This window comes from Diabrotica undecimpunctata, chromosome 6 (genome assembly GCF_040954645.1).
Source record: "Diabrotica undecimpunctata isolate CICGRU chromosome 6, icDiaUnde3, whole genome shotgun sequence".
Taxonomy (NCBI): Eukaryota; Metazoa; Arthropoda; class Insecta; order Coleoptera; family Chrysomelidae; genus Diabrotica; species Diabrotica undecimpunctata.
In genome coordinates this window covers 149991799-150063887 of record NC_092808.1, presented here as the reverse complement: position 1 = coordinate 150063887, position 72089 = coordinate 149991799, and the positions used below count along the sequence as shown (strand labels likewise).

The 72089-nt window shown below is 33.5% G+C and overlaps 1 protein-coding gene across 1 annotated transcript; it reads left to right on the top strand.

Annotated features, from left to right (window-relative positions):
• The first annotated feature begins 13706 nt into the window (after window positions 1-13706).
• LOC140444095 (long-chain fatty acid transport protein 1-like) lies at window positions 13707-71833 on the top strand. The gene is made up of 10 exons (XM_072535745.1): window positions 13707-13894; window positions 21488-21591; window positions 31070-31220; window positions 52092-52329; window positions 53350-53581; window positions 64400-64601; window positions 68856-69048; window positions 69369-69717; window positions 71040-71130; window positions 71410-71833. Exons 1-10 carry the CDS (start codon window positions 13868-13870, stop codon window positions 71716-71718), a joined length of 1896 nt encoding a protein of 631 aa, XP_072391846.1. The 5' UTR covers window positions 13707-13867; the 3' UTR covers window positions 71719-71833.
• Window positions 71834-72089: the final 256 nt, after the last annotated feature.

Genomic DNA, 72089 nt, shown 5'->3' with positions numbered 1-72089 from the left:
CACGTGTTATAAAATTGCAAGATCCAGTTTTTTGCTCCTTGGCCTAGATGCTTTATTTGTTCACTGCATACATCATCCACACCAGCAGCTTTTCCGCTTTTTAACCTGTTCATACCGTCGTGGAGTTCTTTTAGTGTAAAAGGAGTACCTAGGTGGTTTGTCTCCGAATCCAATCTTCTTCTAGTGTTTAGACAGTTATATCAGTTCGTAGTTCTTCCATTCATAAGCAGTTGAGCAGCGACTTGATTTGCTGTAACCTTGCAAGGTGGTTTATGTTCTTTTGGATCACCGCTGTGATGCCATGTCCATTTTTTCCAGGGTCTCAATCCACTTTTCCTGTCTGGCTTAACTTAGCTGTTGGAGTAGTACTGCTACGCAGTCAACCGTTTCTTGGCTAAAAGGGTCAGTGGAATAGAGGGTTTCGTATGTTCTCATTAGTTCTTTGGACTCGCTGGACATCCCGGGAACATATTGTTGTCTACATCATCTGGGGATAGCTTTTCTAGACCTGAGTATCATTTTTAAGTACCTCTACAAATTTTTCATAGTTCTTTACTTCTGGTTCAAGACGTAGCAACTCAGAATCATCTAGCATGTCTGCATACTTTTGCCAGTTTACCTTTTTGAAGTTAAATCTCCTTCTGAATGGAATATTTTGTGGTTTGATAATTGGAAAGATATTTATACCAATTGGTCTATGCTGAATTTTTGGTATGGGGCCATATACTACTTTGGTACATCGGTCTTCGAGGTTGTTACTTATTTGTTCGAGGTTATACTTGTTGAAAAACAGATATCCGGGTTATATCCTCGTTTCCAAACTTTACGAAAAGATGGTGGAAGTTTAGGATCATGGATTAACGTGAGGCCACTCGTTTCGGCCCATGCTTCTACTGCGTCTCCATTTGCGTCCGAATCTGCATAGCCCCAGAGTAAACTGTGACTGTTAAAGTCTCCCAGTATAAGCTGATTGGGTTGTGATTGGAAGTTAACAGTCCACTATTTCCAGTATGCTTCTAGTATCTACTATCAATTCGGTATCATATAATATACAAATATGTTTTTCTCTAGTAGCCTCGGAAATTTTAGCATCCTCTAGAAGAAGGTAGGATTGAAGTAAGCAACAACCAAATAAAGCAGTGGTTAAGACAACTATGTGGTTCGGAGATTTAAAGTGGTTATTAGAAACTGGCGGTTAAAAGTTGGGTTAGCACATTGGAAACAGTACGGGTTGTCGATTCTCAATCACTCTCCAACAAAACTATTTGTTCGTTTTCGGTTTTTAGAGAAAACTGTTGAAGTTATCGTCAACAGTCCAGTAAGCATTATTTAATTTTTGAAGAGGTGGCTTTGCTAATTACCATTAGTTTCACTAATATCAGTTTGGCAGTGTTATACGTACTATGTTTGACGATATTTACGGAAGAACTATACTAAGGGAGAGGCACCAGTACCTGACACTCTAAGGCCAGAAAGATACATTTTCTGATATTAAAACGTTAATTTTACTCAGATTTTTTTGTTCTCTTAAGCAAAATGTATGATTAAGTTTATTACTAATTGTACATGTGAAAGGAGATTTGATTTAAATAAAACTTATCAAAAAAAATTATTTTTAAATACATGTTTTGTCCCCAATATCTGGCATTGCAAATTTTGCAGAATCCAAAAAATACCCAATACCTGACATATCAAAAAAGGTATTTAAATAAAAATAATTAACTTATTTGTTCAAATATCTAATTAAAACAGCAAAACTTTATTATTTCTGAAACTCTGTATATTCCAAACTTATTTAAACTTGCTGGTTCGTTGATCTTCTCCACAATATCAGTATGATCACACCATATTTCATCCTCTGTATTTGACCATTTCCAAGAATTGAAGTTGCTGTTTACCATAATACTAACAAACGCCTTATTTTCTTCTACTTCTTTTATTTTTCCCAGGTAGTGTTGTTCTTTATAAATAACAAGCAAATAACCTTCTTTTAAAAAATGAGATTTGTTGAATGTTGGAACAATATCTGGAATGTCATCACCACTATCAGATTCCAAATTTAATTGCTCATCAGAGATGTTTCAGAATCTGAATTTTTCTTGAAATTTCGTTTTGTTTTTTTTTTCTTTTAGAATCTTCTTTTTATCAGAATCTGAATTTTCCTTGTAATTCCGCTTCGTTTTTTTTTTCTTGCAGAATCTTCTTTTCGTCTTTGCTTTTCCTGTTCTTTGAATTATGTTTCCGTTGTTTTCTTTAAATTGTATTGTTTCCACTGAGTGGGAGTTGCAACAGAAGGCAACTTTTCACCGACTCTTTCTTTCGTTTCTTTAGAACATGGTTTTACTGGCCAAAACAATGACTTCTTAAGTGGAGTAGGAATTTTTCCATCAATTGGTATATATTTTACAGGCGATTTTTCAAAGAGACTCTGTTGTAAGTTTTCTAAAGCAGTTGTATCGTTAACATTAAAATCGAGTTCAACAACTGCAACATCGCCACCTGGTGGATTATTATCCGTATCAAAATGTGGTTGTGGATCTTTAACTGTATTGCATTTATCCATGCTGTCCTCCTTGTTATCTGAACGGTCTTCTTCTGTTGTTGAGATTTTAGGGTCATTTAATTTGGGAACGATAAATATGTTGAGTTGTTTTTCATTTTTTATCTTCAGCCAGACTTGAAAAAGATAAATGTTGTATATTTCCGTTCCACGTATCTGAGTCTGCTGCATTAAATTCTTGTAACAAGCCAATGTTGGTCTCTAACATTTGTTGAAATGTTTTTTCTTGTGGATTTTCTGCTACGAGGAATGGAGTATTGTGAATTTCTGTATTATTTGACTTGAAATATTTTTGGTAGTTGATTGCATCGGCGTTGAATGGGCTCAAACCAACAGCACGAAAACCATTCAATATAATTTTCGGAGTAATGGAATTCTCTATGGCTTTTGCTAGAACTGGTCCAAAATTCTCCTTCTTCATTTTTGAACCATTGTTTTGTATTCTCCAATTGTTTACTTCATTTCTGCAGCAATTTTTTAGGGGTCTAAAAACTGCTACATCCATCAGCTGCGTAATATGTGTCGAATTAGGATGCAATGCAATAAGAATAATTTTTCTTTCAGTACAGAAATAACTAAGAGGCAAAGTCAAGTGACTAGAATGTCCGTCAACGACAAATATAATTGGAAACTCAATTTCATTTTTCACAGCCCAGGGATAAAAAACGTTTGTTAGATACTCATAGAAAGTTTCCACGGTCATCCATCCACTTTCACGTTTACCAATTGCAAAACATTTTAGCATAGAAGCAGATATACCCGGTGGAATCCTTTCGTAAGCAAACATCTCCATGACTGGTGCAATGTTTTCTGTTTAGTTTGCTGTCATAATAACAGTAAGGCACTCTTTCTCGTCATTTGGTAGATGTCTGTAGACAGTGGAATCTCCCTTGCGTGTAAGAACTCAGCTTCCTTTATTATTCATATAAAAAGCTAACTCATCAGCATTGAGTACTCGTTTAGGATCATTAGAAATGTCGTAATAATTATTCTCCAACGGCGTAAATGTTCTTCTTCTCTTCATTGACAGATGACCTCCAGGTGGTTAGGTTTTGCGCGACTCTAAATTTCAACTCTATGTGTCTTTGTAGAAAGCAAGAATACCACTTTTTGCCAAGTCTTCCATTTTTGAAATTATTTTTACGTTTGTTAAGTTTGAAAATTAATTCTACAAAATCAATGAGCTGAAGCTTTGTTGCTGGAAAACCACGATCAGAAATATAAAATAACCATTTTTGACCAACAGATTTTCTGCATCAGGGGTTAAATTTGTAGCAGGTCCCTCTCTGCATTCTCTAGGGTATTTACCACTTTTTTAGATTTTAATGTAGTTCTTGGGATCCCATATTTTTTGCTTGTTGTGGCAACAGTTATTCCGTTGTCAATATCTGCCAGGGCTTGACGTAATGTCTCATTAGAATATTTCTTCGGCATTGTCAACTGAAATACAAAGAAAATCTAAATTATTAAACAAATATTATTTGGACCCAGTAGCTGACATATGGTAGTAACCAATATCAGACATGGATGTCAGCTATTGGTATAACATAAAATTATAAAATTTTGGTTGCATTTACAGGGTTATTTACGTGCTTCCTACTTAAATATTCATTCAAAGTATAAAAACATCTGAAACCCGATAGCTGACACTAGTGTCACTTACTGGATACTAGCTCGGATCTTGTAAAAGTAACTGACACCACCTAGCTAACCCTACTTTATTAACATAAGGTACTTTTAACAATAAATACATACATTTATATTACTGTTAAATGGAGCTACACTAAAAGACTTATCCTTTATATACACATTAACGTCACACACCCAATTTATATAACCTATTTTTTTAGCATTTTTGCTTAGTAATTTCGGCAAAACGTGCACTTTTACGTCACTTATAAAACTAGTCGCTACTGTCAAAAACCTTAAAATTTATTTTATCAGCGCATTGATGCCAACATATTCAAACTATTACCCAAGGAAGCAAAGACCGACAATACTACAGACTGTACTGCTTCAAATAGTCTTAGTACTTAAATAACAAATTTTGATGTCGCTTATTGGTGTACTGTCAGCAAAGGCAGCCACTACCTTACTATCATGGTTTTAAGTGTGGAAAATTGCACAAAAGCAATTGCTCTTTTAGAGACCATAAATACGTTGCAAGAATCCTTTGTGTTCATCGATCTAGCATCAAAAGATATTCGAGCGTTTTCAATAACTGATAAAAATAAGCTTAAGGTAAGTGTTGACAGAACACGCAAAACTACTGCCATTGGTGTCAGATTTCTTTACGTTACAACCTTGCGATTTAATATCAATTCAGTCAAGAAATCAACTTGCGAGAATTCTGAGACCATCTAGTTAACACAAAATTACAAAGTGGCAATACTGCAATTTGCCTTGCAAGAGTGGGAAACTAAAGAATAACTGAAATTATCGGGATCGATAAGAGAATTGTGCAAGACGTGGAAAATCAACAGTTAAAGTGATACAAGCATGCAGTTAGAATGGGGGAGGAAAGGTTACCGAACGCAGCATGGTATAGGAACCTGCAGAAAGAAGGAAATGAGGAAGACCGAACACTAGTTGAATCGCTTATTTGGAAAACCCCATAAAACACAAAACTAAAACTTTCGGAAAACAAGAAAAAACTGTGTGAGGAAATCACGAAGGATTCTACATGTTAAAACTGACCTAATTCCATTTATACACTGTTTCTTGACTTGTTCTCCCTAATATTTTTTGAAAAAAGATTGAGAATAAGCTCTACATAAGCTCAAACTTGATTGACTTAATGAAGTTTCTCAAATAAATTGTTCATCGTCTCCTGAACTAAACAAAATACACATAATAATTTATTTATATTAAAAAAATCTTCCCACTAGGATATGCCAATGCTTCAGGCAATCTTAATGTAGGTATTTTTTTATTATTGTTAAGTCTGAAGGTGAGATTGGCTAACCAGCTAATAAAAGGGTGTGCTACAGCCAAGTTTGAATTTTTTGGTTGAACATTCTGATTCCTGGAATATTTTTGCCACTGGATTCCTACGACTACTGCATAACAAACTCCTTCCAGGAAAATACCTCCGTTTTAATAAAAAAATCTACTTATAAGAGGTAAGATACTACTTAGATAATTTTCTAATAGTTTTTCCAAAAATTCATAAAACCTAAAGATCAATCAGTACCACGTAAATGATGTAAGATATCCGGTATGTAACAAAACTTTTTGGAAAAGCAATCTTAAAAGGTTTTCGAAGAATTTTTAAGTAAATAAAATGCTATAAACAATATGTAAACTAAATAAATAATCAACGATCTAATCAGGCGTCACTCTTTACACGCGTCAGTCTGATTTTATTTAATGCCCGATATTATTTGCTGATAAAAAAATGTTAATTTCGTGCAATAATTAAAAAAATTTAACGAGTTTTCGATGCTTTCTCATATACTATTCATTTTGTAGCGGGCTTGTATATTTCACATTAATATTATCATTTCAAAGCTTTAAACCTTTTAAAAATTTTAATCTAATAAATAATCTAGTTAAAATAATAGTCTAATAAAGATGTTGCCAAAGGTTTTAGCTTCACGCAGAAGATATAGGTCAAAGGTCAAACAAGCAACAAGTGTATGCTCTCAAAAAACTTGATAGTGTGTAATTTTTATTAAAATCAGCTAAATACTTTCAGCCTGCCACATGTCATCTTCAGAGTTTCTTATAAAGAACAATACATTAAGAAAAATTTGTTTTTATAATTTCAAAGATTAAAAAGACTTACGTCTTATAGGTGGTCATAAATACCTCATGAAAGAGTTATTGCCAACACAAAACACAATAAAAAAACATCAAAAGGTATGCCATATGCCAAGATGACGAAAAACAAATTCTAGCGACCTCTGTATCATAAAATTAAAATAAAAAATGACTAAGTTGTTATGTGCAGGTTAAAGGGTACCCCCCGGTAAGATAGGCAAAACGCCCTCACTCCCAGAATTCAATTTTTTACTGTTTTTAGGGGTTATGGAGGATTTTCTTCATTTTATAGACTTTAAAATATATAAAATCCCTTAAAAAACTGAAAAAAATTAGAAGTTAGAGACGTCGATTGTGATCAAATACACAAAATAAAAAAAAAATTGGACCTGCAGCCACCTCGAAAAAAATATTTTACGCTTTTAAAAAAAATGCATTTTTAGGTTATGTACGCTCAACCTAACGGTCTATAAAAAATATAAAAAAGTTTTGAAAAAAGCCTCAACTATGCTTGTGAATTTTTTAATTGATTGCGTCCCACCTAAAAGTTCAGAACCTAGAAGCGTCCCACCTAGAAGTTCAGAAGTATTGTTTAAGAGTTTATTATCAAAAACAAGTTCGGCCTCAAATAATATTGGTCCGTTGCATTTTGATTGGCAAAAAGGAGAAAATGGATTAGAACCGATCACATCTAACGAAAAAAGACGTCATCAAAAAGTGTCAGAGAGTATATCACGTAAATGTACATTAGAATATATTGATTTGATACAATAAAAATAAAAATAATAAAAAAACACCATTTTTGCACCTTAAAAGTGCCATCAAAAAATAATAAACACTTGGTGGTTACTCCAGGCATTGCCCTTCATAACGATGTGCTGGTTTAAACAATTAATGCTAAAAACCATTCATTTTTGTCTCTACATCTTGGACTAATAATCCTTTTTTGTTGCTGTAAGCAAATACCTTTTGATAATTTCCTAAAAAAAGATCATGTTAACTGCAGAATTTTTAAATCGACACTAAAAAGAATTTTAAAATGTGTGTGGCTTTTAATCATTTCCTGCTCGTTTGAAATATATGACCTCTCGGCAACAGCGCCTAAGGTATACCAAAAGAACTCGCTATATAATATGACGTCACGTTACCTGAAACCAAACATTGTGATTCTGCCGAATCACACGTGCAGGAATGCACATGAATATAAAAATCTTCAGAAGTAGGTCAGGTTTTAAGAAAGAATAAAATACATTAATGTGTCATCTATCGGAAATATTTGAAACTAAAATAACAAGTAAGGAATCTTAAGTAGGTAACATAGTTACCTACTTCCTAGATCAATGGCAAAAATTTTTTAAAATTTAACTGGATCATGTCTCAATTGATTTAAAATTATAAAGCAGTGGTCTAGAAATTAATATAATTTTTTATTATTTACTTAAATTAATTAATCACGATAACGCTCTTTAATAAGAAAAACTGCCATGATTAATAAACTAATTTATAACATTTTCTAAGAGATGGAGCCACCATTTAGTGTATTATTTTCCAAAATAATATTACAATAATTTTGTTTTAACTGGAAGAAATATGTAATATTGAATCCTATTAAAACCTATTTTGCCGAGATTTGTGTTTGGTAAACAACTACCAAAACTACCTTGTAATGCAAAAATGATATTAATATTATTCATTAAAGATATCTTCATTTTTTCAGGAAGTTTGGGCTTTTATTGGATTTCGATTACAAAATCGTTTTAAAAAAATTTAATAGAGGGCGCTGGGGAATTAGATTTTTCTTAAAATATTATTACAAGTGGAAAAAAATGTTTCTGTTGATAAATTTCAATTGTTGTTCTATAAAGCCATTGTTTAAAAAGCATTAGTATAAAACTGATAAGAGAAGTATTTAAGATTAAAACAGGAAACTGTATTTCTCTTTTTTAAGAATTTTTCTAGGATCATAAAGGTTTAAAAATCTTCAAATATCTTCTAATAGTTCATGGATTCACATCTACAGAAATACATAAGGACATATTATAGGAAAATATGGTAAGGTCTACGTATCAGTAACATTTTTTACAAACTGATTAATTTTTCTAGGTAGGTAAGGACGGTAAGGCAACAGGTTCTGTTGATTTTCACTAACACTTAACGGATAACGAAATAAAATGGTTAATATCGGTATTTAACTACATCTGATCTCTATTCTCTATTACAACTAAAATTCCTCAAGGTTGGCTTAAATGAACATTCATAAACTTTATAAAAAAACATTCAAGGCGAACAAATGTGACAGCTATAGAATTATACTTAAGGCCTACGAGATTGTGAGATTCCTACTACAGACATTTTACCAAGTAATTTACAATAGAATCTATAAAAATCACTATTTACCATACATGTTCTATTTCAGGTTCTATTTCAAAGATGAACAGATTAGATTTAGATGTCTAGATATGTTTTATAGACTACCAACAGGCGCTCGATAGAATAAATCATGGCAAACAAAAACTGGCTTAAACAAAAACGAAATTGGCTTCATAATTACCAACAAAAAAGAAGCTGTACCAAACGTATCTTAACTAAAACAATTTTCACTCCGAAAAGACCATAATATATTGGTTAGAGCGAAGATAGTCTTGAACGTAAAGAAGAAATATGATAACAAGGACTAAAAATGTTACATTTACTACGATTACTAACACAGGATGAAACCAATATTGAAGAGCTTAACGAAACGTTGGTATATACCTCAAAGAAGTTCCAAAGCAGGTATTGCAGGTGGGGCCTGGGAAAATTTTACCGAAAAAAATAAAATGGGAAAATTTTGCCGACCCTGCCTTTGATGATCCTACAGGTGTCGCCGGTGGTTGGGCTGTTATATAGAAAAAACAATTATGGCGGTATTGCCAAAGGGCACTATATCGTATCTTTGTTGTTGGTTCGATTTTGACGTAAGAGACGTCAAAGGAAAGGGGATAGGTCGTGGATGAATTTTTAATAGAAAAAATAAACATGACGACATTGCCAAAGGTATACCATATCGTATCAAAAGAAGATGTATCAGAAATTGGAATTTAACAGTTTATTATATCATTTATATAAGCTATTTATTTAGCTTGGATTTAGGAGTGGCTTTGAAACGAATGAAAAAAAAAATAGAAAAATTTATCGAGTACAACAAGCTATTAATATTAATATTTAAAGTCTTTGAACATTATAACATTTGACTTAGTCCAGCCTAGCTCTATGTTAAGAGCTCTCACAAAATGCAGTTTGGACAATAGGTACAAAATTTTTCTTTGGAATATATACATATAATAATAGAAGAGCTGCAGTAAAAATGTACTATGAATGTACACATTTTCCTTGGAGATAGTTATTTGGTCATCTCTCCTAAACTATTCACCGCTTTATTACAGAGTGCTATAAAAACAATAATTGGGAAAATATTGAAGTCAAATTCAATGAAGAGTTTATGAACAATTTGAGGTTTGCAGAACACAGTCATAGTCTTTATTGGAGGACGGGTAGACCATGCATGTCAACTTCTTCAAGATCTTTAGAGCTCTTGTACACGAGTTGACCTTAGAATTATCTTTTTCAATCCAACACACAATACATGATCAACCTTACTGTACTGACCAAAAACATTTCAACTAATGGCACGCAAATTGAATAAGTGTATTGCGATAAGTATCTCGCCCAGGAAACCGAGGAAAGTTTTTAGATCAGCTATTCCCATGTGCTTGAAAAGGAAGGACTTTAATCAGTATGTACTCCCAGTTCTAACGTATGGAGCAGAAACATTGACTCTTACCCGAAAAGTAATCAATAAAATACAAGTAGCACAGAGAAATGTACCACTTGTTGCCAAGTGGCAATGGAGAGGTCAATGTTTTTTTTTATATAACACCTGTACGGTGTTTGTAATCTACTATCTGTTCACAATTTTCTTTCAATGCCTTGAAGATTTCTTCACATACCTCTGGTATGAATTTAGATATGGAACACCTTGAAACCCGATAAAAGTGACTCGGTATTTGGTAACTAATGTCGGATGAAAGAAAATCTAAAATGATCTAAAACTTTACTCTTGCTGGTAAAGCCTCTCTCATAATAGTATGCTGTCGTTGAATTTTTGGCATCACAAGACTAACAGAATATCAAACACATCTGGCATTACTCGTAAAATACTGATATACTCTTTTTAAGTCTTCATACCAGTGTGAATTTGTCTTTCAGTTCGAACAGACGATAAAATCACATTAAGCGGAGATAAGTTTTTGCGGTAATTAAAAATCGATATTTATATTTAAATTTAAAGTTTGTGTAAATATATCGGTTTAATACTTGGAATTTTAGTGTAAATAAGTGATTTACCTCCCCTAATGGGGGAGGAAAATAACAATAAGACGCAAATGTGCAAAGTAAGTGTTGCGACAGGGTCCCCAGATATGGATATGGATAAGGATATGGAAATTGGTGCTAATTCCGGCAAAACAAGGGAAGTTAAACTGTATAATATTTCCTCTAATAATTATGATTTTCATAGCTGTTGCGTTTATATAGAGAATTTGAATAATCAGAACATCTCTCGTTTGCATCCAATGGTGGTGGGGGAAATTTTGTATCAAAAACTTAAAATCAAAAACCTAAAGGAAATTAAATCTATAGGAAAAAATAGAGTTAAAGTCATTTTAAAATCTATTTTGGATGCAAATCATCTAGTAACACATAAAGTTAAAAGATGAAAATTTAAAAGCCTATATCCCTAACCATCTCTTGGAAATCAAGGGAATAATTCACGATGTAGATACGAGGTATGATACTGATTATTTAAAAAAACATATAGACTCTTCCGTTAAAATTACCGACATTAAAAGAATGCATAGAAAGGTAGATAAAGACGGTAAAACAGAATACGTTCCCAGACGAAATATTATAGTTACATTTGAAGGAAATGTTTTGCCGACTCGTGTCGTAGTTAATTTTGTGTATTTACCGGTAGAAAGATTTGTAGGCAGGGTAATACAGTGCTACAAGTGTTTGAAATTTGGTCATATTTCTAAGCAATGCAAGGGTACACAAGAATTTTGTATACGATGTGCAGAAATTAAAAATGATAGTCACATATGCGACACTAAAAAAACTTTTTGTATACATTGTAAAAGTAAAGATCATATTTCGATCTCTAAAAGTTGTCCCGTTTATGAGGAACAAAAAAAAATTAAAATCATTATGTTAGATCAAAAAATCTCCTTTTTAGAAGCAAAAAGATTTAAAGAATCATCTTTTTCCGAATTTGTTAGTAACAATAAATTTTCGATATTGTCAAATCTCGAAGAAAATTTTCCAAAACTACCTAACGTATCTGATGACAATATGTCATCTCACCCTACCATTCCAAGATCGTATATGAAAAAATCAACAAACTTTACTCATCCTGGACCTAGTAGGATTAATACTGAACATAATGCACTTAAAAAAAGGAAAGTTTCTACTCCTGTTTCACAATCCCCTACAGATTCCTCCACCTTTCCTTTTAGATTTGGCCCGTTACAGCCTCTACCACCTAATCCCAATAAACCTAATAGTTCAATAGATGGTGAAAAAAATAAGATGGTTATTTCGTTAGTCAAATTTTTTTCTGAATTTATAAAAAATGTAAAATCATTTGAGGATGCAGAAACACTGGATAATAATTTGTTAGCTAAGGGTTTGCATACTGTTCTCGAGGATATTTTTAAAGGTACTTAAATTTATGGCTTTAAACACTAAACTTAAAATTATGCAATGGAACGCTAGATCAGCTGTTGCAAATATAAACAGCCTACTCAATTTCCTTATTAAAGAAGATGTTGATATTGCTCTTTTAAGTGAAACCTGGTTCAAAAATAATGTTGTATATAATTTTAAAGGTTATAATATTGTTCGTCAAGATCGTGCAGACGGTTTTGCTGGTGTCGCTGTTTTGGTAAAAACTGGTATCCGTTTTGAAATATTAAAATTAAATAAAAACTTCAATAAAGAGCTGCTTGCCTGTGGTATTAAAGTTAATTACGATAATACTCACTTGAGTTTTCTCTCTGTATATAGATGTCCAAAAACCAAAACCAGAATTGAAGATTGGACAAACTTATTTTCACAAGTGAAGCACCCTTGCATTATTGGGGGTGATATGAATGCCCACAATGCGCTCTGGGGATCATCAAAAAATAAAAATATTGGCGATCAAATTGTAGAGACCCTACAGGATCTTGATTTCATTGTGATGAATAACGGTCAACCTACTTGTCAAGGAAATCCAGGACGTTCAGATTCTATGATTGATATTACGGTTTGTTCCCCTTCCATTTTTGCTAAGACATTTTGGACTGTAGATTCTGATACACTTGGATCAAATCACTATGTTGTAAAAATAGAATTCGAATACCCAAGAGCTGTTAATGAGACCATATATCCCAAAAGTAAATGGAATACTAAGAAAGCTAATTGGATATGTACGCTGAAATAATCGAGAATACTTTAAATGAAAGTAGACCTATATCCCCAAATGCTGAAGAGAAATATAATCTTTTATTAGACTGTATCAATAAAGCTTCCATACAATCTATTAGCCAATATAAACCCTTTAAGTGTAAGAAACGGACTCTTCATACAATTTGACACAGTTTTTGAAGTAACCGTTTCAGTCGAACTTTGTTTTTTTTTAGAAATATTTACCATTTTCAGTGAATTTGTACTCTATTGATCTCGCAATAGGACTACCTACTGGCGGACAATTTCCTAGCCACATGTTTTAACCGTTCTAGCATGCGCCAAGTCAGGACAATAGGCTAGGATACCGGGATATCTAACTTGAAAACTAGCCTCGTGTAATCCGGGCATAACGCTCTGGACGCGGTAGCAGAGTTGAATGTGTTAAGACGACTCACGTTTCAATTAATGGTAGATTTTACTAAAAGAACGCTTCTCGCAGGTTTTTTTCTAGGTTCTAGGTTTTCTATATTTTTTTACTGGCCTGGTTCAACAACTAAACGGCACACAATTTTGGTCAAACAAAACAAAATGATACTAAATACTCAAAAACGAAAAGAAGTGGAAGATAATTTGAATAAATTTAATAAAATATTAGAATTACTGAAAAATATAAAATTCTCCGCGCAAATACGTCCCTGGAATAAAACAACGTCTTAGATGGAAACTTAAAACTATAATACAAAAAAGGTTACTGCTGCGGTTAGCCAAGAACTTGGTACACCACGTATTTGAAAAATATCTGAGTACGCCTCTGTTCCGTCTCTTTGATTTGGTATCAAAAGCAAAGCTACTGCGCCGCATGCGCTCAACCACAACAACTGAGCATGCCAGTGGAATACAAGATAGGCGGGAGGCAGTGTTTTTAAAACACATTTGAAATTAAATATCCACAACAAACTTATCACAATTGCACGGTCTATTCTCAAAACAGATGTGCGGTGAGATGCATGGCTGATTTTAATTGAATTTATTAAATTCGCGTTTGTTAGTGTGAAAACGATGTTTGCACAAATTTTATGCTGCCAGGTTTGTAAACTAAAATTTTTTTGACAATAACTTATCTCTTTCAAATATTATATAATGTTATTAATATTGATCTTGCACATGTTTATATTATTATTTAATTATGTATAATAGTTCAAGTTTGATAAACTAGAAAGTACAAAATATATATAGATATAGCTTGCTTTCGCAACATGTATTTCTATAGTCGAGTAATTTTTTCATCTTCTCGGATTTTATCTTATCTTTTGTAATTCTTTTTTTGTCACATTATTTAAAATCTTGCATAGCGGCTTCCCACCACTTTCTTTTTCTCTTTTTCCATCTGGTGATTTAATGCTATCCATTTAATTAATATTGACTGTTTCATAAATTCTAGGTATAGTTCATCCACTGAAGTCGCCTTTTTATTCCACTGTAAACTCTTTTAAATACTTTTCTTCTCCGTATCTATATTTTGCTTGTGATTTGTTTAGTCGTGATCTATGTTTCGCAACTATTTAGTAAACAACGTTGGTTATAATATATTTTTTTTAACTTTTATGATAATTTCTTCGGTATCAAAGCATTATGTCCGGATTCTGCAATTCTGCAGCTTTGTTGACATTGGTCAATCTTAAATCACTTCGCGTATTATTTAATTTTGTTGTTAATTATTGCGCCAAGATTATAAGAAATGGTTGTCGAATTTCTTATCTTCTTGATGTGCCTAGCCGTGATGAATGTTGGCGATCATCATGGCAATTTAACTTATCGGCAGCAGCTCGGAAAGAGTTGTGTTGAATCAATTTCTAAGGTTCTTTCAGAAGGATGTTCTTTTTCTTCTTGGACCTCGCCAAATGTTTTCCCTACAGGATGAATTGTAGTAGCAGCTGTAGCTTTCGAGATTTGATATTTTTCGTCATCTGCCGATTCTTCTACATTCTTCTGAGTCATTCATTTCTTATTTATAATATTTAGCCATACGGCTCACACTCCCTCTAAGGTGAAAAGTCACTCATCCCAGATAGTTCATTAGACCCAGCTGTTTTATGTTCTCTAAGAGCCTCTTCGAAATAACTCCAGTCTTCTTCTTCTCGTGCCACTCCTAACGGAGATTGGAAATCATCATGGCCACTGCGACTTTGTTAGCAGCGCGCCTAAAAAGTTCAATCGAACTACACCCGAACCATTCACGTAGATTACGAAGCCACGATATTTTTCTTCTTCCCACACTTCTTTTGCCCTTAATTTTGCCCTGCATGATATTTCTTAAAAGTTCGTACTTTTCACCTCTCACAATGTGCCCCAAGTATTCCATCTTTCTAGTTTTTATCTCATTTAGAATTTCGCATCTTTTGTCTAAAGTTTGGAGTACTTGCGTGTTAGTGACGCGGTCCATCCATGATATTCTGAGAATGCGCCTATAGCACCACATCTCGAAAGCTTCGATGTTTTTTGTGGTCAACTGTTTTAGTGTCCAAGCCTCTACTCCATACAACAGGGTAGAAAAGACATAACACCGCAGCATTCGTATTCGTAACTTTATGTTGATATCACGATTGCAAAAGAGTTTGCGCATTCTATTAAAGACTGATCTAGCGATTTCTATTCTACATCTAATCTCTTTTGTTTGATCAGTATCGTCTGTGATCCAAGCACCTAGATATTTATAACAGGACACACGCTCAATCGTTGTATTGTCTATTACAAGATTAGCTCTGATGTTCTTGGATTTCGTGATTATCATAAATTTAGTTTTTTTCAAATTAATTTTCAAGCCGTAACTGTTACAATATATATTGAGACTTTGAACGAGATGTTGTAGTTCTACTAGCGTTCCCGTTAGGAGAACCGTATCGTCAGCATACCTTATATTGTTGATCGTCTCACCATTTATTATCAGTCCAAGATCTTCTTCCTCGAGTGCTTGTTCACAAATAGCTTCACTATACAGATTAAACAAAAGTGGCGACAAGATGCATCCCTGCCGGACTCCTCGACGGATTTGAATTTCTTCTGTTAGCCTACCCTCAACCTTCACATTTGCTGTTTGATTCCAATATAGGTTGCATATAATTCGAATATCTCGGCTGTCTATATTTTTCTTTATTAGAATTTGTCTTAGTGGTTCATGTTGTACTTTGTCAAAGGCCTTTTCGAAATCAATAAAGCAGGTGTAAATTTCTTGGTTCATGTCTAAGCATCTCTGTGAGAGAACGTTCATTGCAAACAGAGCCTCCCTTGTACCCAGCCCTTTTCTGAATCCCATCTGAGTGTTACTGATGTCTGCGTCTAATTTCCTATAGATCCTATTATGGATTATTTTCAGAAACAGTTTTAGAGCATGACTCATCAAAGCTATCGTACGATATTCGCTGCATTCCCTTGTATTTGCCTTTTTTGGCAGTAGTATAAAGGTCGAACGGAGCCATTCCCTAGGTATTATTCCAGTTCTATATATTGTGTTAAATAGATCTAGGAGTATTTTAATAGATTCATCGTCCATAAGTTTGAGCAGTTCTACGGGAATTTCATCAGGACCGGGGGCCTTACCACTTTTCGCTTGTAATAATATCGCCTTATAACTCCAGTAGTAGAGGGAATAATAGGTATCTTCTGGGTATCTATGTGTGGTCTGTGTAGTAAGTTTATTAACTCGTATAAGATCCGATCTAGTATGTGCCACTAGTTGGTCTGTGAGCACAGTGTGCGGTCCCAGTTTATAGTTGTCGTTTTCAAGCATTCTTTCAGGGACATATTGATAATAAGGGAGATGGTCAGTTTGGAGAAGTTCCAGTTTGCTAGCTAGTTGTTTTTCTTCTTATTCTTCCTCTTTATAAGCAATTCTGCTTGTTCATTGGCGGATTTATACCTTTATGAAAGGTTGTCACTCCATCTTTATTGGTCTTACACTGGCTTTATAAATTCTTGATTTCATCTTAGTGTTAATGTGTCTTTTTCGCCATATAGTGTTATTAAGGCATCCTGCTAGTCTATTTGCTTTTTGTACTTGATTTCTCACTTCTTTGTCCAGGTCTCCATAGCTAGACAGTCTAATTCCCAGGTGTTTTATTTCTATTACTTGTTCAATACTGATGCCATCAATTTCTATTTTACATCTGGTTGGTTCTTTGCTGACTACTATTGTTTTAGTTTTGTAAGATGAGATTGTCATATTAAATTCTTTTGCTCTTATGTTAAATCTGTGAACCAGTCTTTGCAGAATATCTACATCAATATTGCGTCGTATGCGTACCAAAGTATTTTGATTTCTTTGTTTCCCATGCTGTATTCTCTTCTTTTGTTAACGCTTTTGATGATTTCATCCATGATCAAATTGAAGAGCATGGGGCTCAATGAATACCCTTGTCTTATTCCGCTGCCTATTTCTATACTTTTTGTAAGTTCTCCATCTATTTTAACTTTTGTCAGACCATTTTACCCAGAACCATTTTGTTTTGGTATATGTTTTCGATAGCTTTTATAGTATTTAGGGGAACTTCTCTATTATAAAGAAGATGGATTACATCTTTGAGTCTTACTCTGTCAAACGCTTTCTTTAGGTCAATCAGACACAGAAATACTGGTCTATTATACTCTATTGATTTTTAAGTAATTTATTTATAACGAATATTGCATCTGTACATGATCTTCCACTACGAAAACCTTGTTGTTCATTTGCTAAACTTATCCTCTGATTTATTAGCACTTGCAAAAATTGTAGTTGTAAGTTTTAGCGTAGTATTTAACAAGTTTGTTATTTTCTGGCTGTTTTTTATCTCCTTTTTTGAGTCATGGCGTTCTTTGTAATCAGTTCCGACAAACGCCTGGGAGGCCCCCGTAAGATGTTTCTTGGGCTCGACATCCATATCGGCATTATTGTCTTTTTGGACCTGACGGTCTTTGACAATATATTTCAGGTAATTTTTAGTTGGAATAACCTGATCCTGAATGACAAATAGGACCCTGTGCCTCAGGAAACATCTTTCCTGATAACTAAGTTATTTATGGTAATTATATTTATTTTGATACCTTTTTCATTCTGTTGTGCAAGTTTAAAAATCTTTTCTACATAAATGTTAAACAGCAAAGGGGAGAAGATGCATCCATGTCTTACACCCTTTCTTATTTTTATTTATTCTGTATATATACCGTTGGTATATGCCTTTTGATTTCGTTACAACTATTGGATCATTCCCATATCTTTTCCATCGAGACCAATTTCTCTTAACGCCTGTATTAACACATCATGTCTTACATTGTCAAAAGCCTTTTGGTAATCGATAAAACAAAAAAGACATTCCTTCTCTGGTCATAGCATTTCTGTACCAATAATTGTACGCCAAAGTACCTCCCGTATTCGTAAACCGTTTTTAAAACCATACTGAATGCCTCCCGTTCTCTTTTCACATTTGTTATAAATCTACTTATACATTACTTTTAAGAACGCTTGACTACGAGACTCAATAAGCTGATTAGGGGTGATCTTTGCACTGGCTGGCGTTGTGCTTGAAGAGTTTGCCACGTTTTGAAAAAGTCTTTGACCGAATCGATAGACACAAGCTATTTAGAATTACAGAAAAAGAGGATACCTTATATATCTCAAAAAATTTTAATTCTGTGTCGAATAAGACCATTTCTTCATATTCGATAGATCCCGTTTTCTTTGCAATTTTCTATAAAATACTCAAACTTATGACATTTATCATTACTGCTGTTTCCTGAACTTTTTTAAAAGTGGTTTAGAGGTTTAGTTTTTGGAGCTTCTTGCTGCATGGAGAAAATTATTTCCCTCGTTTGACTGGACAACAATTTGATAGTTAATTTTGGTTTAAACTTCGTTCATATTGCATTTTCTTTCAAACCTATAATTCTACACGACCTGTACAAAATGCTTATTATAAGACAAAACTTAGACGGAAGTATAGATGGCGTAAATGAAGACGTGGGAAAAATTGGAGCGGCAAATTGGCAACAGTTGGAAAAGAATGGAGACGACTGACGAAACACACTAGCTCGAGGCTCAACTAGGGCTGTCGTACCACAGATGATTTATCATCATCATCATCATCATTTAGCCTTCATTTATTACGTCCACTGGTGGACATAGGCCTCCCTTAAACTACTCCATTCTTTGCGATTTTGTGCTCTTTGTTGAGAATGTTTGGTGATACGCCTGATGTCGCCAGCCCAACGTGTAGCCTCTACTACGCTTGCCTGCTCTTGGCCTCCAATTTGTAATTTTGCTCGTCCATCGTGAGTCATGCATTCTCGCTACATGGCCTGCCCAGTTCAATTTTAGTTCCGCTATGCGTTCCACAACATCAGCAATCCTCGTCCTTCTTCGCAGATCTTCGTTTCTTATTCGGTTCGGCAACGTCACTCCCAGCGCCATAGACCGTTTCATTCGTCTCTGTGCCACTCTCAATTTCGAAGCCGTAGTCTTAGTTATCAAGTTACAAATACTTGGGGACTTCAATAAACGAAACTGGAGACCAAAACAATGAAATAAAAAGACGTATCGAAATTACCTGGGCCACCTTCATAAAGATGAAGAAATTCTTCTGCAACAGAGATATAAGCATCCCTCTACGATTAAGAATGCTAAGGGGCTACGTATTTAACATGCTATTATACGGTGAAGAGGCCTGGACTCTCAAACAGAACAGCATAAAAAATATTGAAAGTTTCGAGATGTGGCGCTACCGTCGAATGCTGAAGAGAAGTTGGGTTGAAAGAGTCACAAACTTTGAAATAATACGAAGGATAGGAAAAGACCCAGAAATTTTGTCAACCATCAAACAAAGAAAACTCTAATACTTGGGTCACCTGATGAGAGGACATAAATACGCATTACTTCAAAATATAATGCAAGGAAAAATAGAAGGAAAACGGAATCCAGGCCGTAGAAGAATGTCATGGTTGCGTAATTTGAAAGAGTGGTTTAGCTGTACCACTAATGAACTCTTTAGGTCAGCTGTAACCAGGGTCAGGATAGCCTTGATGATTTCCAATCTCCGATAGGAGTGGCACAAAAAGAAGAAGAAGTCTTGGTTAGAGTCATAGTCTCTGCCACATAGGTCATAACCGGTAATACGCATTGGTCAAATACTTTTTTTTTTTAAGGCTAATTCATATGTTGGCCCCAAGTGTATCTCGCAGTTTTCCAAAGGCTGCTTACGCTAAAGCAATTCGTCTTTGGATTTCGCATGTTTAGTTATCCCTGTTGATTATTATTTCATGACACAATTACGTATATTTCTTCACCAGTTGTATGTTTGCACGTCGCCAAGAAGTGTGAAAATAGTATTGGAATTTGTCCCCATTTACTATCTCAGGAAATAACGATTTCAATCCACGTCTAGTAATCGTGCAGGATTATCAATCTCAAAATGTTTTGTTTAAAAATAACTACGATTGATATTATCATGTTATAAATAAACTTTTTAATGCTTATCATTATGCTTTTTTAAAGTAAGCTATGATTTTAAAAGTTTTAGGAATATTTTTATTTTTCTTTAAAAGAATTAAAGATTTTGCCATGTTTTTATTAAACGTACAAGTCATATGTTGTCTTTTTAGATTTTAATTAGTCTATCAATTATTTTATTATGGTCTTCTCAGTCTCTCTATCGGCGACTTTTATTTAAACAAAGGATGGCAGGAATTGGCGTATAATTTAGAAGTAACATAGTAAGGAGTGATTGTTACAGCTGTCATTTTTTAGTGGATTAATACAAGAAACACCCGGAAGCGATAGGTATTTTAAATTTTGTTCATATGTGGAGAATTCGATGTTAAAATATATGTTCAATAAAAGTCTGAGGATTTTGCTGGCCACGGCAATATATCAATTCAATCGTTGATCAACCAGTTTGATATAATACTTGGTCATGCGCACGAGCATTGTCATGCATAAGTTAAGTCGAAAAATGGTATATATAAAGCTGTTAGGAATCGATTTGGAAAAACTAGGTCGGTTCTGCTGTTCGTAAGTATTCGAGATGAAGTCAATGCGAATCATCTGGATGAAATCCAAATCTAGATTCATCAATAAATAAAATTGTAGCTCAACATTTTCACTCACACAATTTTGATGTCCTCGACACTCTAATCTTACAGCGTGGTTACCTCTGCAAACTGGTAGGCTTCTGAGTGGTTTTCGATTATAAAGATTGACTTAGTGATGACGAAGAATTGATCTTGAGCTCCAGTTGAAACACATCCAAATCCTGGATGTTGCTCAGATGGGGTTCCAAGTATCTCAAAAATGCCGCCATAATCGTTTATAACACTTTGGGAGACTTCCATCTACTCTGATTCGTTATTTCGTCCAAATTCAAATAATAACGTTCCATTTTAAAACACAGTATTTGTAACGCACCTACTAAACAAGAACTGTATCACGTGGATAAAATCTGAACTCTATTCTGTAAATAAAATGATAAAATTTCTTTATTAGTACTACTAACTTACAAATACGATACAGAATGAACATTTGCAATAATAAAATATAATTTGGACATCCGCGAAAATTCATTTTTATTAATTGTATGGTTGTAAAAATGTTCCTAAATTTTTCCGATATTGCGAACATTGTGAAGCAAGCATGACAATATATTTTTTTTGTTTTAGATTTGGCTGCTGTTATTTGTATTATTGGTATCTTGGTTTTTCCTTACAAATGGAAGATATAGATATTTATATATTCTATATAAAACTTGGCGCCGAGATTTAAGGTAATTAATTTATAAATATTCATATAAATATTCCAATGATTTGAAGGCCTGTAATATAATATGTTACAAAATGTATATTTTTGATAAATTAAGTCCAGTTTTTAATTATTTTTTTGCTCACAGTTTTTAATTATTTTTTTGCTCACCTATATCAAATTATTGACAACATTATATCATAGTTGCCACTGTTTATTATTTATTTATTTAGCATATGACTTACATCACAGAATATATAATTTAATTTACATTTACATAATTCAAATTATTTGAGTTACGAACAGATGTTCAATTTTTGACATATAATCCATTGACTCTTCGGTTACCATTAACAAGTCTATATAATCGTCTGTGTATGCTCATACTCTATTATGTACTTGATCGTCTGTCTCGCAGTGCCACAATCACCAAAAGCCAAGGGAAGTTTACTCCATCTGTCGGCGCATCTTCCGCAGTTTGTTCTGATTTGATGGGAACGTTCAAATCCATCTTTCCCACTTTTCTCTCGGGCATTTAAGTTAAAATAAGAATGATGTAGCGCTTGAACGGATTTCAAGGAAAATAACCTGGATCGGAGTCGGTTTTCAAGGATATCAGAAATGTTTTGAATGTCGCTGTATTCTTTGGAATGGAGCTATGTTACTAAGGGTGAGTAGTCATATTGTTGGTTGGGCATAATTGTGCCTGTTATCATACTTATGCACGGTTCAGCTGAGTATCGACCAGTGGATATTGTTGCTGGTCTACCACACCGATGCAAAGTATTCTGCCACCTAATTTGCTCAGGCCAAGAGCAGCGGTCTTAAGGTTGATGCTGTGGAACCCATGTAGTGCAGTAGAGTTTTTGTATTATGTTACTAATCGTTTTAAACTAGATTTCTTTTCCGCATACCTCAAACGAAGAAGTGCTGCACAGAATAGGCAAGGAACGAGAATTTTTTAACAAAGTGAAAGTTAGATAAACATCATTTGAGAAATAATAAGTACTAATAAGCTCAACTAATAGGGAGAAAAGGTCGAGGGAAAAAGAGGACTAGGAAGGAAAAGACTATCGTGGATAACAAATATTCGCCCTTATATAGGGCTAAATTTTGAATAGCTAATAAGCACAACGGAAGACAGAAAAAAATTTGGAATTGTAGTAGTCAACCTCTATTGAGGAGAGGGACTTTTAAGAAGAAGAAGATTATTTTTCAGAACAGATCGCAGAAGTTATAAGAAATTAATAGCCGCCAAACATAAAACACTAATAATGTGCAGAAATATACAAGAATAGCTACTTAGAATGCCAATGGTATCCTGCAAAAACAAGACTAAATCCAAGTATTCTTGGATTTACAGAAATTAGAGACACATGCCTGATTTCTGAGATTCACCTATCGACTGAGTCTTACATAAATTTAAGTTATATAGCTTTTACCATACAATCCATCCGTCAAATGAAGTGGGATAATTATTAAAAATGGCATCTCTCATTATGAAGAACGGCGTATTGAGATAACTAGAAGTGCTTTTAATAAGATGAAAGCAATATTATACAATTGAAAACTCAACATCGAAATTAGAACTATAGTATTGAGATGCTACGTGTTCTCTGTCCTGTTGTATGGAGTTGAGGCCTTGACAATTACAGAGGCGACAGATAAAAAACTCAATAACTTTGAAATGTGGTGTTATCGAAGAATGTGAAAAATGTCTTGGACACAACACATAACAAATGCTGAAACGCTACGAAGAATGAAAAAAGATAAAGAAATACTCAACACTATAAAGAAAACAAAAATGAGCTATGTACTTTGGTAGCATACTAAGAAACGAGAAATACGAATTGATGCGGCTGGTCATACAAGGAAAGGTGGAAGGCAAAAGAGGGCCGGGGAGAAGACGCACGCCTGGCTGAAGAATCTGATACAATGGAGTGGGAAAACGTCAATAGAACTTTTCAGAACGGCTGCAGATAGAGTCAAATGGGCCATGATGATCGCCAATGTCCTTAGGGATGGGGCACGTTAAGAAGAAGAAGAAGTGATCCAAGAATAGAATCCATTAACTATTGTTGCTCTTAATACTAAAATAGCAAAAATTATAGTATCAGCAATACACTGCCCTCCAAAATATAGTAATAAAAAATTTGGATATAATTTGGAAATAAAAAACGGATTCCGAGATGAACTAACAAAACAAAATTCAACCAACCTTACCATTGATAATGAAAGACTAACTTAGCGAGGAATTAGAGACATTCATTCAGGAAATTTAACAAGCACTGTGGAAACCTACATTTATAATAAAGAGACTGACGGCTGGTAGAAAACATCCCCTAGGAATAAGAGAAATGGTTGCAGAAAAAAGAATATTGCGGAAAAGGTGGCAAACTATATGAGCACCTGAAGATGAAAGTCGACTAAACAGAGCCACCCAAAAATTACGTCGAGAAATGCAAAGACACAAAGAAGAATCTATAATTAAATATTGACAGAATTATCGAATCACAAAGAAACTGAATAGTTTCTCTGGAAGGTGGCGAGAAAGTTGAAAAAACGATATGCCCACTGTCTTTGTTGTAGGTTCTCTTGGGCGCCCCAAAAAAAGTCACATCCAGAGACTGTAAAGGATGTGATAAATGTGGTTGAAGGAAAAGCATTATGACATTATTTGCTTTAGCCACTTTGCAAGCTTTTAAAGTACAATGATTATTGTAGTTGTCCACAATCAAGAGAACAGGTTGTTCAGCAGTAGGTTTTGAGTGCTGAATGAAATGTCGCAGCCATTTATTGTAGTTGCTTTCATTTGTCCAACCGTTATGAAAACATCCAGATATAGTTCCTGGTGACTATTTTCTTCTAACTGCGGCGAGTGTCGTTGTCGGGGGAAAATAAAAAAAGGCGGGATGAACGATCCTGAAAACTCATAGCACAGATAACCGTGACGTCTTTACCACTGTCCCATGATGTTACTGCTCACTCGTATTGTCCCTTAGGCGCTAAAATTTTTTCTGTTTTCTGAACCGTCATTACGCCAGTCTCATTCATATTGTAAATATAAGACGGCTGAAAATAATGTTTGGTCATGACACTATCCAGACGGTTAAAGAATCGATCCACTTGCTTGTCGCTTCTAGCTTTCTAATACTTAGATTAGGATGTAATTTGAAGCCAGTTAAAAAGTCCCTGCTGTCCGCAGAGTTTTTGACTTCGTTAAACCGATCTGCGACACCAAATTTTAGCCATGGCGTAACATATCTTACAAAACTGAGCCTTCATTAGTCCGTAAAATTTATTTGACATTTTATAAAGATGATCAGCCAGTATGGCTTCTTGTTCGTCAGTGAAAACTGAGAGGCTTCCTAGCTTTGGAGGACATTTGTACCTGTCAATACTCGACTTTGCTAATCTAAACCTCTTTTTCAAAGTACCGTAGGGTATTCTAGTCTCTTTTGATACCTTGTATACAAATGTACCGCCACGCCAAAGTATTTTGATAGCATTTCTTGTCATTTTGATATCTGAAAAAAAATATTATAAAATATGTTGGGGTAATTAGAGCTTCTTCTTCTTGATGTGCCTATCCGTTACGAATGTTGGCGATCATAGTGGCAATCTTTGTCTTATCTGTAACAGCGCCGAAAAGCTGCACAGATGTTGTATTGAACCAGATTCTGAGGTTTTTTAACCAAGATGTTCTTCTTCCTTGCAGAACGGCTTGAAGGAGAGCATATCTGAGATCTACTAATGAGAACTACAAAGGGTAATCAAAGCCTAATAAGCTCTGATTGCCCGAATTCTACCATCTTGAAATTTAATAAAATTATATCCTGAATATAGCTTCTAATGAAATTATACGCATAGGTACTTAAAGTTAATAACATTAGCAGTGAAATGAAATAGGTTTGATTGTAACAAACATTTAACTTCTCACTTACCGTTTCGTTGAAATTTCGTATTTTTGTGGTCACAGAATAAGAGGCACTGGCATGCTAAATGTTGCAGATAACATAGCGTCGGCGTGACGAAGGCACCCGATTAACAACCAAGTAAATACGAGCGATAATGTTGTCTCTAGTCGCACCGCTCCCATTACCCGCTGGCTCTCATTACTCCCTGTTCCCCTACGGCTCAACAGAGAAATACTAAAATAGAGAAGAGAACTTAATAGAGAAAGTAGGCATGCAACAAAATAAACCAATGGACGGGAGAGAGGAAAATAAAAGTCAGTGCAGGTAAAGAAGTTCATGTTAATTTTGCCTGTTTGAAAAATGAGCAGGTAGACTACTATTAAACAATAAAGTAATTACATGCTACAACTCAAATAAGTAGCTTCGCATACACTTGGATCTTTGCTTAAAATGGAAAGAACGTATTAATAAAACAAGAAAAGGACTTGATCTCAACTTAAAAAAAAAGTATTGGTTCCTTGGACGGAAATCTCAACTGTCAATATACAATAAGTTACTACTTTATAAACAAATAATAAAGCGCAAAATCAAAAATTCCAAAACAAGGTCTTGATATCCATAGTGGATGCACCATGTTTCTATAGGAATGATGATCTTCACACCTTACAGGTGTGAATATGTCCATAGTCAAAGAAGAAACCAAGATATTCGTAAATAAACAAGAAGAGAGACTTAAATTCCACATCAACGAGGAATTGCGGCAGCATCTTGATAATTTGTCAACCAACTTAAGAGGAGGAATAGTGTTAGTGAAAATTGAATGCAGAAACTCGCCACACGCCACACATGAGATAAAAAAGTAGGTTGTTAGTTAATGAAGACTAGTAATAGTATTCAATAATAAAAATAACAAAAATATTTAGTTTTTTCTGAATTTTCACATTGAATTCTAATTTTATATGTATCTATGTGATTTATATATCGTGTATATATCATTTATGTTTTAAAGACATCGTTTCCACAACATCGATTCACTCTGAGGACTTGAGATGCCGGCTATCACAATCCTATCGTTTAGGGAACTATTTAAACCTCCTTTCTTAAGATGTGTTTCTATTTTCATCTTTACGCTCAAAAATACAACTGCTAAATAAATATTTATTTCTGATTTTGTTTTTTATCTACTAAAAACATCAATAACTAGACTAAAACTTATTAAAAAATATTTTTTTTATCTCGTTTCCGATAATAATTGTGATTGCTGTCACCAATTCTGGAACTGTTCATAATAATAACGAGTAGACGAGTATAAATCGGAGATAAGAAAACACGTTGGAATAAACTACTGATATGTTTAGAGTATCGTATACCAAACAAGAAATTTTTCCACAGTGAGAAACTTAACAGTAGCTGAATAAAATAAAATATTTTTTGAGCGTTTAGAAATTAGTTTTTAATAGTATGATGGTTCTCGAAGAATTTTGGTTGTTAAAGGTGAATGTTACACCTTGACCGAAATTTGGATATTTTACGATTTTACGATTTACGAAATGTTGATGTGCTGTTATTTTTTTTAATTAATGAAAACATTTAATCTTTGTTTGTTATTATCTTCGTTTTGCTGAGATTGATTATATTACTCAACTTTTTCGTTTTTGGCCATTTAGATCTGCAGCATCAATTAGATCTGTTTTTTATCAGCTCTCAAAATTATATATATATATATATATATATATATATATATATATATATATATATATGTATATATATATATATATATATATATATATATATATATATGTTGGTTAAAAGTACTTCAGAGCTCTATTTGAAATTTCATCTAGACCAGGTGCTTTTCTCAGTGAGCTATTTTTAATTAGTTCATTTATTTCTTGGGGAGATGTAGGTGTGATTATCTCCTCTGGTTCTTTGGGCATTTCTTGTTGTTCCTCGACTTCTTTGATGAAGTCTACATCTTCGTCTTGGTGATAATTTAATGTTCACTTTCTCGAGAGAGACTCCTCCTTATTCGGGAGAGACTCCAGCTTTTTCGTCTATGGTGTAGACATTTCCATTTTCACCGTATAGTGGAGGTATGGGTTTTCTATCATTTCTTAGTATTTTTTGTAGTTTCCAATTGTTTTGCATGTTTGGACCTTTTTCCTCCATTTCTTATTCCATCGTCGGCTTCTGTGTTCTGCTAGTGCTGTTTTCACCTCTCTGTTAAGCCGGTTTGTCCTGTTTTGCTCTCTTTTTGGCTCTGTTCCTTTCCCTTAACATATCTTCGATTTCCTGGTTTATGTCTCTAAAGATTCCCTAAATGTGTATGTCCATTTCTTCTTCTGTAGTGCTATTTCTGAGTGCTTCTTGTAAGATATTTTCGAACTCTAGGACTCTTTTTTTTATTTCTTGTGGATTGTTTATCACTGGGACGTTGTTGATTCCAATACTCACAAGTCTTTTGTAATTCTTCCACTTTGTTTTCTTTTTTTTTATCTTCTTGTTGTGTTGTTTTCTTCCCATGTTCCTATTTCTAGTAGTATGGGGTTGTGCTCTTGTGATCCTTCGTTTAATGTTCTGATCTCGGTCTGTAGTCTTGATTCTCATCTCAAAGTAAAATATCGCCCACACGGCGGCTCTTATTTCAAAATACTCGTAGATTAGGGCACTCGTTTCTCGAGGTACCACTGTACTTACTATTGATCTATTTTTTAAATTTGTATGACTTTTTAAATATGAATACTCTTCTTCGATAAAATATTCCCATAAAATATTAAGATAAAATATTTCAGCAATCTTTACAATATAATTTAGTTAAACAATTACATCATTTTTAAACCACAATCTTCTGCGGCTTCATGATTACCAAAAAATATTTTTTCACATTATCATTTCACATAAAAATAAAAATCGTCAATCCGAGAGCACTTCAGCGGGGGTCTCAGCCTAAAACATTCTTTTATTTGAATTCAAGACTTTAATCAGAGCAATTGGATGTGTTTTGTACTTGTATTCTTTTAATTTAGTAAAGTATTTTACTCTCTGATGGTATTCATGCCAAAGAACTAAACAACAAAGGAAAGCATTTTCAGGGTCAAGGCGTAGAAAATACACAGGGGCCCCAAAAAATTTATTTATACCAGAAATAATCGACACAAAAATATGTGTAGGAATATAATACAGATATTGAACGAGACTAAAACTAGAAATACTGAGGAATGTAAATAAACAGATCATTAAAATATTGCGGCACGTTTCAAAAATTTATGCCTTCAAAATGAAAAGCTCTGCTGCAAAAAACTGTCAGCAGATTAAAATCGCATACCAAAATGTTATGTATATTCAGTCATTAATCTACAATGTGTGTAGCTTAAACTATTGTTAGTACAGAAGCAGGGTACCTTTCTGTATGCATAAAGGGTGCATAGTTGAAAACTATTTTATCTTATTTAAAGCCAGAGATTCAAGTCGGAATTGCGAACTAAAATATAATATTCATAGATCCTGTTCTGAATTCTTCAGTCGGTTTGTCCTATGTAAAATCGTAGTGCTATGAAAGCTTTTGGTGATAAGTGTAGGTTGTCGTTATTCTCGTTTATTGGGGAATGTGATCCACTTTGACAGTACTTTGATGTTGGGAAGAAAAGTCTTGATATGATGAGTGTCTAATCCTCTAGACTAAGATTTAACGTGATATAGATGTCTACTGATGCTCCACTTCGTAGAATTTTTGCGGTAACAATTATGGATGAAGGCTTACTAGGGTGGTTCGATAAGTACTTAGCCTACAAAAAAAAACAAAATTTTTGAAAAAGTGGTGATTTATTTCTCAACATAGTCCACATTTACCTCCATACACCTGACCCAGCAAAGCTCCAACTTCTTTAACCTGTCTGAGAAATACGTTTTCTGGAGGTCTGCAAAGTATGCTTCCGTGGCAGCGATGGCCTTCTGTTTCGACTTAAATTTCTGTCTGTCGAGTGCCTTTTTCTAGTTTTAAAACAAATAGAAGTCACACGGAGCCAAATCTAGAGAATATGAGAGCACTTTTTTCTTTGCTAAATGGGGTTGTTTTTTCTGCATTTTATCGTCGACTCGACTCAATAATTTGGCGGAATAAAGCCCTGTGACCGTTTTGCCCTTTTCTTAGTTGACGTAGTGAATTCCAGAAAATAGTGACCATCATCTTTTCGGCCGGTACGATAGTCTTCGCCTCCTTCGGAGCACGTTCCGGGTGCCTCCACTTTTTTGTCTGTTTCTTGGTCTCTGGCGTGTACCAATGGATTCATGTTTTGTCATTGGTTGCGAAACGACGTAGAAACTCCTTCTGATTAAGCTTAAATAGCGTCAAACACTGCTGTGCAAAGGTCGCACGGTTAAACTAAACCAAAATTTCATGCAGAATATGACATACTCGGTCTTTTGAGATACCTACTGTCTCATCTAGCTCGCGTACCTTCATGTACAGCTGGTTCCTAAAAAAACTGATACGACTCAAAGCGTATTTTGTAGAAAATTCAGCAGCGTATTTTGAAGGATAAATACTTATTACTTAAGTATTGTCACTGTCACTGCCAAATCTTAAAATTTGCCAGATAACTTATTCTGTTCAACCTCAAAAAATGGCTTCACATGCTAGCAAAGAACTAAAAGCAAGAATTGTAACGAAATTGGAAGATCGTTGGTCACTATCTGCTATAGCGAACCATTTTAACGTAAGCAGAACAACAGGTTTTAATATTAATAAACGATGAGATCATAATCATTATTACAATTTATGAATTAACATATTCAATCAATTGTTTGTTGTTTGTTTGTTTATTTTATTATTTGTCTGTCATAATAATTATAATATGTTATCAGACGAATCAAATACACTGCTCAAAATGATCAAATCTTACTAAGAGTCGTATCGGTTTTTTAGGAACCAGCTATACCTCTCACATCACGTTATCCTCCGTGATAGTCGATTTTTGGGGCACCTGGGCATCGCTCATTAAAAATCGACGTGCGATCACGTTGAAACTCGTTAAACCAATTTTTGAGGGTTGCCATCGAAGAAGAAGAGTCACCATACACAGCATTTAGGCACTCGTTGATTTCGCTGTATGATTTCCCTTGCAAAACAAGAATCGAATGACCGACCGATATTACTTTTGTTCCGTTTTTCTAGGATCTGCGGTCACGCCCCACATTAGCCGTATACGAGAATGTATAATGTATTACATTACTAGATAGATAGATGGATAGTAGATTTCTCTTAAGATAGTGGTGCCATCGGGCGGTGAGGCTTAGTACTTATTGGACCGCCTACGTATTTTAGAAAATAAAGATCTGTTGATCTGGGATTTGTATGAGAGGATTTTCGGTGACCAGAATAGTGGAAATAGAGTGGCTTTTCTTATGAAGTTTACTAGAAATAGTGGAGATGGAGAGTCATACGAATCATTCCAATGTATTTAAAAATATACCAAAATATCTTGTCTAGGATGTAATTTCGAACGTATAACATCTGTTGTAACCAGAGAAAGATATTTCGATATTATAATTATTTAGATTGATAATAATTATACTGTTGTTTTTCAGAGGCCTATCCAAGGTATTTCCCGCCATATATAGAATAGCCAAATGTGAAAAAAATCAGGATACAATACCTAAGCTATTCACAAAGATAGCTACTAGTAGACCGCACAAAGTTGCCTTCTATTTTGAAGACGAAACTTGGACGTTCGGACAAGTAAGTCAAGAGTTTTTATTTTTTATGATTTTAACTATTTAGTAAGATTTAACAACTAAATATTTTATTTATTTATACAGTAAAAACTGGTAAATTAATCTTCAAATTTTCCATAAAAAATAAATTTTAAATATTTTTTTAGAGTACGCTTAAAAATAAGAAAAATCCAGACATATTTGCGCCAAGATTTCTTACTACTCCAGATTTTTATTCTTCTTTTCACATAAATAAGGCCTTAAACCTGTTTCCGTTCGATCTTATAAGTGTGGACGTATAATAATAATAGAATAATGACTACTTTACATAGAGCAATTTGCGCAGTAGATGATACAACGCCGCTTAAACTGAGGGAACAAGAAATGCGCATAAACCACCTGACTCAATAAGATCAGCCAAGAATATGTCAACAATACAGTGTCGAACTATTGGTTGACATCAGGAAAGATGTTACTCGAGACTGATGGTTTCCTCCTTGCCATTCAGGATCAGGTTATTCCAACTAAAAATTACCTGAAATATATTGTTAAAGATCCTCAAGTCCAAAATGACAAATGCCGATATGGATGCCAATCCAAGAAACCATCCAACATCTTACCGGTTACTGCCAGGCATTTGTTGGTACTGATTATAAAGAACACCATGACTCAGTAGGAAAGATTATCCACCAAGAGGCTGACAAACTGACAAACTGGGACTTCTCCAAACCGACCATCTTCCTTATTGTCAATACATCCCTGACAGAATGCTTGAAAATGACAACTACAAGCTATACCGGGACCGTACTGTACTTACAGACCAACCAGTGGCGCATAATAGACCGGATCTCATACTAGTTAATAAAATTACTAGGCAAACAACACTTTTGATGTGGCGATACCCAACACCAATAATTTACGTGTTAAATACAACGAAAAGATCGCCAAGTACAGACATCTAGAAATACAAATCAGGAGACAATGGAGAATGGAAAGTACCCAGACAGTACCTATTATTCTATCTACTACTGGTGTTATTCCACAAAACCTCCTAGAGAACATAAAACAGCTGGTTCTAAATGAACATCACTATAAGGCCATGCAGAAATCTGTGCTCCTCGCGAAGTCTAGATGTGTACAAAAATTTTTGGGAGATACTCCAACATACCAAGTCACCTAGGGCTCAATAACACGGAAAGAGTCCCACCAGAGCTCAATCTATTTGATACCGTAGGTATCTGGGATGAGTGAATTTTCCCCTTAGAGGGAGTTTACATCAAGAAATTTACTATCAACGCCTTTGTTACTGACTATATCACCAAGTACAGATAAACCTATCTAAAACTTCTAAATTCAAATTCTAAAATCAAAACAGCTAAAAAAATTTACTATCAATCGTCTGGAAAGCTCAAAATCGTCTGGGAATATTGCAAAAGAAACTTGGTCTATAATAAACGATCTTCGAAATCAAACTAACACAGCTCAAACATTTTTTCTTCCAAACCCTTAAAATCTAAATGAATACTTCGTTAATGTGAGTAAAAACATAACATCAACTATTTTGCCACAACAACATCTTATTTCCTATCTCCCGAATTAAAAAAGGTCTCGAATTCATTCTTTATGGCTTAGACCAGTTGATAAATCTGAAATCATCCAAACAATCAATAATATTAAAAGCAAGTCATCTTGTAGTACTGATGGACTAACCAAAAAAAAATTTCTTAAATCTCCCAAAACATGTGATATAAGTCCTGGTCTCACTAATTATTGATTCCTTTGAAAAAGGTATATTTCAAGAAAGCGTAAAGATAGCCATTAGTATTCCTCTTGATTCTTCTACTTCTTGATGTGCCTATCCGTTACGAATGTTGGCGATCATCATGGAAGTGAAAAAGCTGCACAGGTGTATTATTGAACCAGATTCTGAGGTTCTTTAACCAAGATGTTCTTCTTCTTCCTGGACCTCGTTTTCCAAATATTTTTCCTATTCCTCTTGATAAGGGTGTTAAAAAATCGAATGTCTGCAACTACCGTATAGACCTATTGTCTTACTACCTTAAGTCCTTAAGTAACTGTACAAAAAGAAACTGCAGATTCTACATTTTAAAATATTACGATTTAAGCCAAATTGCTTTAATAAAATGTTGATATTAAGAAAGATACAGGGTGTTAAAGTGAAAATTTAAAATTATATTTTTCGCTATAACTTTCATGTTTAACCCTTAACTACCTTGGCCAAAAATAGTAACATTTGTACCATGACAGGGTCAAATTTGACCCCCATTGTTTTTTGTATCAAAAAATATTCTTTTTTTAACTTGTTTTATTTTAAATTATTTTGTTTACAGCTACTTTTACATTTATATAAAAATAAACGAATTTGGTTAATTAGATATAACTTTATTTAAAAAAAAACTTTTGTATTCAGTCAAATTAACATAGCTATGCACTTTCTCGAATTATAAGAAAAATAATAACAATGTGCAGTTTTTTTTATATCCAATGGTGAAATCTAGGTATCATAGCTCCTACCCAAAATTAAAAAAATCGATTTAGATTTCGTATCTCAAAAATGACAAGCATGATTTTACCTTAATTTTCAACACAGCTTATGCATAACGTCTGTATGCGGGAATGATTTTTGCAAATAAAATCTCGACATTTATCGCACGATGAGCTTTCTTTCTTTTGGTTTTTGGAATATGGACATATTTTACACCTTCTCCTCTTTTTTCGTCGTTGTGGCTCTGAATTTGCGGCAGGCATTGGTTCCTGCCTGCCGCAAGTCCGGAAACTTTAAAAATGGCACTACGAATTTCTCTCGGTAAACAAGTTTGCTGAGCTCTACGAGTTAAATGGTCCTTAATAAGTTCTTGGCCTAAAGTGGTTAGAAACAATCCTCTTTCCATTATTTGATTTTGCTGAACTCCATTAAAAATTACGTTAGCATTTAATCCTGCAATGTCCAAAATGCGAAACCATATTACTTGAGGCCATCTACGAGTTCTTCTGCCAGTTTTATAGCATGCACATTTCTTATCCAATGAATCCACCCCACCTTTTGTCTCGTTGTAAAAATTTATAATCTCTGGCTTTCCATTAACCATTGTATTGGAATGATGCATAGTTGACACTAACAACACTGCACGATTTTTCTTAGGAACAAAAGATACAAGGCTCTCGCTTCCTGTAAAACCAAATAAGGCAGACTTAGGTGGCCTGTTTTTTTGGGGTTGAAATTCAGCAGAAACCTCTCTGTTATTTCTTTTTAGAGTTCCAACATATGAAATTTTATGGCTTCTCAGTTCTTTTATGAGCTCAATGGACGAAAACCAATTATCTGCTGTTAGGTTTCTATTTGTACCAAAAATTGGTGGAATAAGTGTCAAAACATCTAGAGTGGGGATGGATAACTTTTTTGGATTTGCTCTGCGTGTATCTTTTCCAGTAAATATAAAACCATTTAGCAAATAATGTGTCTTAGAGTCTACTAAACACTGCATTTTCAGACCCTATTTGTCTGGCTTATTTTTGAGATACATCCTGAATTGGTACCTTCCTCTAAATGCAATAAGCATTTCATCTATTGTGAGATATTCACCACAGCTATAATTGGACTGGCAATTAATTATAAACATAATAAAAATATTGGATATAGATGCCAGTTTATCTCCGTGCGCAATACGTTCTTGTCTAGTAGCTGGGTGGTCAAAACAAAGGCTTTCAAGCAAAAAATAAAATCGGTTTAGTGACATGGTTGCTCGAAATATATCACGGCCAGTACCATTCGTAGCAAATAAATACCTTAAATCTTCATTATTGGATTTAAATACCCCAGCTAAATATAAGCCTAAGAAGGCCTTTAATTCAATTATGTCAAGATGATTGGTATATTGACACGATAAATTGTGTAAATTATATTTAGAAGCCATATTAGTTATTCGTTCATTGGTTTTCTCAAGAATTTCTTGCAATATATCGTGGCTAATAATACATTCCCAAGCATCAACTGGTTTCTCTGGCATAATAGCTCGAGCTTTTGCAATAACACCAGATAAATGACTAATTAAATTATGCTTACGTGTATGAGAAAAGGTGGGAGAAGTTTTAGACCACTTGTACCTATTTTTGCCATAAAACACATCCCTTGAGTCAGCTATATCACTTTCTTCACCCGAATATTCACTACCAGTTTCGGAATTATTAATTTGCCAATTTTTTTCGTCATCATCGTCCATTCCTCTTCACTGTCTGTTTCGTGAACACTGTGTTCACTAGCCTAGTCTAAAAACTCACTGTCACTATCTAGTCCATTGTCCATAATTTTTTGTCCCTCCTCTTCAAGTTCTTTCTATGTCAGAGAACGTTTATTGCGACTACACCCCGCCATTTCAAATTACTCGTTAATTGCACTAGAAACACTTATACCATAAGCGGGTCAAAATTGACCCTATGCGTGACTAACTCTGCAGTAGTAACAGATAAACTAACGGAATTTTCGTAGATCGATAAATCACCTACCGGTCGAAGATTAGCAGAAAGCGCGCAATGCTTAATCTATGTTTCGGTAGCGAAACTTGGCATTAAAAACGCGGGTGGTCAATTTTGACCCCGCCATGGTACTTACGGGTTAAAATGCATGTCGTGGTAAAGAACATTTAAAAGAAAATTAAAAGAGATTAAAAGAAAAACATATCGAACACTTACTTTGACAAAAAGTTTAATGTTATTTAGTTTAACTATTTCTTAATGTGGTTTGTAAATAAAATGTTTTGATTATGACTTTAATTTAATACAAAACGTAAAATGTTTGATGTAAAATCCAATTATTCTGTTATTTTGTCAAATCCTATTATTAATTATCCTGCTGATATATTTATTTTATTTAATATTTCGTTAACTAATAACTTTATTAAGGTATTTTGTACCAAAATTCAGAAGTATTGAGGTTTTTCTCTAGTTTTCTTTCGTTGCCTGGAGTAATGCCGTTAAATCAGAATTATGCAGTTGATTATTTGTAAAATGCGATTATCTCGAAAACTGTTAAGTTCTGAAGTTATTAACAGGTATCCGTTTCTTTTGTTAAAATAATGAATCTTTAATATTTTTTACCACCAATAGCGGTAACTTGAAGAGCAAAAAAGTTAAGTGCAAATGTATGCCACATATGTGGCGCTCTCTATCAGTTACATCAAAGTATGCATCAAATTATAATTCCTGATATTCAATAGTACCCAGTTGTAAATTTTTATACATAAATGTTCACAAACATGAAAGTTATAGAGAAAAATAGAATTTTACACCCTGTATCTTTCTTAATATCAACATTTTATTAAAGCAATTTGGCTTAAATCGTAATATTTTAAAGTGTATAATTTACGGTCTCTTTTTATACAATTACTTAAGAATCACCCTGTATATATACCAGTAGTAGTTGGTAGTATCCAAAATTATTGAGAGATTTATAAAAGCCCGACTTATGACCTGTCTCGTATCGAAACTTTGGGCACCTAGTGATTTCAAAAATACACTCGCGATCATAAAATCCGGGTCATCTTGAAAATTTCAAGTTTCTTAAATATTTTTGCCTCTGGTGCAGTAATAACCTTTTTTTTGGCTAATGTATTTTTTATTTGTCATCAATGTTTGTTTTGAAAGAAAAAAAAATGGTTTTTTCTTGTTTTTATTGAAAAAAACAGAAAACAAATCAAATTGTTGATAAAATAGACATACGAAAAAAAAAATGGAAAATACAGAACGCGGTAAAAAATCAGTGAAATTTCAATGACCAATATGGTGTATTGCCTCCCCTTGCTCTAGTAACCTCTTGCAGACGACGGGGCATACTCTCAATTTTTCTCCGGATTACATGTTGTGGTATGTTATTCCACTCTCTCACTAACAGATCCTTAAGCTCCTGTGCGTTGTGAGGAGGAGGTTTATGGGTTTGAATACGTTTTTTCAAATCGTCCCAGAGATGTTCGATGGGATTCAGGTCCGGAGACCTAGCTGGCCAGGGTACCCTCGTAATTCCAACTTCGTCCAAGTATTACATACTGGCAACGTGCGGTCGCACGTTGTCCTGCATAAAAACGGCGTTTTCTCCAAGCCCTGCCATGTTGGGCATAACATGTTCTTCCGGAATCTCCGTAATGTACCTTCGTGCAGTTAGGGACCCATTTTTGATGAAGGGTAATTCTGTGTGGAAGTCGGAAGATATACCTCCCCAAGCCATGACCGAGCCTCCACCAAATGGCTTTCTTGGAGCAATGCAAGCTTGTGAAAATCGTTCACCGGTTCTCCTCCAAACTCTTACATGTCTATCGGATCCAGTTAGGCAGAAACGGGATTCATCTGAGAATAACACTTTGCTACAATCGTTAATTCCCCAATGCGCGTATTGTCGAGCAAAAGCTAGTTGTGCAACTCGAGGCACCCGACGAAGTGGCGGTCCTCTAGCCATTACCCGAGAAGATAGTCAAGAAGAGCGAAGTCTTCTTCTGACTGTCGCAACACTAAAATTGCGATTTCGTACTTCCTCTAGACGATTTTGATGCATAACCGCAGTTAAGGTCCGGTTTCATAAAGCCTGAAACACAAAGAAACGGTCATCTAGTGCCTTGGTCGTTCTTCTTCGTCCAGAGCCAGGTCGCCTGGTTAGCAAACTTGCCTCCTGAAAGCGTTGAAGCACTCGTTGAACCGTAGAAAGGCTTACGCCAACAGTTCTTGTGACTTGCCGTTTAGTGTGACCGTCTTCCACAAGTGCAACAATTTGTGCCGTTTCAACAACAGTCAAAGGCATTTTTGTTAAAAAATAAACACTAATAATGGCACTAATAAACACTAAGAGCTCTTGTTAACGACAACGGGTCGTTTTTGACACCGTCCCGTCGGCCGTTGCTCAGTGTCTTTCAGGTTCTTATGAATGTTTGTTCACGCAACGGCAACCAACCCGTTGGTTAACTTTTCACCGTCTACGTATCCAGTCCCCCTCGGCAAGACGTTCGACGGGCCGGTACCGTGAACCCTCAGTGAACCTTTTTAGTTTATGGAAGTGTGTTAACGGCGTTGGGCGAGCATCCGTTGTTTCAATAAATTTCTTCCTTTGTTGCCGCTAAAATATGGATTTTGATATGAAAATTTTAATAAGTGCGGTAGAAAATCGACCTGTGTTGTGGGATAAAACCACGGAAAGCTATAAACAACTCATGTATTAATTTAATTTAATCAGCGTTTTAATTTATCATGTACTATTCCTAACAATTTGCGGAAAATTTCTTGACCCATTCGGAAGTAATTGAAGAATTTTGTTTCGTCTTTTTTCAATTCTTCGTAAAGTGTATGGAAAGCAGCATACTTTTCTCTTTCTAACAAAATAGGCTGTATCCATATTTTTCTTTTACGCTTCTCCCGTTTCTTCTGCATTTTTTATACAAATAATACGCTAGTATAACTTTTTGCTTTGACGACAACATGATATAACATATATTGCGTGCACTTGTTACTTTAAAACTGACGATATTTCGGAGATTCCATACTGTCAACGGACGCATATCTCTTGAAATTTATGAACCGTCGACACGGGTACCCGTTTAGCATCGGCCCGTTGCCCGTTGAAAAAAACGTTCGTTAACAAGAGCCCTAATGGTGGCAATAATAAACGTTTGTCCATTGCATTTGAACAGAAAGTCGAAGTACAAACGAGACATTTAAAACAAGCGGAGTTAGCAGGTAGCGTTCATTTTGGGAAGTGTGCACTTTACCGCGAAATCGGCACTATTGGAATTTTTTGTTACAAAGGAAACCGCAACAATTCTCAGAAACATGCATTAGTTTGTATTTGCGTTATTATTATTTACGATAAAGCTCGTTAAAAATGAAATATCGGGGATTTTCAAGGTGACCCGGATTTTATGATCGCGAGTGTATTATATTTTACTTGCGTTTTTGAACCTTAAAAATCGCCATTTTTCGTTTTTTTTCAGTTTTAAATTGTTTATAGTTGGAAAATGATCCAATTTACAAAACGATTGCAAGAAAAGTTTCTGTTTAGAAGGATACAAAAAACTTAAAAAATTGTCCTAGCTGAAAAAGTTTATTTTTACAATCTGTTTAAAAAAAATTGTTTAAATAAAATTGGAACCACTTTTTGCGTGAGCCACTTCTTGAATCTTGGTCTCACGAATGTGATTATGCAAACCCGAGCATTTCACCTTACATCTATAGACTTAATCTAACAACTCAACCAAAAGATAAAAATTTTGAGAGTTTTCTAATTCTTGCATTAATGTCACGACTCACTTTTGTGATAATAGTTCTCGTTTTTTTTTTATTATAGGTGAAGGTCTTACACAACTTGATATCTACTTTAAAATCGATTAGTAGATTTGGAATAAAACGGTGAATTTGATGATATAATTTTAGTATATCAAGGTTCATAATAATTACACGGGTCATTTAATTTTATTGGTTTTATTTAAACCGGTTGTTCCAAAGTTTTAAAATTTTTGGTTTTTTTACAAAGGAAGGTTAAACTGTTGTTAGCCCAGTCTGGTTACAAAAAAAAAGGTGGAAAAATGTTTCGCAGATATCTGAAGCTTTTAAGACATAGGTGGGGGATATTAGATGATGAATAGATGAAAAGATACTCCTGGTTTTACCTTGCGTTTTTTTTAAGCAATAATTTATGGTCACAATTTGATTTTTTGTCTATAAATTGTTTCCCTTATATTTTAAATAAACAATATTTATGTCAGTTTTTTATGTCTAGAATATCTTTATTTTCCCGTTTTTTTAATTAAAATTGATAAATAATTTACAGAGATATTTGCAAAAAAGCAGTTTTTTTGTACTAATTTATAAATTTTATTAATTTTTTTTATTAACAAAATGAAATCGTATTAATACATTTAAACATCAAGGAATTACCATCTTTTAGATTTTTGTGCGAAATTTCCCACAAGTTATTTAATTTGTTTATCCCTGAAGCTAATTATTTAAACTATTGAGCTTGCCCTATGCATGATGCTAGACACATTCAGCAAATTTCATAGGATTCTTTAAGACCTAGACCATCTCAGAAGTTAAATGCATATTGAGTTTTCATCGAAATTATTTACAAAATAAACGTTTAAAAAAGGGGTATGTTTTTTACTTATAAACAATTGTAATAACTTCTATATTTTTCAAGCTACAGACTTGTACGTACAACCATTGGATAGCTGGTAAAAAAGCTCACATTAAAAAATAAAAAACCTTCTATGACCAATAGGAACGAAGTTAGTGACTATTTTTAAAAAAATCATATCTCCATTGTTTATAAACATTAAGAAGTAAAATTTGCACAAATTTTGAATGAAAATCTAAACTTTATATTGAAACTTATAGCTATAAAATTTATCTAATTTTTTGAAACGACGGTACTTTCGAAGTGGAGAGTGATATCTGTTTCAGCTCCGTTTTTTTTTCGGCATCGGAACTTCAAATTGCAACACGTAGGAAAAATTTACTTAAAATTTACTAAAACAAAAAAATATTTTTTTTTTATTCTGGGGTAGCTCGTCGAAATATGAATAACTACATAGTTTTCACTGGCCGGAAAATATGGGAAAACTCGGAAAAATTGAGTCCATTTGAAGTTCACCCTAAATACTTACTTTTTTTTAATTTGCTCGAATAGTCTGTCGGAGTATTAATAATGATGACATAATTTTCACCCCCCATAAATCTCGGAAAATCCCGGAAAATCAACATATGTTTTTTCATTTTATATCAATGATATAATAATACTTATATATTTTATAAATTAAATTTCAGGTAATTTTTTACACATTATATTATTACATTCCTTATATTAATTATAATTGTTTGTATTTTTATAATTAACAATAATGATTTTTATTCTATTTTTCTTACAAATATGATATACAATATTAATCTAATCTGCCTTACTGCTTTGATAAAATAAGTAGATTTTTTCATCACTTGCCTTATTAAATTTTGCAATGTTTATTGAACTTTACTTTTTTTATTTTCTTTACATACATTGGTTTAAAAGTTAAAATTTGGTTCATTTATTCGACTTCACTGTCAGGTCTGAACCTTTTTGTTGCAGGTTGTTTGTCTTCACTTATTAAGTCAGTCTTTCCATATATTAAAATATTATTGGGCGATCTTAATGCCAAGGTGGGTGGGTCAAGGTAAGGTAGGAGAACAAGTAGGAAAATATGGGCTTGGAAACAGAAATGACAGAGGAGATCGATTGATTCAATTTTGCCAAAGTGAAGACTTCGTAATAACAAATACCTTTTTCAAATTACCTCCTCGACGGTTATATACATGGACATTTCCACAACATACCAAAGAAAAAATAGTGAGAAATCAAATAGACTACATTATGATAGCAAGGAGGTATCATAATGCTATTAAATGTACTAAGACGTACCCAGGAGCTGATATAGGCTCAGATTATAACCCGGTAGTTACTGTGATAGAGGCGAGGCCAAAAAAGATTAGAAGACCACACAGGAAGGCACTAGATTTAAATAAACTTAGAAACAAAAATATACGACAAGAAACAGCAGAAGAAATAAATAAAAACCTCCGTTCAGTGCAGCAACAAATTAACGATACAAACAACGTTAACCAAAAATTAAAGTACATAAATACAGCTATACAAACAGCAGGAAAGAAACATCTTACAAAAACAACAACAAAGAATAAGGGGTGGATGACACAAGATATACTAGACTTGATGGAACAAAGAAGAAAGATGAAGAATTACCCAGACAAATACAAAGAAATAAATAAACACATAAAAAAGAGAATAAAAGAAGCCAAAGAGGAGTAGATTAAAGAACAATGTGAAGAAATGGAAACCTATGAGAAAAAGTACGATGCGTTCCATATGCACAAAAAAGTAAAAGAGATAACAGGAAGCATAAAGAAATGCCAAATAGATAAACTTAAAGACAAAGATGGAAATCTTATTGTAGATCTAGAGAATAAAGTAAAAAGATGGACAGAATACCTGTCAGAGATAGATAACTTAACTCAGATAATCAATGCAACTGGGCCAGACATATTGAAAGAAGAAGTAGAATACGCAATAAGAAACGCTAAAAATGGAAAAGCAAATGGACCTGATGAAATGCCTACAGAATTGTTGAAGCTTTTGAATGATAAATCTGTAACCATAATATTAAATTTTGCAGCGAGGAGCTAAAACAGTTTCCCCTCCACTTTCCTATGTCGATCTTTCGAAAGTAACTTCGTTTCGAAAGGTTTTAAGTTTCGAAAAATTGGATAAATTTTATAGCTATAAAATTCAATATAAAATTTAGATTTTCATTCAAAATTTGTGCAAATTTTACTTCTTGATGTTTACAAACAATGGAGATATAATTAACAAAAAAATTTTCGCTAACTTCGTTTCTATTGTTCATAGAAAATTTATTTTTTTGTTAAATGTGAGTTTTTTTACCAGCTATCTAATGGTTGTACGTACAAGTCTGTAGCTTAAAAAATATAGAAGTTATTACAATTGTTTATAAGTAAAAAGCATACTCCTTTTTCAAACGTTTATTTTGTAAATAATTTCGATGAAAACTCAATATTCATTTAACTTCTGAGATAGTATAAGTATATTCAACTTTTAAACTATTTGACCGATCGGGGGGAAATTTCGCACAAATTTAAAGGACAGTAATTCCTCAATGTTGAAATGTATTAATAACATTTTATTTTGTTAATAAAAAAATTAATTAAATTTATAAATTAGTGCAAAAAAACTGCTTTTTTGCAAATATCTCTGTAAATTATTTATCAATTTTAATTAAAAAAACGGGAAAATAAAGATATTCTTGACATAAAAAAATTGCAGCTTTTGTTGCACTTAATCTTACGTACTAAAATTGTTTTGGATTATTGTCATAATGTTCTAACTACCCTGGGGTGCAAAATTGACCGGAATCTCAGATTTTTCCTAAAAACCGGTGTTTAAAAAAGTTTTTTTTATTAATTTAAATTAATGTGTCTCGGCTGCAATGACCATTAACACAAACAATATTGTGTACAATAATTACAATAAGCACATGTTACTAATTGCTACAGTTAATCTATAAGCTTAGAACCTATGACTAAATAATACAACAGTTTTATCACTAAGTTATAAGTTAAAGGTATATAACATTAAAACAAGCTATATACACTTTTCTTTGCGGATGACCAGATAGTAATTGCCGAAGACAGCTACGATCTTAGCTATATGGTAAGAAAACTGCAAGAAGAATATGAGGTGGCAGGTCTAAACATGAATATGACAAAATGTGAATATCTCTCAGTGGGAACAGATGAAATATGTGACCTAGTCTTGGAAGACGACAAAATCAAAGGCGTGCAATCCTGCAAATATTTGGGGGTCATTTTCAACAAGAAGGGAAATAGCGCATATGAAATCAGGGAAAGAATAAACAAGGGCAGAGCAGCGACCCGTACCTTAAACTCTCTTCTCTGGCAAAAAACAATTCGACGAGAAACCAAAAAACACATTTACGGTAGTATAGTCCAAAGTATTACACTTTACGGTTCGGAAGTATGGGACGTCACCAAAGCTAATAGAAACAAACTTATGACGACAGAAATGGATTATCTGAGACGAAGCTGCGGTAGATCGAAACTGGAGAGAGTTAGAAACGAACAAATAAGAAACGAAATGAAAATGGAGAGAAATAACAATGATGACATAGAAAGAAAACAATTAATCTGGTTCGGACATGTTAAAAGAATGCCAGAGTACAGATGGCCTAGGAGAGTACTGGAATGAATCCCTCCTAAAAGAAGAAAGAGAGGACGACCACGGAGAAGTTGGCGCAACGATATTGATGAAGCAATGGCGGCAAGAGACTTAGAAGAGGCAACTGCATATGACAGAAAAAGATGGAAATTGGGGGCGGAGAAGCGGCGACAGTCGTAATAAATCCGTTATTATATGTATATATATATATATATATATATATATATATATATATATATATATATATATAAGTTAAAGGTAAAGTATATGGAAAACGTGGCTAACCGAAGATGGAGATCAAACAAAAGAAATCAGATCTAGAATAGAAATGGCAAGAAACACGTTCATAAAATTGAAGAACTTACTTTGCAACCGTAATCTTACTCTAGAGATCCGCACAAGAATGCTACGTTGTTAAGTTTTTTCTACTTTACTATACGGCATGGAAGCGTGGACAATAAAACAGTCTGAAATAAAAAAATTAAACTCTTTTGAGATGTGGTGCTACAGGAGAATCCACAGAATATCGTGGACTGAAAAAGTAACTGTCAATAAGCGTAAAACGTCTTATCTTGGACACATATTAAGACACGACAGGTATAACTTTCTTCAGCTTATTATAGAAGGGAAAATAGAAGGCAGACGCGGCCCGGGTAGACGACAAATGACCTGGCCGCGCAACATCAAAGATTGGACAGGATTAGACTTTCAAAGTTTAATAAGGAAAGCCCAAAATTGGGAAGACTTTGCAGAGGTCATCGCCAACCTTCGCTAAGAAGACGGCACCTAAAGAAGAGAAGAAAAAGTAACTAATATAGAGGTGTTACAAAGAATGAAGAAAGAATGTGAAGTCATAAAAACTGTTAAAATTGGAAAGATTCAATATCTGGGTCATATAATGAGGCGCGAGAAGTACGTGTTCGTATACGTATACAAGGGAAGAGAAACCCAGGACGACGCAAAATATCCTGGCTAAGAAATTTGAGAGTGGTTCGGTTGCAGCTCATTAGAATTATTCAGGAGCGCGGCCAATAAAATTAAAATAGCTATGATGATTTCCAACCTCCGATAGTAGAAGGAACCTGAAGAAGAAGACATGGAAAACAAGGGGTCATATTCTGTTGAACAACTGAATGTCTTACAAGAAACCAATTAGGTTAAAAACTTGATCGGGTGAGTTTAAAGCGTCTTTGATATTTGACTTAAGTTTATGTTGTACTCTGTGTTTTGCGTACCGGGGACACTTTATCAGGATGTTTTTCACAATTAATAAACTTGAGCAGATTTGGCAAATGGTCTTTGGCTCGGACTTCATTAAGTGTGTGAATCGGGTATGTCCTATTCTTAATCTTCGGATGACAGCTTTTTGTTTTCTAGACATTGTTGGAAGTTCAAATTTTTCAACAGTCTGCCGGATCTCATGTAATGCGCTCTTAATTGTGTTCCAGTGGGTTTGCCAGGTATGATACTGTCGATGCTTGAATATTTGCTTTAGTTTATTACGGATTTGAATATGTTGGGCTTTTGAGGATGACTGTTTACACAAGAAGCTTGCTTGGCTGCTTGGTCTGCTTTTTCATTACCGGGGATGCCGATATGGGATGGTAGCCAGATGATCGTGACATTTACACCTTTAAAAGCGAGTGCACTGTAAGCGTGCGTTCATAACGAGGCGCCGACCCTCGCTCGGGTCATGGGATGGTATCATTTAATCGATTTTCGGTAAAATAAATGCATTACTTTAAATGCGAGCGTTCACCGTCAGATTTCTTGAACTAAGGGATGCTTCTAGTATCGTATAAAGTTCTCCAGTGTATTCTTCCCAGTAATTGACTAGGTGGAATATGCTTCTTACTGATGACCATGTACTTTGTTTTCTTGATGTTAAAATCAAGCCCGTATTCTTGATGGTTCTCCACAATTGCGTTACTATTGTCTCTAAACCTTCTAAACTGTCTGCAAGGAGGATGGTGTCGTCTGCATATCTGATGTTATTCAGGCGCTCACCATTTATGAGAATGCCCTCTTCGATATGCTCCTAAGGTCTGGCTCATGACGTGTTCCGAATAGACGTTAAATAATAAGGGAGAGAGTATACAGCCCTGTCGTACTTCTCTCTTTATTGCAACTTCTTCTGTTAGTTGGTATTTCACCCAAATGGTTGCTGATTGGTTGTAATATGTTCTTGATTACTCCAAGGTCTTTGTTTTACAGATCAGTTGCCTTTAGTATATCTATGAGCTTATCGTGCTTGATTCTGTCGAAAGCTTTCTGGTAGTCGATAAAGAATACATAAATATCGCAGTTGACGTCTCCGCACCTTTGAAATAATACCTGAACCGCATTCCACCGACCACCTCCAGTGTATACGCTGCAAAAATTCGGTAAAAAAGATGTTTTTATTATTTCATAATATGTGGTAACGGCACATCCAACGTCTGCTTCGCTTTTGGAGGCAAATGTATACAGAATTATTGTTCTGAAGCTATTTTCTTGTGGCATTTTAAATTAATTACTATTTAAATGGGAATAAGCCACAATTAAAGGTTAAAATACGTTTATTGACGATTAAATACGATTTCCGAAGTGGAAATTGAAACGTCAATAAACGTATTTTAACCTTTAATTGTGGCTTATTCCCATTTAAATAGTAATTAGTATACAGAATTATTTGGAATTGGTTTTTGCTTATGATTTCTTCGAAGTGTTGCCTTATGAGAAGTCTTGAGGTTTCATGTTTACTATATTTTAATAGAGAAGTGATTGAATGTGGGATTGGTCTATTCGAAGGCGGAGTATCCGGGATTGGGAAGGGATGTATTTTAGTAAGGTCGATGGTTTTTCTTAGAGTTAATTTCTGGATGTCTATTATTGATTGGATCCTTTGCGGGGTCTCCGGAGGCGATGTTAAAGTAAATAAATGGTAGACTGGATTGGATGGATTTGCGGATACGGAAGCAAAGTAAGATTGAAGAAGATACTCTCGTCGAATCCAGAGAGGTGGTTCATTAGCCTCGCAGTAAAGGCTCTCTATGGGACTAGATTTGAAGGCGCCTAAGCAAAGACGAATAGAAGTGTTATGCACAGAGTTCAGTAGCTTTAAGTCAGATTTTGACGCAGACATGTATATGAAGCTGCCGTAGTCCAGTTTTGAGCGGATAAAGTTTAAGATCTTTCCAATTTAGTATTTTATAATAAACAATATTTAAAAGTCAAACGTATTACAACTCAAGAACACTACATAGAAAAAACAAAACAATTCAAAAATTTTGAAAATCTGCAAAGAAACAAAAACTATTATTTTTTGAATATTTTTTTAACGAAAACGATATTTAATAGAGTGTGTTACCTCCACGAAGCACATGTCCAATGTGCTTCGTGGAGGTAACACACTCTATGGACATGTGCTTCGAAGAAATGGTCTTGAAAAACTTACCATCCAGGGAAAAGTAGAAGGCAAAAGAAATAGAGGTAGATCTCCCACACGATACACGGACCATATTGTTGCTACCATTGGCGCTCCATTGTCAGAATGTGCTAGAATGACAGAAGATAGAAAAACGTAGAGGAACATTGGGAAATTTAGCTAATAGCTTCATGATATCCCGATACCGATCAGGTTAACGACTAAGAAGAAGAAGTTACCTCCACGAGCCCTAATTACGGCTCTCATTCGATCAGGCATACTTCGGATTAGGCAGCAAAGTCTGCTTGAGGAATTTGCTCCCATTCGTCACGAACTGCTTGGTCCAAATCATTCATGATTTCAAACTCACCATTGTTACATCGAAAACGCCGTCCCATAATATCCCATGTATGCTCTAGCGGATTTAAGTCTGCACTCCTTGGGGGAAATGGTAATACACGAATCCCAACTTCATCCAAGTAATCCCGTGTTATTCTTACGATGTGCGGACAAGCATTATCTTGCATCAGACGAACGTTTTGTTGAATATACCGTTGAGCGTTCAAATTGCCCCCTTGAATTGTAACAAGTCTGTACGAGTCTCTAGGGAATTGCCTGCTCACACCATTATACCACCTCCACCAAATTGAACTCTCGAAGTAAAGCAACATTGCTGATAACGTTCATCAGCTCCTCTTCATATCCTAGGCCTCCCATCTGATGAGTACCTAAAAAATCTTGATTCATCCGTGAAAAGCACAGCACTCCAATCGTCAACACACAATTAAGATGTTCGCGAGAGAAGTGTAGACGTTGCCTCCGATGATCTGCTGCTAATAGAGGTCCTGTGATAGGTATTCTGGACCGTAATCCATATTCATTTAAGCGTCTTCGAACGGTATAAATGGAAACTGTGTTTCTATGGACATAATTTAATCGTTGAACAAGTACTGGTGCTGATAATATACGATCGAGTAACGTTTGTAATCTAAGAAAGCGATCTTGAACTTGACTTGCGGTTTTTCGTCTACCTTGACCTTTCCTCCTGGTGTATTGTTCTGTTTCCCGAAATCTTTGTATTACATCAAACACTGTACTTCGAGAAATCCCTAAAGCATTTGCAATGTAACGAATGCTCTGCAAATCATCCTGTAAAGCAACAGCTTTTACTAGTTCTTCTGGTGTCATATTTTTTTTATTGCAAGTTTTAAACAGGAGACAATACAAAAAGCTACAGCCGAACTTATAATCAGATACATTACCACAAAAAACTTTCATTAATACTAAGCCATTATTTCACATTAATAACAAAACGTATGTGTAAAATTGTTGTTGTTCGCACAAAACATCTAAACAGGTTCAAACAAGAAAAAAACGTTATCGCTAATAAGGCATAAAATACTATTCAAACAAATTAAACAAGTTCTAATCTAAACACCAACAAAAAACAAAAAAGTCTGAGTGTCCGGTTAATTTTGCACCGCAGTGTATAAATAAGTCACTTGTCCTGAAAGTACGTTCATTTTTATTGGTTTACCAATTTATCAAATAATATTTCGCTTTAGTTACACATTCTAAAAAAACAATAGGTACATTCAGCAGCTATTCGTTAGTGGCATGACCAGTAACACACAGTCGTGCCCAAACATATTGATTCACCAATAAAAATGTAAGAACTTAAAACTAGGTTTACTGATAAGGCAAGTAAAAAACCTGTTCCAAATTAATTTGACTAATAGCAAGTGTTGGGTGTTATCGATTTATATTTTATTTGGACGAATCACATTAGCAGTTACTTCTTTTGGAATAATTTTCATTTAAATAGGAAATTCGACATTTTTGTCAACTCATAGGGTCAATGTCATATTAAAATAAAATAAAATAATGTTTGTTAAAGTAGTTAGTAGTTACGTTAAGAAAATATTTAAATGCCAATATTTTTTAGAAATGCTTCACTCGTAACTACATAATCTGAAGCTGGTTGCTTTTTTTGTTGAACATATGTTTTCCTCAAACGTTTTTTTATTATTAAACTCTTTATTTACAATATACTCGTTACATTGTGAGTATTAAATAAATTTGTTTATGTTAAGAGCTTGTGGTTGTTGCTGACATGTGCCGATTCATCGTGATTTTTCTGACCACTGTCCCTTCAGCCTTCTAATTCTTATCTCTATATCTCGATATTCTCAGAAGGCTGAGAATATCTCTAGCCTTCTATCTTCAGCTAGATAAGGGCGTTGATTAGTTCATTATCATGGTTTAAGTTTCTATTTCTGTATTTAGCTGTATGTTCGTATATAGTGTCTTTTATGAACGGTATTCTCAAGTCCTCATGGAGAGTTTGATTGGATATATACCAAGCATCTGCCCTCATTCTCAGCGTTTTGGACTATATTTGTAAGATTTTTGTATTTAATGGTTTTGCATGTCCCTACAATTCTATGCCGTAGGTCAAGATGGCTTTCAGTTTTTTTATTATCAGCTTGTTCTCTAGCGTTCATTTTGGTGTTTTGCCAATAAGCAAGTTCATTTGTTGGGATTTGATATTTAGTTGTTGCTTCTTTGCTCTGATATGTGCCCTTCACGTAAAGTTTTGGTCAAGATTAGGGCCCTAATATTTGACTCCATTCTTCAATTGGATGGATTGATTGTTAATTGTAACTTGAGGACACAATGTATGTATGGTCGTAGAGGTTATTTATGCAGAATTCTTATTTAGTGTTTATCTTTCACTTCCAATCTTGAAGCAAATTAAGGTGGTTCTAGAGTTTTCCTGACGCATCTAATGGATGTTCGTCCAATGCTATTTCAGTGTCTTCAGCCAAGGTTGTCAGATCAGTTACTTTGGTTGTTGGGATATCAGCTGTATAAATTAGATATGAATGTGAATACAAAGACCAAATACATGGTTATAACAGCTTATCTATTAAGGTGTTAATTTGAGTTGGAGAGATAGATCATAGAATAAGTGATGGAGTTTAATTATCTGAGAAATACAGTATCTAGTTACTGAAAGATTGAAAGATAAGTGGAAGATTAAGTGAAGTGCAATTCCACCTAGTTTTTACACCCAGGGTCATTTTTTGAATTTTTCTTTTACGAATGCCAGACTCGGTCAGTATTTTTCAAATTTGATCACTTCACACTTATTTCACACAAAAAAATAGAAAAAAATAGACCAGTACACATGGCATTCATAGATTTAAAAAAGGCATATGACACGGTCCCCAGAAAACAACTATGGAACACGATGAAGGAAATCAGAATCACTCAGAGGTTAATAGAAGCCGTAAAAAACCTTTACAACAACAACAAGGTAAGAGTTAAAACCGGCAATAAATACTCCAACGAATTTAAGACCACAAAAGGCTTATTGCAGGGATGCTCTACATCTCCGACACTGTTCAAGATATTCCTCGAACAAATATTAAAACCATGGAAAAGGAAATGTGAAGGGATGGGAATACCAATCCGGGATAACTTCTTGTACACATTAAGCTTTGCAGATGACCAAGTGGTAACGGCTCAAGATGAAGAAGATCTGTGCTATATGCTCCGAAAATTAGGAAAGGAATACACAAAAATGGACTGGAAATAAATCTAGAAAAGACCGAATATTTAACAACAGAGCAAGAACCAGTGAGAAACTTGGAAATGGACGATAATACGGAAATTAACGGCACTGACAAATTCAAATATTTAGGATTCATACTCTCAAAAAATGGAACCACCGAGCAAGAGATAACCAGCAGATTAGCACAGACAAGAACATGTATTAAACAAATGAACGGGGTTCCGTGGGATAGACAGATTACCAGAAATACAAAGAAGAGAATTTATAACACCTTGGTACGCAGTATAATGATCTATGGAGCAGAGAATTGGGTAATAAATAAAAAAACAGGTCGAAAATCACAGCAACTGAAATGGAGTTCATGAGAAAAAGCTGTGAGTGACAAAAATGGATCGCATCAGAAATGAGGAGATAAAACGAAGAATGGCAGTAGAACAAGACATACTCAGCTACATCGAAGAAAAACGTTTAATTTGGTATGGACATGTGAAAAGAACAGATCATAGAAGGTGGATAGCAAAGATTTCGGATTGGAGCCCAATAGGAAGGAGGAAAAGAGGTAGACCCCGAAGATCATGGAGGGATGAAGTGGACGAGGCCATGGAAAGACGAGACCTTAGAGATGGAGAATGGCAGAACAGAAAGGACTGGAGACGTTGGCTGAAAGAAGGAAGGCGGCGACAGCTGTAAAAATCATTATATAGATAGATAGACACTTATTTATAAAATAAACAAATATAATTTTTTAACTCTGTCAATTAAAATGTCCAAACGCTGTGCAAAATTTTGGCTGACCAAAATTTGGCGATGGCCAGGACATTGCGCATGTCTCGTTCTACTAAATTTATCATACACACAACACACAAATTCAACCTATTGTAAATCACAACCATTTTTTGGAACGCGACTGCTCCGTTAGATTAAGCATTACTGTTATGAGAAATTCTCGCCACTGCATTTGAAACTAGCTATACAACGTGAAATGATAATTGCATCTCAATTTTTGTAGCTTAGCAGATTTTGTTATATTTATGTATTTATTATTGTATTTAGTCAAAATTCCACATTTTTTAACTAATCTGCTATTCAAATCAATAGATTCTTGGTTTTTTTTTAGATAGAAGCCTATAGTAATAAAATAGCGAATTATTTTATATCTCTTGGTTATGAAAGGGGTGACACAGTCGCTCTCTTATTAGAAAATAGACCAGAATACGCTGCTATCTGGATAGGTTTATCAAAAATTGGAGTTGTAACAGCTTTAATTAACACCAATTTGGTTTCCAAACCATTGCAACATTGTATATCAGTGGCAAACGTTAGGGCGCTAATATTTGGATCAGATTTTGCAAGTGGTGAGTTGTTTTTTATATAGTACAGTACCTATAGGAGGTATTTGCAGAAATTATATTAAATGACGTATATGTATTAGTATCTGTATCTTTTCAAAAATTTACGTTAATTATTATGTTTCTGAACCAATAAGATCTTTTTTGTGATTATTTTGGCTTCAAAAAGTAATTACTAAGAGATTTACATAAGTAGGAAAAACGTAAATATAAAGATTTTGATAGAGCAGTCCAGGAGTCTCTAAGAGTACATCTGAAGTCAATTCATCCTATTGGGATCTTCTGCTCCTGATCTTTCGTCTTCTAACTTTCCTTGAATGATAAGTTGTTTCATATTGTCTTCCTCATCTCATCCTTCTTCTTCTTGATGTGCCTATCCGTTACGAATGTTGACGATCATCATGGAAATCTTTATCTTATCTGCAGCAGCGCGGAAAAGCTGCAAATGGTGTATTGAACCAGATTCTAAGGTTCCTTAACCAAGATGTTCTTCTTCTTCCTGGACCTTGTTTCCCAAACATTTTTCCTTGCAGGTTGGCTTGAAAGAGAGCATATCTGATCTCATAACATGCCCAAAATATTTTAATTGTAGTTGGAGAGTCTCTTACTGATCTTAAGCTCTCGTAAACCCAGGATTTTGTTCTCTAGGTGGTCTATGGAATTCATAACATCCTGCTTCAGCAGATCATTTCAGTGGCGTATATCACTCTCCTTTCCAATTTTTTCAGTGTCCGAGATCAGGATCCATATGAATCTTAAATGGCATATTATCACATCAGTTGCTAGCTTAAGAAAGAACAGTTTTCGATATATTGGAAAAAACGATTTTCATTTTGTAACTCCAAAGGGCTGTAACTTGCACATTTGTTTGCACTTTTTTTATTTGCACATTTGTACTAAGATAAGTTATGTTCAATAGAACTATTTTTGCCCCCAGAATACGCGATTTAAAAATATTTTTTTCCTTTTAAACTTATCTTAAACTATTATCAGACTGTTTTCAATGTACCAATTCTATTTTTTTAGCTGTAAAAGAAATTTATCCCGAATCTGGTGAAATAAAACTATACCACTTTAAAACTTCTACATCTGCAGAACAAGGAAATGGAGTGCTAGATCTCAAAGACTGTATATCTAGTCAATCAGTAGCATCTCCACAAAAACACATAAATATGGCAAATACTAAGGATAAGCTGTTATATATCTACACATCAGGGACTACAGGACTGCCGAAGGCTGCAAAAATTACTCATGCAAGGTAATTCCATATATAGATCAATTATCTTCTATCATCTGATAAGTAACCTTCTTTGTCAATTAGATCTCAAAACAAACGTTAGTTCTAGAAAGTCAGAAGAAGACTTTTTTAGGCATACATGTCAAATTTTAGCGCGATACAGTCATAAGTTTATTTTTGACAGGAGATTACTTATCGCACCACCTATTAACAAATAAGAGTCATTTGCAGCAATTTTTTTAATTACCAATAAAATATTTATTATAAAAATTTTTTTTGAACGCCACTGGCAAAGCACCACATTATTTATTCTAGGTATTTTCCGCTACTCATTTTGAAGTTAACTGGTGTATGAAAAGATTAATAATACATTATAATTATTATACTTTGAAAACAAATCAAGCCGTAAATAAATTAAAATTTCTATTAAAAATTCCATGTAATGATGTTCAGTAGTGCAATGAAATTATTTGTATAGCTAATATACAACAAAACATAAATTTTAGGAGATATAGAATTGAAAATCATGTCAGTGTCAATACCGCCTAATAAAAATTGTACAATACCGATCAAATTTTACGAAAATAAAGATCTCCACCTATTCTTCTGTTTGGCGGGACTTTATCTGCATTTCTAAACATTCTAAATTTGTCAGAAGCTGGAGCTCCATCATCATCATTATTCTGTTTGCCTTCTGTGTACTAAAGGTTTTTTTTTTGGTATTTCCCTGCTACTCCTATCCCTATCTGGAACTAACAAATCAGCAAATTTTCATATTTGGTGATTAACATTTTAACTTCGAGTTCTTCTTCCTCTTCGTTTTCTGTGGGTTTCTATTGTATAATCATTTACCCAGTACATGTAAGGTTATGCTCGTCTTGCTCTAGACAATGCACAACCAGGGATAAATTTCTGTTTACTACCAATTGACAGCTGGGTGATATTTGAATGATACGTAAATTTTTATATGTTCCAGTAATTTCTGAATTTATTATTTTTTTTCTTATTTTGGCGAGTAAAAAATTTTTTATAGATCTATTTGAAAGAGTTTGATAAATTTATTAAATATTTTTATAACATTGTCAGAGGGTTTGTACTATATAAAGATATTGGACTCTCTATTCCTGCTTTTAATAATTGTAAATACAGATCCATATTTTTGTGTTTGTTTATGGGACATAATCGGACAATATCGGTGTTTCTGTTTTACCTATTTTTTAAAGATAGCAAGGAGTTTTACAATGTCCACTACGTAAACGATTAATATTTGTTATAGTATTCCTGCCCATAAACCGACATTTGGCGTACCATGGCTTTATGTGGAAATCACACTGCAATCTACAATAATCTGGATCTTAATCTTTAATTTGGGAATGCCGGTCATTGTAGAATTGTGATAAAATGTCATTTTTTGTAACACAAAAGATATCTGTACTAATATTTTTTATATCGTATTATGGTACTCTTAATAAATTCTCTCCCAATATTCGCCAACCTATCTGCTACCTCATGACCTTTAATCCTCTGATGTCCAGGTACCCATTCTATTCCTATTGAGAATCCCATATTACTATCTTCTACCAATAGTTTTTTGGTTATTATGGTAACATAATCCATTTGATCCCATTTGAGACTAGAAATTTTGGATAAAGCACTTTTTGAAACCACAAAGATAACTGCTTTCATGATCTCTTTCTCAGTGCACACAGAGATAGCTTTATATGTAGCTATTATTTCAGTTGTACAGATTTGTGTGTAATTATAGAGTCTTGATAAAAATGTATAATTAATGTTGGTATATAAATTCCAAATCCGGATTGGTTAGTTTGTGGGTCGATAGATCCATCTGAATATACATAAGTATGATGAATATATATTGCACCATATTTTACTAAAAACATTTCATCAGATTCAATTTCGTATTTTTCATATTTTAGGCTTTTAATTGTAATAGGCTATAAAATAATTTTTCTTTCTACTTCATATGTGGGATTAATTTTATATCGGATTATATTTTTTGATTTTTTGAGTATGTCTTTATATGCTACTGAGTAGTCTGGTATAGCTTTATTCTTCCAAAATTGGTTATTTGCATTTATAGCTTCATTTGACCTATTTAAACTTCTTATTACTGTGTTATTTTTTTCAGTCATTTGTTTCAATATGTATTTATGAGCCAATATTATCCCTCAACTTTTAGTGTGGATACTGAACATTCCGCTTGTAATATTAAAATTGGTGTAGAACGTAGACAATCTGTTATAATCCTTAAGACCATATTTTGTACTTGTTTCATTTTCATCATCAGCTTTCACTGCAAGGGTTTAAAAGATTAACTGCATAATCTAAATGAGATCTTAGTATCCCTTTGTATAAGCTTAAAAGAATGTTTGGATCAGCTCCTCATTTTGTACCACAAATTGCTCTCATAACATTAATTCCTTTGTTTGCTTTAGCTATCATTTCATTTATTTGAATTGTCATATTCATGTTACACTGTAGATGGAACCCCAGATACTTTATTTCATTTTTCCATGGGATTTCCATGTTTTGGTACATAAGGTGGGGGAAATTATAAGCTTGAGCTCTTTTTCTAAATATTATTGCTTTTGATTTATGTGCTGAGATTTTAAAGTTGTGTGTTTCAAACCACTCCTGTAATTTTTGTAAGTAAGTATTTTAGCAATTAATTGATTTATATATATATATATATATATATATATATATATATATATATATATATATATATATATATATATATATATATATCTGACGCTTGTACCAGAATTACAAAATCATCTGCGTATTGGAAGCACTCCATTTCAGGTTTGATTAAATCATGTAAGGACCTTGTGTATAAATAAACAATATTGGACTGAGAGGTGACCCTTGTGGCAATCGAGTTGATGCTTGGATTTGGTCATATATATTGTTTGACTTATCTTTAATATCTTCTTCGGCAATCATCATAGCTATTCGAACTTTTTGAGACGGCTGCTCATCTTTAATATAAATATTTCTATTGAACAAAAATTGCATGATTAAGTTTTCATAGGTTGTTGGAGTGCCATACTTTATTAGGTAGTTATATAGCAAAAAGGTATTGTCAGTATCATATGCCCTACTAATATCCTGTTTTAATGTAATTTAAATTATGTTAATATTAATAATAATAATAATTTATTAATGTAATCCTCGAGAAAACATTAAAATTTTAACATTAAAACCCATCACCTATTCGTCGACTTCAAGGTCATATACGACAGTGTAAAGAGAACAGTGCTATACCAATCAATGCGTGAGTTTGGTATACCAGAAAAACTTATCCGATTAACGAGAATGACAATATCTAACTTAAAAGCCAGTGTTAGGATACAGGGAGAAAATTCTCGACCTTTGAGATAAATGATGGACTCAGACAAGGGGATGTCCTGGCTTGCCTAAGACTTACCCAAAGACGAATAAATATTACAACTAGGACATACTATGGACTCCAAAAACAATTCTACTCAAGAAATATCCAAAGAAAAACTAAAATTATTATACACAAAACACTGCTAAGACCGGTCTTCACATACGGGGCGGAAACATGGCATCTAACGCAGAAGGATAACAGACTTCTGGGAATATTCGAGCGTAAGATACTCCGCAAAATATTTGGAGCTATAAACGATTTAATTTCAAATTATACCAACTCTTTAATGGTAAATATGTCGTTCATTAAAACACAGCGACTTGGATGGGCCGGACACATAATACGAATGCCTGACAACATGATTGCTAAAAAACTAACGACAGGAAACCCTTAAAGGAAGAAGAAGCAGAGGTAGACCGTGAATTAGGTGGTTAGATGAAGTGGATACAGACCTAGGGATACTAGAGATCAGAAGATGACAACACGTTGCCAGAAACCGAATATGATGGCGACTTATCTTAGAGCAGGCCAGGATCCACAGAGGATTGTCGATCAAAAGATGATGACGATGATATAATTGTTTTTATTAAAGTTAAAAAGTTATAACATTTTATCATTCTCTTTAATACATAAATTATTTTCATGAGATATTGTTAAAATATATTTATCATAATTTATCTCCAAAATTAGACAGTTTCAACAAGCATGTAAAAGTGGATTCGGTATCAGTCGTATATTGTCAATAAATCTTAACATATTTTGGCAGAAAATAATCTCTTGTTTATACATTGTTTACATATAATTGATTTTTTTTAATGAAGTTTACCTGTATCATATCAGATTGTTGATAATATGTAGTATACGGTTTTTAAATATTTACGAAATCAGTAAATCATCAAAAAAATCATATACCAGGAAATTTAAATACTCATTGAACAAAAATATGGAATTAAGAGCCTAGAGCTGTCAACTAAGAGCCGCTTCAGAAGGCATGCACGATAATATAATTTTATTCTATTGATTTTGCTAAAGTCCTTTTACCCTATGACGGCCGATATGCAATTAAGATATGATCAGTGGGCCTCAAACAGTGGGGCGTTAATATTTATTTCAGTAATAACATTGGATTTTACTGTATCTAAGGCAAATAAAATGAATATAATATACAGGGCGTGTTAAAAGAAGTGGCCGGAATATTTCGAATACTCGAAATTATTTGTCGACATCAAATGTTCATCAAAGTCTCTATAAGTCTCTATTTTGCGTATAGTGAAAATTATACGAATGGTTTTGCATGCTTTTAAATTGGAAAATACTTGCCAAGTTGCTGGTATGTCCAAATTTGAATAAAATACATCCAAGACTTTCCTTTCTGCAGACACTGTATTAAATATAACCTTGAAACAAATTAGCACTAAATCACTTCCGAGTTTTAAGCAAAACAAAAGGTTTAAACACGTGTAGTCCAGTAATTAATACCAAAGCTATCGAGAGTAGTCTCCTGCAGTCCAGTAATTAGACCGATGGTACTTTATCGTTTAACTAAAACACATCACAAAGTCCGAATTAAATTCCCGAAACACTTTTTTCTTACTTCATTTTAGCAAACGATTTGTCCTATTCACTGTCTGACATTTCACTATCAGAGTCGTCACTATCTGAATTGTCTATCCGAATAATTAGAGGCCGGACCTCATCTATGATTCGCTCGGTTTGAAAAGACTGAACGATTATGTCTTCTGTATGTCTAATACAATTTTGCCATTGTTCTGCCTTTATTTATTCTAGCGATTCTTTCCATAAACTAAGAAAGCTAGCGTAATCTGTTGTTTTGGACGCATGTTTATCATAAAAATTTTTTGCTATACCCCAAATTAACTCAATTGTATTATAGTGGCAATGGTAGGGCGGAAGTCGAAGAACTTCATGGCCATACTTAAGAGCCATTTGGTCAGTAACAAATTTCTTTTGAATTTTGTGCTATCCACACCTTTGAAGTAAATCGACTTTTAAAAATATGTCACTGTGATAAATTTTCTTTTCTGTCAACCACAACTTTATTTCTTCTTTTGTCCAGCTGTTTGAAGGAAATCTCTCTTCTACTCTTGAGTGGTAGGATGCATTATCCAACACTATAATGGATGGTCGCTCCAATTTTTTTATACCGCAAGCATCGCATGTGCGTTTCTGAACTGCCGTAACAGATGTCAATGGACCCATATTAATTTTTTCCAAATTGAAATAACTTTCGACTTTCAGAACTAAACGCCGTTCTTCTGGAGATAACACTCTACGTTAGAACTGTATTTTATTTTCTTCCAAATTACTCATTTTACTTTAAAGTACCGCTTCACTACACTACTATAAAAAATAGGTACTTATATACAACCACTACGCCCTAAATAGGACGAGGGTTGTACAACAGATGAAACAATTCAACACAAATTATTTAACAGCCAATGCTAAACAAGCATAAACACTGCATTGATTGTGATTGCAAAAACCGTTCGCATGTTTTAAATAAGATTTTTGCTGATTATATATTTTGCTAAATTATTAAATAACACCAATACAATTCACGACCATCAATTAATTTTTAAGGATAAACAGAAGTGTAATATGATGACAAGTTTGAATTTGATCTAAATAACAGTGTCGTTAACAGAAAGATATTTTTAAATCGCATGAATCATATTTTAATGATTGTATGGATTAAAGAAATACATTACTAAACAAATTTTTAGTAAGTATGTATAAATTAGATTACAATTATTATGACACATAGTACTCCTTATTTTTCAAATAATATGTTCTTGTAAAGGCATACCTTTGATTATTGGGTAAACCTAAATTAACATGTAATAAATTCACTGTTTAAATAAATACTCCGTACTCGTACTATTGTAATATAATGTTAAAACCAATAAACGATAACTTGTTGAGCAGCGCTGATTGAAACAACAGAGCAGTAAAATGTTATTCATAAAGGTAGTGTAAAATATATCGCCGCTTATCTGGTCCGCTAGTAATAAAGTTACTAGCATTTAATTGCAAAGCGATCTTCTTAGGTGGAAAATACTTTATACAATAGTTGCTGTAGTATGTTGCATGTTGGTTATCGTCTTTTATACAAAAATAAAAGTTAGTTCACACTAGTCACTCATTTAATATTTTTTAACCAATTAAAAAATAAAACATTTTCATAATTCATAATTCATTTTCATAATTCATAAAAAGCATTACTAAAAAACAGCTTTTCTTCTGTCGTCTCCGGTGTAATTAATAAACGTATGAAAATGTGTTAGCAACTTGGTGCAAGTTTCCATGTTTATTAATTTGTCCAACTATTGCTCAATATGGTGTAATATTGCGTAGTTGGCCGGTACGCTCTTATTGTGGCATTATCTTGAAGAGACAATGCCATTATGGTTTTATTAGAGGTGGAAATAAAACACAGTCTTTCTAAGAAGAAAAAAACTCAGCTTCAGAGTCTTAGAAAGTTTGCAGAGCCCTTCGAGCAATGTGCTCTAGGGAGCTACCCTACACGGGTAAAACCATGTGTTGACACTGACTTGAGATCCGAAAATGTCCCATATTTAAAGATAAATTAACTTTTATATGAAACCTTTTCATTTCTCAACCAATTAAATTTAATTATAAGTTCCAGAAGGAAGGGCGATGCACATCGAGGTGCGTGATTGGTGGCACCTGATGACACTTCGTTGGGTAATTTTTTTTTAGTAGCTTTTGAAGATTTTTATTAATATTGTGATTGTCATTTTGTTGTAAGGGTAGATATTTGATATTTTGTTGTATTATATCTAAGAAAACTGTTTTATTTCTCAAACAGCCATATATCGTGTCTCATTTTTTTTAAATTCTCCTTCTCTTGTATTATAAACGATCACTATTGCGTTGTGGGAGTAACTAGTAAATGTCTCTTTAGCCGTACAAATGATATACTAAGCCTCGTATTAACATTAGTTCAAAAGATAACTTAATAACACTAATATAGCAAACAATATAATAATTCCGGTGCGAAATCGCCGACTTAATGAATGCCACTATGACTCATATTAAACAAAGAAATAATCAGTTCAGACACGCACACATTAATATGTGTATGTAATTGATAGTTAACTAGTAATAATAATTGCAAATAATTAATACATTATCGTGTCATTATAAGTCAGAACGACAAAAATTCTAGTTATTTAAAGTATCAATTTGCCCTATTACTACCTACTGGTGTAGGACAAGTTACAATTATTATTTCACAATTGATTGTGTTTTTTAATAATTTATGCATACAAAAATAAAACACTAAAAACTTTGTTTTCAAAACTTCCACAAAATTTATTATAATATCTTATCACTACAACTATTTCGGCAGAGTAGACTAGGCGGGATCTGTAGAAATTCAGACCATAATGGACATTTTCCATAGGAAGCTATTTTTTTGCTGGAATCGCTTCAGGATGTGCCCAATATTGATAATCACGATATGCGCCAGTCGCAAACCCTGTGCTAAATTTTTTATTTAACAAAATCTGAAAACAAATGAAAATTTCTCATTTTTTTGCTCCTATTTTCGGTTATAATTCGAAAAATATTGATCCTAAAGAAACAATTATAAAAAGTTAAAAGTTTCGTTATTCAATTTTACACAATATTTCGTTAGCTGGAAATTGAAAATTTAATGTTTATTGTTGAAAAAATACCAATAATTGGAAAAAAAAATACAAAAAAATGAAGTTAATCCTTTAAAGGTTTTCGACTTTCTAAACTTGACTTAAAAGCTCCATATTCCGCCTAGAAAAACTTTTTAATATGTTTAAAACGTGTGCTAAATTTTGTTAAGATCGGTCGGATAGGTTTTGCATAATAATTTTGCAATCCAGCCTACTAGAAAAAAATCGCAAATTTTCAAATTTATAGTAGGCAATAAATAAGGCCCTCATATAGTTGCAAATTTTTTTACACTTAAAGGAAGGCTCAAGTTTTCAAACGCTTTTTGTAAAATTCAAATCGGTTTACTAGGAGAGCCTAGAAATTTTTTTAAAGTTTTAAACATTTTTTTATATATATTAGGCTTATAAACAAATTGAATAACTTTACGAGCTTTAAACATTTGAATTTTAAAATTTATACACTTAAAGTTGTAAATTATTTAACATACAATTGTTTATTGCAAATTTCCCAATTTGCAATTTGCAATTAAAAATGGTATTTGAAAATATGATATTTGAAATCCTTGTCGTCCGAGACAGCGATTAAAAAATAAGAGCAAAATTGGTTAACAAGAAGCCGAGATAATGCAATTTTTAGCGCGCGCTATGATTTCGAACTCGCCGATTCATATTTCGAGTGAATGTCCCCCACCACCACCTCTCAGGCATTCCGAGCGACATTTTACGCGAAAACGGTTTTTTATTTGTCTTTTTTATGGATGTTGCCATGAAGCACATTACGTAAAACTTTTGATATAAAAAGTATTTGACAAGACGAGGGTATTTGTTTAAAAATGAGTCCTCTATCACTTATGGTTACACGGCAAATATATGCCAACTTTGACCTTCAATATCTCGGCAACCAGTAAGCCGAATGTATCTTTTTTTTAAAAGAAGCGTCTTTTAATGTTCTTTAAGTGTATAAATTTTGAAATTGAAATGTTTAAAGCTCGTAAAGTTATTCAATTTGTTTATAAGCCTAATATATAAAAAAAAATATTTAAAACTTTAAAAAAATTTCTAGGCTCTCCTAGTAAACCGATTTGAATTTTACAAAAAGCGTTTGAAACTTGAGCCTTCCTTTAAGTGCAAAAAAATTTGCAACTATATGAGGGCCTTATTTAGGGCCTACTATAAATTTGAAAATTTGCGATTTTTTTCCAGTAGGCTGGATTGCAAAATTATTATGCAAAACCTATCCGACCGATCTTAACAAAATTTAGCACACGTTTTAAACATATTAAAAGGTTTTTTTTAGGCGGAATATGGAGCTTGTAAGTCAAGTTTAGAAAGTCGAAAACATTTGAAGGATTAACTTCATTTTTTTGTACTTTTTTTTACAATTATTGCTATTTTTTCAACAATAAACATTAAATTTTCAATTTTTAGCTAACGAAATATTGTGTAAAATTGAATAACGAAACTTTAACTTCTTATAATTTTTTCTCTAGGATCAATATTTTCCGAATTATAAACGAAAATAGGAGCAAAAAAATGAGAAATTTTCAATTGTTTTCAGATTTTGTTAAATAAAAAATTTAGCACAGGGTTTGCGACTGGCGCATATCGTGATTATTGATGTTGGGCACATCCTGAAGGGATTCCAGCAAAAAAATAGCTTCCTATGGAAAATGTCCAATCCAAAACAGATTCCGCCTAGACTAGAGTGCCTTTTTCAAGTGATCTACTTATTTTGCAAACACATGTTTAAAAACCAGATTATTATTAAGAAATATTTCCTAATGATCATTTAAACGGATGAAATTCTGTGAATTTATGATGGACAACTGCAATGCGAATAATAATTGTTTGACGACTCTTTTGTTTACAGACGAGTCCTCCTTCACAATTCACAAGAAACAATATCTATCCATTGTACGTTAATAGTCTCAGGAAAATAAGCATTTAAAAGTGTCAGCACGTACGCAGTATTAAAAAAAGTTAAATGTTTTGATTGAAATTGTGAGAGATCATATTATTATTGGTCCTTTTTTGATTGAAGGAAATCTAAACGTAGTAAAATAATATCAACTACTGAGAAATTAAATTATTCCTGCAGTTAAACATCTTCAAATCAGCTTAAAAGGAAATTTGGTTTCAACAAGACGGCTACTCTTCATATAATGTACAGGTCGTTAGAAACTATTTAGCTTTAATTTTTCGTGAATGTATGATTAGTACACAAGGTAAAATAAAATGACCCTCTTGGTCACCCGACTTAGTTCCCCTAGATTTTACTTTTAGGGGATGCTAAAGACCAAGTTGTACAGGCATGAATTCGAGCGAGCAATCAATTTGGAGCAACTGCGAGAAAAGTTAATCGAACTTAGACAATACATATCGGCAAATCTACCCAACGACATGAGAAAGGCGTTGTATAATAGATTTGATTTCTGTTTCGCACAAGGTGGTGGTTTGTTTGAACATTTAATTCAATAAGAATTTTATTTGATTTATAATGTTTAATTGTTTGAAATCATTTTTTATTTAAGTACCATATAGTTTTAAAATTAATTTTTATTTTATTTCATTTTTATAGAACTAATTTTATATTTACACCTACTACTTCTAAAATAGCTAAACAAAAATATGAAACTATAAAAATATGAAACGAAAACAAATTATTGTGTATTTTCGTCAATAAAAATCAAAAAGTAATAATTAAATTTGTTTTAAAGTTATTTATATTTTTAGATTCAATTTTGCTGTGACTGGTATCAATTACTTCCTTTCGTTAGACGGAAACGACAATTTTTATAACCCTCTACCCCTATACCACGCCACTGGAGGAATGTTAACGGTTGGGCAAACTTTAATTTTCGGAGTAACCATGACACTTAGGCGCAAGTTTTCTGCTTCCAACTTTTGGACGGATTGCAATAAATATAATTGTACTGTAAGTAAACTAAGTATTATTTAAAAATTAAGATGTTTCGTAAATCATAGAGTATGGCAAGGTTATATGCTTTCTTCTGTACTAGCTACAACATTGATCGTAACTATGATTTATGCTATGGTTTAAAACATCAGTCTAAACAATTTCTGAAGCTACTTTCTTGTGGCATTTTAAAGTAATTGCTATTTAAATGGGAATAAGCCCCAATTAAAGGTTAAAGTACGTTTATTGACGTTTCAATTTCCACTTCGGAAATCGCTCAGAACCTTTAATTTTGGCTTATTCCCATTTAAATAGTAATTACTTTAAACAATTTCTATTAAAATTACTTTAAATATAACTACAGATTTTTGTACATTGTTTAATATATTATTGGAAAACATTTTTCCAATAATGTGTATATATCCTCCTCATTATATACAGGGTGAGTCATGAGGAACTTTACATACTTCTACCATATGTAGAGTCCCTTAGGGAGCATATCATGTGGCCACTAAAAAATGTCAACTCCTCTTCTTTATTAATTAATAGGGTGATTTGTGTAATTGACCATTTATTTCATTTTACTGTAGTGTTTATACGGCTCATTTGATTTTTTAAATTTTTGCATGATACAGTACACTACTATCAAGCATTCGACTGGTATTAGCTAAACTAAAAAATTCCAGGACTGGCTTTGGAAAAATTAATTTAGGGATTCGTATTAAATATTACACCCTGTATATATTTTTTTTAAAATGCAATAAGTGATTTTCAAACTAATAGAACAACCATAATGAAGTATCAAATTATAAGGTAATTAATTTAAACAAATGTTATAAATTTCAAACATTTTAATTGAAATAATAAACTGAGTCACTGCACAACAAAAAACAGTAACTACTAACAATAACGAAGAACGATTTAAAAAAAAACTAAAAATATGTACATAGTTATGATAAACTCATAAATTAGAACTGGAAAAGATACAATAATGGTAACAAAATAAAAATAATTCAAAATAGATTTTCGAAATGGAACCCTGCAGCCTGTACACATTTTTGTTGCCGAATTGTTAATTGACGTATTGAATTATGGGGATCGTTTCTAATAGTATTACAACAATGTATAATTCTATCAATTAATTGTTGTCGGTTATTAATATTCACTGCGTAAACTAGTTGCTTCAATCGTCCCCAAATATGGTAATCAACGGGATTGAAATCAGGGGATCTTGAAGGCCACGAAATAGGACCTGCACGTCCTATCCACCTGTTGCCATAAACATTATTGAGATGTTGTCTCACTGCCAGTAAAAAGTGTGGGGGTGCCCCATCATGCTGAAAATACATCCCTCAGATAGCAACGTTCGCGTTGGCAACCAAATTCGGCAAAATATTTTGTAGAAAGTTCAAATAGACCTGCCCTGTTAAAGGACCATCAAAAAAGTGAGGACCTACTAATTGGTTATTTATGACACCAATCCACACGTTAACCGAAAACCTTAACTGAGAATTCTCGAATAGCATGGGGATTTTCTTCTGCCCACACATGTGAATTTCGTGAATTATTTATCCCGTCTCTGGTAAATTGGGCTTCATCTGTAAATAGTGTCCTGTATAGCGTTGGTCGATTATTGTTAATCCATCTACAAAATTCCAACCTATCGATCTCATCTCCAGCATGTAGTCGCTGAACCATTTGAATGTGATATGGGTATAGATTATTTTTTTGTAAGACTACTTACTTTTGATTGAGTAACATTGAGTTCTCGACTTACTTGTCTAGTGCTTATTGTAGGGTTCATAGTAACGGCGTCCATAATGTCATCTTCCTGCGCTTCATCTACATGTCGCTCTGTTGTTCCACTAGGAAAAGTGCCATTTTCTCGCAAATAATTAAAAACTGACCCAAAATGTTGGATGACTGGGAGTTCGACGATTAGAAAATCTCCTGCGATATTCTCTACTAGCAGCCCTACCATTCCCATTACAGAATCCATAAACAAATATTATGTCTGCATATTCTGTGGTCGAAAACTGATGTGGCATTTTGAACGAAAGTAACAAAAGCTCTACCAAAACTAACACAATGTACTTAACGTAGATATGACAGAAGAAATATGTATTCTTGTACACATAAATAACAATTGATAATGACAATAATGACAATGGGTATAAAATATCAAGAAACGTCAAACGGTCAACGCCAACCTTAATTTTAAACTTTTTTAGATTTATTTTTATTTAGTACAGTTGATGCAATGTATTATTATTTGACATAAAATTTTAATCATTTACAATCAACAAAAACTAACACATACAAGAGGTTTGACTTTTTAATCAATTTAATTTATTATTTATCGAAAATAATGCCCCAATACGATATATGAGTAAAAATTTAAAATTGAAAAACAATTGATTCTATCGTAGAGATAATACAAAGTGACAGTAAAGATGTTAATTTTCTACGTATTAGATTATGTTGTAGGAACTCATTTTAATTAAAATGTTTGAAATTTATAACATTTGTTTAAATTAATACCTTATAATTTGATACTTCATTATGGTTGTTCTATTTTTGGTAAGATTTGATGGTTCACTAAAAATTTAATAAAAGTGCGACAACATTGTCGCATATGTCGTTTTCATTGGCTATTTATGTAGTTTGAAAATCACTTATTGCATTTAAAAAAAAATTATACGGGGTGTAATATTTAATACGAATCCCTAAATTAATTTTTCCAAAGCCAGTCCTGGAATTTTTTAGTTTAGCTAATACCAGTCGAATGCTTGATAGTAGTGTACTGTATCATGCAAAAATTAAAAAAATCAAATAAGCCGTATAAACACTACAGTAAAATGAAATAAATGGTCAATTACACAAATCACCCTGTTAATTAATAAAGAAGAGGAGTTGAAGTATGTAAAGTTCCTCATGACTCACCCTGTATAATATATTATTGGAGAACATTTTTCTATTAATATATATATATATATATATATATATATATATATATATATATATATATATATCCACCTCATTACTTGAGCTCCACATAGTCTCCACTTGGTCTGCCCATTCTGTTGGTGATCTTCCTCATGGTCTTAGGCCTTCTACCTTTCCTCTTATAATATCAATAGTTCCATGATCCCTGTTCTTCTAGTTATGTGGCCGAAGTAAATTAGGTATACTCGATTTACTTTTTTTAATAGCCTCTCTTTTACATGAAGCTCTTCCAGAATTGGTTGGTGGGTTCTATGTTCCATCCAGGTCACGCGTAGTACTCTTCTATAGACCCACATTTCGAAGGCTTCGATGTAATTCTGATTGATTTTTTTGAGAGTCCATGTTTAAGCTGCGTATGTAGCAGTGGGACAAATGAAGGCATTAACCAACCTGAGCTTAGTATTTCTTGTTATTGTTCGATATTTCCTTATTTTAACCAATTTAGCTGTTACGGTTCGGGCGATTGCTAGTCTTCGCTTGATTTCTGAGGAGTAATCGCCATTGTTCGATATCAGGGAGCCCAAGTATACAAATCTGTCTACCACTTCACGAAGTGATGGTAATCATTTCGAGTAATCATTTCGTCTAGTTCTTTTCTCATTACATATTCAGAATATATGTTGTATAATAATGATTATAGTATGCAGCCCTGTCTAGTTCCTTTCTTAATTTTAAACACATCTGAATATATTCCGTGTATTTTAACTTTGGCTAAGTTTTTATCATACAGATTTCTCATTAGGCTAACTAGGTGGTTAGTTACTCCCATCTTTACCATTATACTCCAGAAGATATCCCATTTTACTGAATCAAAAGCCTTTGTGTAATCTACGAAACAGAGCAGCTTTGGTATGTTGTGTTCTCTTACTGTTTCTATTATCTGTCTGGTTTTCAGTACCTGCTCTCGCGTTCCCTTTTCTAACATGAATCCGCATTGTTCTTCGGCTGTCTCTGGATAGCCTGGAAGTTCTTTAACCGTTGATTGATTATATGTAGCAGGATTTTGCTTGCAGGAGGAATAAAGGCAATAGTTCTGTAATTGCTGCATACTGTTAATGATCCTTTTTTATGGATAGGAATAAAGGTTGATTCACACCACTCATCATGCCATTCATTTGTGATCCATCATCTGTGATCCAGTCTCCGCTGGTATGCCATCGATTCCTGTGGATTTTTTGTTTCTTAGTTGATTGAGAGCCTTCTCTACTTCAAACTTCAAAAACTTGTTAAGCTAGTTCAAATAATAGAATATCTATTTTTTTACAGGTTGCTAACTACATAGGAGAAACGTGCAGATATATATTAGCAGCACATAAAGGAAAAACAAACATAACCCATGGAGTGAAGAAAATGTTTGGCAATGGACTCAAAAAAGATGTCTGGAAAGACTTTGTAGAAACTTTCAAGATACCTGATCTTTTTGAGTTTTATGGCTCGACAGAAGGAAACACCAATTTAAGTAAGTAACTGATATATTTTATATACAGAGTGGATTAAAAATCTGTAAAGTCCTAATTATCTCTTGAATTGTATAAATACTAAATCTATGAAACATAATTTCTGCTGACTCTACAGGATTACACAGGAGGTTTTTCGACTGTTAACCAACGTATTATTTATTTGACATTGAATTGAATCACGCAATGTTTTTGGGTATTACAATGTTATTTTTAAGCTTAGATTTTGATAATTAAATGTAACCTAAATAAATATTAAAATAAATACTATTATTATATTCATCCAATTCCGAAATACTAAGTAACAATTTTACTGTTTTAGTTAACTTGGATAACACCATTGGATCAGTTGGTTTTCTGCCGTTCTATTTGGGACCAATATTTTCAATTTGCCTTATTAAATGCGACGATGAGACCAAAGAACCTCTTAGAGATGCAAACGGATTGTGTATTAGATGTAAAAACAATGAGTCAGGTATACTCATAGGAAAAATATACAAGAAAATTAGTACACACAACTTTGATGGTTATGTGGACAAAAAAGAGACGAACAAGAAGATTCTACAAGATGTTTTTAAGAAGGGAGATTCCTATTTTAATTCTGGGGATTTAATGGTACAAGATGAATTTGGATATCTTTATTTTAAAGACAGAACTGGAGATACGTACAGGTAAATCATGTAACTATAAATCTAAATCAATATTATTATGAAAAACTATCACATAGGGAGAGAAAAAACATACTAAAAGTAGGCTACGACTATTAAAAGAAAAAAAAGTAGTTTTTAATGTCACTGGTCCGGTAAATGCATTGTAACTTTACAAGTAGATAGTTGCAGACCAGGTGATGAAGAAGCCGAGTCTTGAAGTTCTACAAGTACCGTTAGGATCGGTAATCGACGTGTAACGGTCAATATTTCATTTCATACCTTCTTAAACTCACTTAAGCCTTCAATGACCGAAATAATAGCTATAATTCTTTAAGCGTAAAAAGTTATTCTGTAATAATCATTTTATGAGATTGTTTCATATATGTTACATGTTTTTGGTCTATGCAAATAAATCTAGAATATAAATCTAGTCAGAAAAATTTATTCTTGTTTCATTCTCATTACTTTTATATTACTCTCAAAACTGCATCTTTAATGTTTGGAAACTGCTGATAGTTGTTACAAAACTTTTTGTAACATTCCTTTCACATATTTTAATCGCCTTAACAACGTTTTTCTGAAACCCTCTTCAATCGTCTTCGATTTGTGTTCCTCTTTGTTCTAAATTTGCTGCCACGAGTTTTCCTAAGAGTTCAATAAATATGTTCCTCTTAGTCTTTATAAACATACCGCCTTGTTAATTGGGGATACTTTGTTTGCCACATAACTAAATAATTTTATGCAGCTATATCTCTAAATTAAAAAATGGACCAATAGGCGATCGCCAATAAAATTTCTTACACGAATATTCCTATACTTTCCAGTACATTTCCATGCTAGTTTATCCAGGGCATCAGCTGCTTTTGTACTAATGTGTTACTCCAATTAGATTTTTTTCTTTTTACTTAGTATCTACATTCAAATTTGAAAAGGTAGAAAGGTACATTCTTCATTTCACCGACTACATAATTCCTTATATTGTAAATTTGTTGAGTTTTGTTTTTACAAATCCTTCTATACATACATTACACAATTTTGTTGGTTTATGATTCGATCCCAGTAGTCTTCTTTTCTTAAGGGTCTTCTCCGATTTCGAGGACGTTGTCCATCACTATAGCAAGACAAGCTTTATTTGTTCCATATGGAAAAGCTGTTCAGCACTTCTTTTGCCTGTCAATTCTCGACTGTTTCAAAGCCATGATTACCACGAAGTATTCAGTTCGGATAAGTTCGAGTAATATGCTTATGTTCCCTGTTGGCAGTCTAATTTCATCGGCATATTGCCGTATAATTTAATATTTTCAAGTATGGTTTAATTGTATTTTTATTGTTTTAATTTTCAGATGGAAAGGAGAAAACGTTGCAACGACTGAAGTGGAACTGCTAGTAAGTGACATAATAGGACCGAAGGAAATCGTGGTTTACGGAGTTGAGGTATATATATATATTATTATATCATTTTAGTATTTGTAGAATCTGCCTTATCAGCAAAGTTACAACTTTTTGAAACTTCCGCAAAACAAATAAAAATAGAGAAAGAGTTGCAATTTAAATTAAATTATTGATAGATTCGACCGATATTTAATTTTAATTTTCTTCGGTTTTTTAACTGTGGACTTAATCCATTAGCCGAACTAAAGATACCTAATTGAAAATTATACTTGTAGTTTAATTCACTCAGTTAAATTCTTTATAAAAACAATAACTTTTTAGGTTCCAAATGCTGACGGAAAAGCTGGTATGATTGCCGTTGCTGATAAAGAGAAATCCTTAAACAGAAAAGCTTTAGCCAAAGGGCTAAAAGCTCATCTGCCAACGTACGCCATACCCATATTTCTAAGAGTTATGGAATCGCTACCGATGACAGGAACTTTTAAAGTTAAGAAAAATGAACTCCAGAAGGACGGATATGACGTTAATTTAGTTAAAGAGGATGTGTATGTGTATGATAGCAAGAAAGTAGATTATGTACCGATAAAACCTCTATATGAAGACATTTTAGCGGGTAAAATTAAATTGTGATTTTCCATAGTAGGGAATTGTTTAAGTGTGCAAATGTCGGGACTGATAGTTACATTGTGATTTTTCATGTTTTGTATCGTATAAATAATAAATGGTTGGTTGTTATTTTATAAAATAGTGTATTATTTTAACAGTGCAATTTTCCTTTATACTCAGAACAACATCGCTGCACAAGTTACTTTAAGATAGAGCAGAACTGGGGAGGGGGTATGCGGTACGAAAGTATATTTGTCTATTTGAGAATGACATTTTAGCTTCATTCAGCGATGAAACTGCTGGGTTATGTCCACTTCAGTTGCCCCCCAAACAAACACCCAAATTATTACTGACAGGTTTGAGTATGAGATCTGAATTATGCAATCTACATCTAC

Coding starts and splice junctions, on each gene's coding strand:
- LOC140444095 (XM_072535745.1), top strand. CDS start 13,868: ATGTTTGCACAAATTTTATGCTGCCAG. Junction 64,602..68,855: donor GCAATAAATATAATTGTACT/GTAAGTAAACTA, acceptor ATTTTTTTACAG/GTTGCTAACTACATAGGAGA. Junction 71,131..71,409: donor TCGTGGTTTACGGAGTTGAG/GTATATATATAT, acceptor ATAACTTTTTAG/GTTCCAAATGCTGACGGAAA.